This window comes from Bufo gargarizans, unplaced genomic scaffold, assembly GCF_014858855.1.
Source record: "Bufo gargarizans isolate SCDJY-AF-19 unplaced genomic scaffold, ASM1485885v1 original_scaffold_1716_pilon, whole genome shotgun sequence".
NCBI classification, from domain to species: Eukaryota; Metazoa; Chordata; class Amphibia; order Anura; family Bufonidae; genus Bufo; species Bufo gargarizans.
This window is the reverse complement of record NW_025334479.1, coordinates 78-72,166: the sequence shown is the minus strand read 5'-3', so window position 1 is coordinate 72,166 and position 72,089 is coordinate 78. Positions and strand designations below refer to the sequence as shown.

Below are 72,089 nucleotides of genomic sequence, written 5' to 3'. Positions count from 1 at the left end.
TATGTTCGTGTGAATGTAGCCTTCGGTGTGTGAATCAACAATGCTTTCACCTGATGAATAAGGCTAGGGCTACATGGCGACATGTCTCTCAGAAAAGTCACATGACTTTTTTTTTTAAATGATAGTCAACGGTGTTGCACTGCGACGTGCTGCAGATGGCGCAAAAAAAATCCAGTCGCAGCATGTCACACTGCGACATCATTGACTATCATTACAAAAAATGTCACAATGTAGTTGCACCATTCTTGCCATGTGACACATGTCGCCGTGTAGCCCTAGCCTGTTTGCTCGTTTATTGGGTGATCGGCCAACTAGTGGGAACAAGTGTTCATACGAACGTTCGTTCCCAATATTTGCCCTGTGTAGAGGGACCTTTAGGAACAAAAGGAGACTTGAATTGTAAAGCAATTATCTTCCCTTCCCCATAGGGAGCCCTTCATAGCAAGTCTAGCAGACCAGTCTGCTTGAATGTCCTCTACTGAGCCTAGGGTACAGGTTTTCAGGTGGAAATGGGGTAAAAACTGGAAACTGCTTTATGACAGGTTTACTGTATCCATTTATATATAGAGGCCTACCAGAGAAAAGAAATGGTGCATCACCTTCATGAATCATATTTCATGCTACTAACTTCAAAAATGCTAATGCTGACCGTCTGCGTCCCACTCATAAATAGGGTGCAAACTGGGGGCAAGTTTCCCAGTGTGCTTGTGCCTTTCCATGGTGTTCCCTTCCATCTGTCCCAATGTTCTCAATCATTCGCTAAGACTACCACAATCCTCCATGCAGGAGGCCGAACTGGAAGCTCCTGGACTCCAATCCAAAATATGTAATCGGTCCACTATCTCACACTATACAGGTCTGGTCATATGGTGCAAATGGACATTTTGAGACCCCTTAGGCTCCAAGGCCCAGGTGCTAAGGCAACCTCTGCACCTCCTAGTTTTGTCCCTGGCCCATCCTCTTGGGAAGAATGTACGCTAAAGGGACAACAGAGCAGCAGCAGATAGTCGGGAGGGAAGTGCTCCTTCCTGGCAATCGCCTGCTCGCTGGTGGAGGAGACCGCCACTATTACATGCTCCAGAGTATGAGGAGTAGCGATCGCTCATCCCCATACTGACTCGTTGTTTGCCAGCAGGAGATAGTGTTTACACTGCGCGATCTGCTGCCGGCAAGCAACGATTTTTGTGTGCGCACAAATGATCAGATTACCCGATGAACAATTGTTTTGCTCGTTCATTAGCGGTACATTTACACTGCCAGATAATCGCTAACGAGAGTTCCTATGAACGTTCAGCGATTATCTTTAAAGATTCTTGGCCTGTGTAAAGGGCCCTTATCTCTATAGTAAAACATTATCAATCCGCACATTAGATGTGAATGCAAAGAACACAAGCAGATTCAGGAAGAGGGGAGCAAAGAGTTAAGAATCAGCGTGAAAACTGATAGAAAATCGAAAGCCCCAAATTAAGATGATGTGTTTGTTAATTAGTAGGGATCGTTAGTGCTTGGCGCTAATCATTACTGGAGCTGGCGAGCGGTGGATACTCTGCTGTGAGTGGAGGTGCATAATAACAGCGTCTTTTCCAGTCCAGAGCCGTGGTGGAGGATGCGGGACCCAATTAATAAATCTGAATGTTGATTATATCTCTGCACACTGTACAGCAACTACAACTCCTAGCATCCTGATTGCCAGGAAAGATGAAATTATAGGGATGCTCTACCTTTGTAACTATCACTACTAAAATACCTTCTATGTGACATTAAAGCAGGGGTGCACAACCCGCAGCGCCAGGGTTTGGGGGGGCCCCCTTTTTGCTGGAAAGAAACACAGCCGATTGTGTGATCAGCTGTGTGTCTGCCTGTAGCGCAGGATTACAGCTCCTGCACGAGCAAGACAGGTCCCTGGCTGTCAGTGACAGCGGGGCGACCCGAGGAGAAGACGACAGAAGAGGTTTATTACCGCTTCTGTCTTCTCCTTAGATAGGTACATAGCGCTCAATAAGCACTCTGCAGTTTGGACCTGGCGATCAAGTGATCACTGGGTGTCTCGGGGGCAGAGCTGCAGGGTCAGTAGACAACTCCCACATAAGGGCTCGTTCACACGACCGTGTGAAGCCCGTGGTGTGGACCGCAAAATGCCGTCGGCAATGCACGGGCACTGTCCGTGGGGCAGCCGCATGGGGATTGTGGACCCATTCACTTGAATGGGTCCACCATCCCACAGTTCCGCAAAAAGATAGAGCATGTTCTATCTTTTTGCGGTGCGGAGGCACGGAACGGAACCCCAGGAAGCACTCCGTAGTGTTCCAATTACGCATCTCCGGATTTGCAGACCCATCGAAGTGAATAGGTCCGCGCATCTGTGATGCAGAATGCACAAGGAACGGTGCCCGTGTATTGCGGATCCGCCAATGCGATCTGCAATACGGCAACGGGCAGCACACGTTCGTGTGAACGAGCCCTAAGGCTGTTTTCGACAGTAACTGGGGCTCCTGTGGATGCCCCAGATACAGTGGAAATAGTTAAATAAAAAAAACGAATAAAAAAGTCTCTGTCTCCTAAAGGTCTTTCATTGACCACTTGGGGATTATGTGGCAACAATCTATATAGAAAAAAAGAAGTTAAAAATGATGTATAAAATAAAAAAAAGTCAGTGTCCTCCAGAGGTCTTGGGTGATGTAATATGTAGAAAAAAAATAAAATAAAAAATATATATATATATAAAAAAAATAATATATATACACTGTTTATTGTCCCCCAACAGTCTTATTTATGACCTCTTGTGGGACATGTGGTAAAAATACATAAAAAAAATAACAATAAAGCAATTTAGTAATATACCAAATAAAATAAAAAGGAAAAAGTGCGAAGTAAAAAAAAATAAAAGGGTCAGTCCCCCAAAGGTCTTTTTATGTCCTCTTGGGTGGCATATGTAGCAGAAATATAAAAAAGTTAAAATAAAAAAAGATTAAAAATAATAAAATACATAAAAGAAAATACACCAACACCAACCATTGGCATTATTACCCCATTCACATGAAATTATATAACAAAACGACAGACTATTTTTCTGGCATTCACGTCCCCACCTATCCCTTGGTTGAACTTGATGGACTTATGTCTTTTTTTTCAACCGTATTAACTATGTAACTAATTATAATAATTTATTGTGGTGTTAGTTTGCATATTTAAAGAACAAGGGGCTATAGTTTTAAAAAAAATATAACTTAAAAAAAATGTTTTGTACAATTTCCCCCAAATAAAACTAAAACATATATTATAAAGCCCCATGTATCATGTCATAAAATGCTACAAAAATTACTTTGGCAGCTAAACAAAACTACAACACTTTAAACCACCAAGTGCGCTAAATTACACAAAAGTGTCTGGTCATTAAGACCTTTTTATATCTGGTCATTAAAGGGTTAAACAACAGGCACTCTCCCTGCTAAAAGGACTCTTGCACACGGCCGTTGTACTTCCGTTCCGTGCATTGGGGACCGCAATTTGCGGTCCCCAATGCACATCCGTGCGGCGGCCGGGACTGATCCGTCCGTTCCGCAGAAAGATAGAACAAGTAGTGCTTCTGTGGGGTTCCGTTACGCACTGCACCGCATCTCCGGACCCATTCAAGTCAATGGGTCCGCATCTGTGATGTAGAATGCACACGGCCGGTGCCCCGTGTATTGCGGACCTGCAGTATGTGGCCCGCCATACGGCCACGGGAGCACAAGGGCCGTGTGCAAGAGGCCTAAGGTAAAGTGCTTACTGGATATTGCATGGCGCCTGTAACTGGGGGGCAGGAGGAGGTAATAACCAGTGACCGAGGGCCTCTGCAGTGAAGGAAAGCACTGATTTTTTATTTTGTTTCATTTTCGTTCAGTTTTTTTGCATTCTGTATACGAAACCATTCATTTCAATGGGTCCGCAAAAAAAACTGAATGTACTCCGTATGCATTCCGTTTCCGTATTTCCATTCCAAGAAAGAACATGTCCTAGTTTTGTCCGCATAACGGACAAGGATAGTACTGTTCTATCAGGGGCCAGCTGTTCCGTTCCGCAAAAAATGGAATGCACATGAATGCCATCCGTACTTTTTGTGGATCCGCTTTTTGCGGACCGCAAAATACTGAAAAAGCCATACGATCGTGTGCAAGAGGCCTTATAAATAGGGAGCAGGATGGAAGGAAATTTTACCACTTAAAGGATTTTTTAACAAGTTCCTGCAGCATGGCCCCTGAAACAGAAGATTCATACTTTACTGCCCCCATCTTTGGGTCCCTGCGCTGTTTACGCCTGGCAGTGCAGGGGCATAGTCATACACCACTCCAGTCAATGACTGGCTTCAGCAGTGCATGGGACTATGCCCACAGCCAGATGTAAACAGTAATGTCACCGGAAGATGGGGCAGTGCTAAGGGCCAGAGCGGCGGGGAGCAGGCAAGTAGAACTCTTCGGTTTCAGGGGCCATGCTGCAGGAACTTGTTAAAAAAATCATTTTTACTGGGAAATCCCTGTAAGCCCCTATTAAGCCTCATTCACACGTCAGTGTTTGGTCAGCGATTGTGAGCCAAAACCAGGATTGGAGCCTCCGCCGACATCAGGTAAAAGGGAAAGATCTGCACCTGCTCTGTGTTTAGAGCCGCACCTGGTTTTGGCTCAAAATCACTGATGGAAATCACTGACTGTGTGAATGACTGCATGATATTCGGGACAATTACTGGGGACAGATATCCTGATATATGGTATAATCGCGCCGCTGATCAGCCGATAAACAAGGAATCATTTGTTTGTCTACCGATTTGCTTCTTTCACCAGGATGAAAGATGTCCGATTATTGGCAGCACATCTCCCTGTGTGATCAGGGATGTGCTGCCGATAATCAATAGAACAGAGTGACGGAAGAATGACGGTGGTAGTGATCATTCCTCCCCATTCGCTTTGCATCAGCCTGTGTGACAGACCGATGCAAACGAGCACCGATCAACTTTTTCTTTTCTTGCGGCCCCTTGTAATAGAGCAATGTGACAATGCGGCCAAACGTTGTGCACTCCTACATTAAAGGGACCTGATAGATGCCAGACAATCAAACATGCTGGATTATCAGATGGCATGTATACAGTAAGTGTAGTGAATCAAGAAGATAGTTTTGCGCAGTAAGAATCTTTCAGAATATATAAAAAAAATTGGGTACACGAGTGAAAAGGGACTTTTCTGTATTACTTTTCTGTATTCTAGTCTTATGCATATCCTGAAATAGGCAGACATTTTTCAAACCCCAGCAAGACTGAGAAGTTTCCTGCAAAGGCTGCTGGAAGCAGGAGGAGATTGCAACATCAAAGGGGAGCTGTATCAACATGTATGTAGTGAGCTCCCCCTAGTGGCGACTGCAGGAAGTCAGAAGGTTATTTCAGTCTATGGCAGGGTGAAGAAAAGCACTACTTTTATGAAGGGGTAACTGATGAGACATTTGGCCGGCGCTGGTTATGAGGTCACTCTGATGGACTGTAGAAATGGCACATAACCCAAGGTCTCCACCACGCTGGTAAATTAGGGATCTATAATATCTACGCTCACTGTCCAGGCCAGTTTTTGAGATACAGTTCTTAAAATTAGAAGTATATTGTGGGACGCCAGGTAATGTGTTTTTACAAGGATGTGAGCGTTTTTTTTTGGGGTTACACATTTTTGACAAGTCTATGGGAAAATAGCAGCAAAAAATTCCACTCGGAGCATGCTGCATTCTGAAAAAAGGCAATGCAAAGGCTCTTTAAAAGAGTGCTCATCGACTTATGGCTCTTATATCCCCGCATCAGGCCGTGTAAAACCACCAGTACAGTTGTCAGAAATGGAGGAAAATATTCAAATAATGACAATTAGGACACAAGATAAAGTGAACTTTGGCAACTATGGGTTAGTTGCCAAAGTTCACTTTATCTTGTGTCCTAATTGTCATTATTTGAATATTTTCCTCCATTTCTGACAACTGTACTGGTGGTTGGGCTGTACATCACCACAAAGTCATAGTAATGATGCTAAACTGCCCCCTTGTGGACATCTGTTTAATTACAAGTCAAGGAGGTTAAATAGGTTACATGTCATCATGCTATTAAGATGGCTTTTATAATATGTGCTCATCAGTCCCAATTCCTATATTCAGGTGCGGACTGATACATAAGGAACAGGTTAATCCCTCCAGTGGGTCCCACAGCCCCACTACTTGAATGTATGGCACAGGATATGCAACTGGGTGCCTCCCCCTAGGGCCATCTATATAACGAGCATCCCAGGTGTAGGAATGCCGAGTGGTATAGTGCGGCCTAAAATGTCTCTTTATGTGTATTACGGTGCTCCAGGCTTTGGCTCCGAAGCAATAAATAGGGGGAATAATTGAGGGATAAAAGAATAACTTGAGTCCAGACCTTGAGATGAAGTTCAATGGCAGCTTTACTTTGCATAAACTTTCTCCAAAACGGTTTACAGGCTTTGTCTTGGTTCCAGCAGGCTTTAGCATGAAACTGGCAGGCAAACTCCACTCTGCTATATCTGTTTCTCTCTCTCTGCTATACTGACAGGCTGGCTGTATAACTCAGCTTCTTCTGTATGCTGCACTTCACTTTGTAGTCTGACTCTAGGTTATGCCAGGGAACTTTCCTCCTGGCTCCTGAGGCTTCAAGCTTTGGCCTCCATGGCTAGCAGAGCTTAGGGTGCTCTGGCTGGCGTGGGCACGTCTAGCAGAGACGTGCACCTGCACACCCTTCCCCTAGCAGGGGATAAGCTAGACTAACTAGACTTCTGCCCCACCCTTCCTGCAGGAAGTAGGGACTCGCCCACCTCTCTCCAGAGGGGGGTTAGAATGGAATGGAAGGTTCCATTCTAAGTATAGCTCTGCCGGGTTTGCTGCCACCTGCTGGTGAACCAGGCACATTACATGAACAGTTACATAACATTAGAAATGCACATTGTGGAGGACCTGGAATAAATGCATAAGATGACATGAGTTTACACAAATAAAGACAGTAGCAAGGTGCAGCAGTAGTGACACAACTCTGGGGTGTTACAGATACAGCATCTCAGCCTGCATATTGGTCCATATAATAAACTGTACTCAGTGTCCTCTCCCCCTCTGCCTGCTGGGAGTTTAAGTTTTCCCCACAAATAACACCCCACAAGTAACTTTCTGACGGAATTCGCCACAAACTGGCACGATTTTCAAATTCGTTATTTATGGTCGCATGGATTCCAGGTAAATCTGCTCTTTATGGTAACATGTGAACAAGCTATTTTAAAACAGGGTAAATTTTTTGTAAATCTGTATGTGGTAAAGCTGTGGCAGCTATGTGTGAGCTCCACCTTTACAGACAGGGGCAGACTGGGAACTTAAAGAGGGCCCTGTAAAAAATACTAAAAGTGGTCCTGTTGTGTATTTGGGTCCAAACTGATGGAAGGCAGAGGCAGCTATACCATATTGTGGCACATTATACCACCCCAACAGGGCCAAATACCACAGTCCATCACAAAATACTGCCAGCAGCACGAAAACTTCTACTGGCCGGCCATGATGAGGGTCCAGGTGCCCCCCTAGTTATCAGCTCTCCGGGAAATTTCCCTGTACGGTCTACGGCCAATCTGCCCGTTTACAGGACATGCCATAAATGCCACTTATGGGATTTTCACCCATTGTATGATCGGGGTTCATTAATTCCCACCCACCACCTTCTCCATGTACTTTTGTGGACCAGTGGTTTAAAGACGTGACCACTCCAAGAAGGCACATGGCACAGTGTGTGGACGGCCGCCGCCGCTCGCAGATTAGCACTATTCAAAGGAGCTAAGCTGTAAGCGGGTCAGCAGCATTCAAAGTGAACCGCTACAGAAACCACGGCGGTTTCTGCTGAGGAGCTTTTGATGGATTTCAACAGCGTCAAAATCCGTTGTGTGAACGGGCCCTAAAAGACAATTCCTATAGTCAGGACCATTTCATCACCCATCTTTTTCACATGTTTGAATGGCAAATCTGCTTGTTAATACAGTAATATGGGATAACGGGAGTAGTGATCCTGATAATTCAGGGACCACTGGATGACGTCCTCTGAGACGGTGCCAAGTGTGATATTAGCAGTTACCCAGCTTTCCCAAAAACTAAAGACTTGATCGATTCTGTTTAACAAGTTGGCAGAGAACCCTTTAATTTTAGGGGTATTGAGGTATTTTCACACTTGCGGCAGAGGATTCCGGCAAGCAGTTCCTTCGCCGGAACTGCCTGCCGGATCAGTCAAACCGTATGTAAACTGATGGATCAGGATCCTGATCAGTCTGACAAATGCATTGAAATGCCGGATCCGTCTCTCCGGTGTCATCCGGAAAAACGGATCCGGCATTTATTCATTTTCAAATTTTTTGCGGTCTGCGCATGTGCAGACTGCAATGCTGGATCAGTTTTGCTGGAACACTCGGGAAATGGGAAAAATTGCCGGATCCAGCATTCCGACAAGTGTTCCTGAATTTTGGACGGAGATGAAACGGCAGCATGCTGCGGTATTATCTCCATCCTGAAAAGTCAAAAAAACTGAAGACATCCTGACCGTATTTCTCTCCATTCAGAATGGATTAGGATAAAACTGATCAGTTCTTTTCCGGTATTGAGCCCCTAGGACGGAACTTGATGCCGGAAAAGAATAACGCTAGTGTGAAAGTACCCTTATATAAGGTGTCCTTCCTAACAGTCTCGTTGTCCTGATGACCCGAGTCTCTTCTGGAGGGCTGGGTGTCCTCTGGGCTCTGCCCTCTGTGCCATGGATACAGTGCCAGGATCAGGCTTTTGGATGGCACCAGAAATACCCTTTCTAATCCTATTGACGTACAGCATGCAATCAGCCCCTGAACATCTGGGAGAGATTTAACAAATTAAAGTCTCGCTCCCTGCGCACACAGACTACGATTACACCGGGGCGGGTGCATTCGCCTCTAGTGAGACCGATACAACTGGTATACAATCACTTACTGTGGATTGATGGACTCTTCCCTTCCATGTACCAGTAGATGAAAGGTGACCGGCGTCCGGGCGAGATACAAGAATGGATTTTTCACTGGTGGATGAGCAGGTAGGCGGCGAATCATCATATATCATGTCTGGATAATAAGATTGTAACCAATAAAGCAGCATATTCTGCTGGAATTCTCACAATTTGGATCATTTGTCGACTGTGAGATGATAAAGGGGTTGTTGTCTGCTTAGCACGTTCCCTTGTTAGTAGGGTGGTGCTGGGATCCCCAGTGATCAGCTATAGTCCAAAAAAGTGTTAAATTCCCCCACAGACGTAATTAAGAATGACGGAGCAACAGACACAGGGGATCTCCACTCTTACTAGTAGGGGGGGGGGGGGGGGGCTTCTCTAATAACTTATAATGGAATTATTTCAATATGAGGAATGGTGTAAAGTGGAAGCACCGTGGCTCCAGTACAAAATCTGTGACCGGGCCCCATCATACCATGTGCTACTGATAACGTAACGAGCTGAAATAATCAGTCATTTCTGAGCAGTTTCCACTATACGTAAACTAAGTGAGAAGAATTAGGGCTCATGCACACGGCCGTAAGTGTTTTGTGGTCTGCAAATTGCAGATCCACAAAACACAGATCCCGGCCGAGTGCAAGTTGCCTTTTTTTTTTTTTTCACACTCCTCTAGAAATGCCCTATCTTTATCCGCAAAATGGACAAGAATAGAACATGTTCTATTTTTTGTGGGGCCGCAAGACAGATTTGCGATTGTGGACAGCACACAGTGCGCTGTCCACATCTTTTGTGACCCCATTAAAACGAACGGGTCTGCAAAAGATGCGGATCGGATGCGGGCAGAAACTACATCTGGGACGCCACTTCATTAGGAGGTGTAACATATTGTGACACCAGGGCCCTGGATCCTGAGGAGACCAAAAAGGTTCCTATAACCCAAGTGAAGACATCAGTATAAATAAAGTATTCTAGTGTGAGGGTCTTATTCAGATTCATTACATGAATGCATCTCTTCAATAATAAATGTACTTGAGACATTAGCATAGGCATCGCTACAGTGGGGCAAGGGGTGGAAATTGCCCCCCCCCCCCCGCTGATTCCCCTTTAAAACGCTGGCCGCCGCTGCTAGTGCAGCCAGGGCTGGCCTTAACGGGGGGCAAAAGGGGCAGCTGCCCCGGGCCCAGTTGCTTCTGGGGGGCCCAAGACAGCTGCCTCTTGAGCCCCATTGGCCACTGATGACGTGCGGGTGGCGGCAGGGCACAGGGAGATGAGTGCTTCAATTGTGGAATTGCTGCAGCCTATCAGAGGCCGATGCAGGCGGTGCGATGACATCATCGCGCCGCCTGAGCCGTACAGCGCGGGACACAGGCTGCGCTGATGGAGGTAAGTATAAATGTTTATTTTTTTTATATGGTACTACTACTGGCACATGATTGGGGGCATCTATGGGGGCACCAGTTACTGGCACATGATTGGGGGGCATCTATGGGGGCACGTTACTGGCACATGATTGGGGGGCATCTATGGGGGCACATCTTACTGGCACATTATTGGGGGGCACTTCTTACTGGCACATTATTAGGGCACTATGGGGGCTTCTACTGAGGCCACAAAGAAGGGGTATTTTATATGGGGGGCTCTGTATAGGGGTATTTTTATACTGGGGCACATTATGGTAGGTACTATGGGGGGCACTAAGAAGGGGTATTTTGTACTTGCAAATTATGGGGGACACTGAGGGCATCTACTGGGGCACTATATATGGGGCATTTTATACTTGTACATTATGGGGGGCACTAGGAAGAAGGGGGGATCGGAGCACTATGGGGCATTTACTGGGGGCACTATATAGGGGTATTTTTTGCACTGGCACATAAGGAGAATTATTACTACTGAGGGTCTATGGGGAACATGATTACTAGTATGGGCACTGTTGGGGGCACTGTAGGAGCACTATTACTACCATGTGTGCTCTAGCAGAGAATTATTCTTATTGGTGAGACTTTTGGGAGCACTATTACTGTGGGGGCACCTTGGCACAGTATCAGCTTACCACAATTATTTTTGGGAGGCGTTATGTTTACACTATTAGTGTCAGGGGCACTATTTGCTGGGCGCAGTTATTTTAGCGCACTGCGTGCCAATAATTATTGAAGGGCACTATCTGCATTGTACTACTACTATCAGGGGGTTTATCTGTTTCTGCAGTATAGTATTGGGGAGCACAGCGGCACAGTATTGGGCGTGGTAGGATGATTTGTCCAGAAAATGGGAGGATGTTGGAAAAGTAGTAAACTAAGATTTTGTTTGTCAAACTGCAGAGACGATGAGGAAAGAGAACATCTACATCAAAGAGATGTCACTGGATGTAAGAGGTATGTGGCGCTGTATTACCCTGTATGTAGGGGTGGATGGAGGGGTTAGTAGTACAGTACTATCTGCACATTGTAAAAAAAATTAAAATAAAAAGTAATCTGCAAAATACGAAATATTTGTGTCAGAAGTTGTGCTTTTTAAAAAAAAATTCATAATGATACAGACATTTTATTTGATACTTTTGTGCCGATTCTTTCCCCCCCCCCCCCCCTCCTCTATATTAAGGGACACAATAGTCACTAGAACCACAACAGCTAAACGTAGTAGTTCTGGTGTCTATAGCGCGTCTCTGCAAGCTTTTTAATGTAAACACTGCCTTTTTAGAAAAAAAGGCAGTATTTACATTACTGCCAAGGAACACCTCTAGTGGCCACTCATCATTATTAAAGTTTACTACTGTGTGTGTTGTGGTGGAGGGCGTGATTGCATGCTGGGGTGTGGGAAGGCGGGATCCAGGGAGCCCAAGTAAATTCTTTCCCAGGGTCCAATTAATATTAAAGACGGCCCTGTGCCCCCCTGACCAGCGCCCACTGCGTTACATGCACCCCTGACCAGCGCACACACAAAGTTACACGCACCCCTGACCGCCACACTTTGCGTTACAAGCAGAATAAGTAGTATTAGGCCTCTTTCACATGGGCGTCATGTTTTGGGCCCGGATAAGATGCGGGTGCGTGGCCGTAAAATGCGCGATTTTTCAGCGCAAGTGCAAAACATTGTAATGCGTTTTGCACGCACGGGAGAAAAATCGCCATGTTTGGTATCGGGGTTGTGTACATTGTATTATTTTCCCTTATAACATGGTTATAAGGGAGAATAATAGCATTCTTAATACAGAATGCATAGTACAATAGGGCTGGAGGGGGTTAAAAAAAATAATAAATAATTTAACGCACCTTAATTGACTCGTTCGTGCAGCCCGGCTTCTCTTGCGTCTTCTTCTTTGAGGAATAGGACCTTAGATGATGTCACTGCGCTCATCACATGGTCCATTACATGACCTTTTACCATAGTGATGGATCATGTGACGGACCATGTGATGAGCGTAGTGACGTCACCACAGGTCCATTTCCTGTGTACAGCAAAGAAGAAGAAAGAAGAGAAGCCTGGCTGCGTGAACAAGTGGATTAAGGAGAGTTAAAATTATTTTTTATTTTTTTAACCCCTCCAGCCCTATTGTACTATGCATTCTGTATTCAGAATGCTATTATTTTCCCTTATAACCATGTTATAAGGGAAAATAATAATGATTGGGTCTCCATCCCGATCGTCTCCTAGCAACCCTGCGCGAAAATCACACCGCATCCGCACTTGCTTGTGGATGCTTGCTATTTTCACGCAGCCCCATTCACTTCTATGGGGCCTGCGTTGCGTGGAAAACGCACAATATAGAGCATGCTGCGATTTTCATGCAACGCACAAGTGATGCGCGAAAATCACCGCTCATGTGCACAGCCCCATACAAATAAATGGGTCCGGATTCAGTGCGGGTGCAATGCGTTCACCTCACGCATTGCACCCACGCGGAAATCTCGCCCGTGTGAAAGGAGCCTTAGTTGCACACACCAACAACACCCACGGGCTTATTTCACAAAAGGGTGAAGAGTTTGGAGTAGTCAGAAGTGAATATAGGACAACATAGCTGAATTAAAAAAAAAAAATCTCCAATTCAGCTCACTTTCCTATTCAGTTATGTTGTCCTAGATTGTTCCCTTCTCCAAACTCTTCACCCTTTTGTGAATAAGCCTGCGAGCGTCTGTTCATTGGTCTTCTTTAGTGACATGTTTAACATATGGAATTATTTACAGAAACTGCTTTAAACTATAAAGAAAAGTTTTCGAGAGTGTTTCTCTCTTTCTCAGGTCTGAAGCAATACCGAGGAAGAAAGGAAAACTCTTAAAAGATTGTCTTTTAAGTATTAGGTTAGTACAATAAAAAGGTATCCCTTCATACCGCAATACTCTCGTATTTTGTAATCTTATTTATATATACTTTTTTTTTTTTTTTCAGTAGTATGATTAAGTGGTGAAAATTATTAGTGCCCCCCCATTTTTGACTGTGGTATCTTATGTGCCCCCCCCCCCTTCCTATATATTGTTTCTAGAGTCACCACTGGACATTAGACAGAACTATGCAGGGCCCTCCCTGCCCAGGGTTATACCGTATAATGCCACCTAAAATGGTTGCCCTACATAGGATATTTATCACCTGTCCACACGATCGATGATAAATGGCTGATGGCTCTACCCCTGGGATCCCCATTCATGTTCTCCTAGATGCATGATCTTAGTGAGGAGCAGGCGCAGAGTGGGAACTTAAAGAGACCCTGGAAAAAAACAACTTAAAGTGGCCCCATGTTGTAGGAGAGCCTAAGTTGACAGATAGCGAGCGAAAACAAGCCACAATTAGACACAGAAAGTAGGTGGTGCCTGCAATACTGTAGTGCAACAAAATGCCGCCCTGCAGAACCAAATACCACAGTGCAGCATAAAATACTGCCCTATGACCATACTGAGGACAGTGATGCACTTGAATTCAGGAGGGCACCTGTGTTAATTAATGCGGAGAGCATCAGATCGTTATGTACCTGGACAGCGGCCATGGGGAGAACTTGGGCAGCCCCCCCCCTGGTCATAGACACTATGAAGTTTCCCGGAGTTCCAATGTCCCTGGTGAGGAGAAGTTTAAATGGAGTGACGGTAGAGCGCCCACCCTGAGGCTCCATTCATAGTCTATGAGGAGGACAGTGAGCAGGGCACTGCTTCTCCTAAGGAGGAACAGTGCTGAAGGCTCCCATTCTAGGTCCCAGCTAGCAGACATTTATCACCTTTGTAAATATGTGATAAATAGGATAAACCCTTTAAGATGGCTATACACTAGAGAGGAGTGAATTTTTCAAAAATTCGATTCAGCCGGTTAGCCGATTATTTTTTTTAAATTAGCTTCGATCTGAATTTATTCGCTGCGAATTGCGTTAACAAACGTCTATTTCCTGGCTGCAGAGAGCCTTTATAGCGGTGTAGAACACTGCGCCTTGCAGTAACACGCATAGGGAGTCTGCTGTGGAAGTGAAACATTACTGTGAGTCCGTATGACGTGCAGATGACAGGCGTCGCTCTTAGAATCACTGCACACTTCACTTATTTGGTCAGTTACTGCTTTTACACCGCCGTCAGCTGACTCCACACAGATGTCTACAGAACCTGTTCTATTAAACGCTTATACAAGTAGAGCCCCCCCCCGACAGAGTGAAGACGGTGTCAGCAGTGAGTTTGTCTTGACGTCACTGAACATATAACTGCACCGCTGACCGGCAAATATATTTTCCTTTTTCCACTAATACACGACAAAAAGGGCTGTAATTTTCGCACTTCACCACACAACTGCTAATAAGCCCTTTTTTTGCACTAATACACCCCATAAAAGGCTTTATAAGATAACTGCACCGCACAAAGGCAAATAAGACGTAGAAATATTTCCTTGCAATAAACCCTGTTAATGGCGGTATCACACAGCACTTGCACCCTAATAAGAAAGGTTTGCTGTAATTACAGAGCTGTATAATGGCCATTTGTATCGCCAGTCAGTGCAGCAAGGTGTAATAGGATTATTCCTATTACCCAGGCTGTAACCTCCCCGACTGAACCCTGTTCTACATAAATACCGTGGAATGATTCCTCCCTGTCCTTTCCCTGCAGTTGTAAATCCTTTTTTTTTTTAGCACAATTAAGTTTTTTCTAGCACTGTCCCTAGCGCCTGCCCGCGTCTCTCCCTGCACTAAGTACACTGGTGAATGGCAGAATCCAAGATGGCTGCCGCTATTTATAGGGCTGTGACATCACAGGGCTGGCTGGCTGCTGATTGGCTGCATGCATGGCATTATGGGTGATCCCGTCTTCCCAGAGTTCCTTGCTCCATGTCCTCACATGTGCAGCAGCCATTTTAGGAAAAAATGAAGCGTGAGGAAATTTGGTGCGAATCGAATTTTTCCTGAAATTGGGATCGAAATCCACTACGTCAACTTCGATTCGCTCATCTCTACTATGCACATTAGATAATAGATGGCAGATCAGCCCCATTCATCATGAATGATTATGAACTTACGCACACTGTCGTTCTGTCCCCATAGATATCAGCCATGAGCGGGCTGTTTCTGTATGCCTCTTACAACGAGGACCTGTCTCTCCAGACGTCGCTGTCCACGCTCAGCACCGGACCATCGCACAGGACCGATCAAGGCGACAGAGGGCGAAACACCTGCGAAACCATCTGGCTGTGGATTGCCATTCTAGCCACGGTTGGGAATATCATGGTCCTGGGAGTGGTGTGCGCCTGCACCTTCTGAACTTGTAATGACAAAAACATATATCATGTTAGTGGATGGAGCACTATAGGGGAGCTGCATATAAAATAAATCCAGAGACATATCCTTGTCTGTAGGGGGCAGTGTTACAAAAGGACTGGTGCAGCAATGCTGTTTGTTTGCCAGGTCAACAGATGAATGGGCTCGAAAACGGATCACCACTGACATCTGCTCATGGCAGCTGGCCTATTTCACCATCACTAACCAGCTGACAGCTCAAACATCACTCAGCAGGGGGCGATAATGAGCACAGGATGCAGTCTTTCTGTGGTAGAGGGATCAACTCTCCGAGATTTCAGCATGGTACCTCCAGCGATATTTTCCATGCCTAAACTGACATTGGATGGCAAAGCATATGACCTCTGGAGAGTATCATGCACAGGTCCCATTGATTAGCGCAAGAACTGTGCATAAAACTTACCAGGCGTCATACAGTTGCCTTGGCACCTGATGTCATGTGTGCATCTGGCTGTAAGTGAACTGGCTGCAGCAGGAGCCTCCCCCTCTGATGCAGTCCATGTGTGTCCTGCACTTCTCACAGGCCCCATTAAAAAAAAAAGTCTATTCTTGTCTGCAAAACAGTCAGGAATTGGAATCTGCGTCTCGACCGCACAGATGCATACAGCACACGGATGACATCCATGTGCCGTTTGCATTTTTTGCGGTTCCATAGAAATAAACGGGTCTGTGTGCAATCCACCAAAAATATGGATCGGATCCAAGTCATGTGAATGCACCCCAACACCGAAAGCAAGTTTATCTCCTGGACTTTCTTGGTTTAGAGTTCCTTTAAATAGACATACCCTCTAATCCTTATTATGGCATTCGGACGTCACAAAGCAGGGTCTCGTGCTCAGGACCCCCACCCTCCACATGAGCCAGAGCAGACATCTACTAAAAGGCGCACCTGTTGTGGCAAAACCAAGCAGTCCATGTTTTACATCGACATCTGTACGGCCACGGCTAATAAGCTGCTTGCAGGGCGAAACAGGAGCCGGACTAATAGGGCAGCCGCTTTAAATAAATGGCACAGAGTTAGGCCACTTTCACACTTGCGTTGTTAATTCCAGTATTGAGATCCGGCAGAGGATCTGAATACCGGATTTAAACGGATCCGTTTTAATTTTGCACATCAGGAGGCATCCGTTCCTTTAGGAGGTGGTTGTGTGAAATCAAAACGGAAAAAAAAGTAAAAAGGCTCCTAAAAAATAGGGATCCGTCACCATTGACTTACGTTGTTTTCAGTGCCGAATCAATTTTTTTCTGTTTTTCGGTCACAAAACGGAATGCTGCCGGAATGGAAGACATCCTGAACGTATCTCTTTCCATTCAGAATGCATGAGGACTGTCGGATGTCAATACCGGAAAACAACGCAATTGTGAAAGTAGCCTAACCGGCTATATTCTCTAAAATGGCGCCAGTACAACTGTGAAGCAGCATGAAAAAAACGGTACGTACCTTTTAAAAGGATTTAAACCAATTCTAGAGAACCTTGGACTTGTTCTGCTCAACACCTGTAGATTTGGCAATACACGTTTATTACAAAAAAGGAAAAATAAAATGATGTACAAAAGAAAAAAGTGGACAGATCTTATTTTTATTATTAACATTATAGAAACAGTCAGATGACAGAAGGCATCATACATACAATACAAAAAAAAAAAAAACGCACAAAAATAAAAATGTCCTAATAAAAATAATGGCACTAAGCATTATTAATGCAATATACTGTCCTGAGCAGGAATGGATTCAGGACGCCGTCACTCCACTTCTGATGCAATTAAAGGTTTTCCAAGACTTTATAACTGATGACCTATCCTCAGGATACATCAAAAGATCGGTGGAGGTCAGATACTCCCACCAATCAGCTGTTGGAGAAGGAACCCCCTTGTTGCGGCCTTCTGTCAGCTCAGCAAGCACAGCACCGTACATTGTATAGCGTCTGTGCTTGGTATTGTGTTCAGCTCCATTCACTTCTATGGGACTGAGCTGCGCCTTGTGACTGATGAACGTGACGTCACCAACGTAGGAAAAGCTGAGAGAAGACTGCGGCATTCCTGCGAGCGCCCAGCTGACCCCCACCGTTTAGATACTGATGACCTATCCAGAGGATAGATCATCAGTAGTAAAGTCTCAGAAAATCCCTTTAAGGCCTCACTCACACAACCGTAAGTATTTTGTGCACCGCTAAACATGGATCCGCATATTACAGAAGCAGTCCATGTGCCGTCCGCATTTTTTTGTGGACTCATTGACTTAAACAATGGGCCTGTGGTCTGCATTTAGGGACAGGTATAGGACATGTTCTATTTTCTTTAAGTCAACAGGTCCGCAATATAAGTGCAGACAGCACATGGACCACTTCTATATTTTGTGGATTCAGTAAGCAGAGTGCAAAATGCTTACGTTGTTTGCATGAGGAGTAAAGGATATTTACGGAGCCCCTGTCCTTTAATTTTTCTTGACCAGTCCAAATGCAGGACTCGATTATAAAATTTTTGCTGCTTTTTAAAAGGTTTTTCCAAATACACCAAGTGACAGCATATCTCTAGGACAAGCTGGTGGGGAGGTGACCGACAGGATCCTCACGATCCAAGGGACCACAGCACTACATCTCCTACAATGTTTGCCCTGCACCCTGGCGATCTCAGATGCAGTTTCCACAAAAGATACGGCATGCTGCGAAATGTAATTTCTGCTGCAAGTCGTCAGCCTCCAGCCACTACTTTGCGAGGCTCTGTTCTCTAGATAGGTGCAGGTCCCAGAGGTGGGACCCGCACCTATAAGACAATGGTGGCGTATGCAAGCGATATGCCCCCATTGTCAATGATGAGACAACCCCTTTAAATCCTGTATGTAGCACTTCCTGTATCCAACCAAACCCATGATGCACTTCTCCCTCTGCCACACCTCCAGCACCGCCCAGCTGGTGTATAGCCCCTCCCATCCAGCTAGTTATGCAGACCCTCCCTTATCATTGCTCCGCCCATGGACATTACATCACAGGAAATAAGGCAGAGCTGCATGGACATGGTCATGTGACCACAGCCCAGAACGGAAGATAGGAGCGATAAAAGGAGTAATAAATATATTACAATATTACAGCCATCTTCATAAATGATTATTTTAAAGGATGCCGATACAAAGCAGAATACCCTTTTAAGGGTTTGTCCCTTTTTTACATTTCTTTACTCGACTGCATCCAAGACTTGCGTTCCCATTAAAAAAATAATTGTTAAGGGAAAGGGAAAACATTTTCGGACACCTTTTCCTTTTTACCTCACATACAGTCAGCGTAGCACCAAACATACATCTAACAACTACTAAGATCCCTACTTGCTCATCCATGGGAAGAGTCTGGAGGGGATCCAATAGTTAGAGAAACAGAGGGTCCATAACCAGGGTCTAATAAGCTACATCTCATCTCTATGGACAGCGATATAAAGGTGGAGGTGGAGGGGATAGCTTTTATCACTGTTTATCCAATGTTTAAAAGGTCTCATTCATTTCTGATCATGATTTAGATCAGGTCCTCAGATCATCAAATAACAAGTGATTACCATTATGTGTCAGACATTAAACGGGTTGTTCCATCATAACAACATATCACAGGATAGTTAATTCAAAAGGACAGGCAACATTTATCTGATCAGTGGAAGACGGACTGCCGAGTCCCCCAGGGATCATGACAATGGAGGTCTGTCGGACATTAAAGGGGTGCTATGCAGATGCAGTGCAGGAAACCTAACAGTGTATGAAGCAGAAGGCTTTGTACATTGTGTAGTTTTCGGTGGCAGAGTACTGCAGTTCAGCCCCCATTCACTTAAATGAGAGTTAAGCTGACGTCCCCCGGGCCGGCCTCTACAGAGTGTACAGAGTTACCTGCTTCTAGCTCCATACACTGTATAGTTTCCGGCCCTGGCGGCTGCCTGAAACAGCTGAATGGCAGGGAACACACCGATCTGATATGGATGACCTATCCTGAGGACAGGTCATTAATACCTATAGCCCGGAGAACCCCTTTAAACATGTATACACAAAGGTGAAAACAAGAGCCTCTGTGTTATTCTTTAATAACAGTCTATGCTGCACTATATATGCAAACTAAATTGCTGGAGGGCAAACAGCAGAGGTATAGCTCGGTAAACCCAAAACGCCCCATTTCCAAAGTACAATCCTTCCCACAGGGTAAGTTTACAGAGATAGTGGCATGACATGAACAATGACCATCTATAGACATGATAGGTTAGAATACTAGTTACATATAGCAATATATAATATGTGCTGGACAACGCCAACAGATGACAGAGCACAGTATAACGATTTCCCTGTTTGTGTTCACAGTGATTGCTTCAAATGTTGTCCATATCCTATTATACCTGGTTAGAAGCACATTATAACATTATTCATTGACCCTGTATTATCAGTTACGCTGGTACAATGCCCAGAGTCAGAAGGGCACTCGGGAAAGGCACCAATGAGTAACACCACTGTTGTAATAAGGCACACAGCAAAATCCAAAGGTGTGAATTGGGACTTCATTTCGTATTGCTGTTGCTTCTGCTTTTAGAAAATTATAGTAAAATTTGTGAAGTAAAATAAACTGAACGGGTTATGGATCCATAATAAATAGGAGAATATGTGGAATAGGCAAGAGAATCCCCAGTCAATACTGAGCTCAGCAGCTGGCAATGAATATACATAATACTTTCAATATGCTCTAGAAGAGTACACGTTCGCCAACATGAACGACACTCTTTCACTGCGGCTTCTCAGCGCTGCAATGGTTAAAAGGAAGTCTCATTCAATCTGGGCTTTGGTGGGAGTTTGGGAGGTGATGGCGAAGGTGTGGGAATGTCGAATACTGCTGCAGAGGATTGAGAAGGAGATGGGGCAATGCAAAGAGCCGGTGGCTGCTGAGGGGCCGGTGAGGCGGGTCGTCTCAATGACGCAGAGCTCCGTGATGGCTTGGCTCGGTTGGCAGTCACATCGATGCTAGATCGGCGGGAGTCAGACTGGTGGGACTCCGTGAAACGGGCAAGCTCTTGACAACGCTCCACAAAATTACCACTGATATGGGGAGACTGTGGGTTAGAGCCTTGGGCATCAACTTTGAGCTGGTTGATCTGAGCTTTACTGGGTTTTGCGCTTGAACGAGGCAGTGTGTCTGACCGGTGCAATGAGTGGAAGCTGCCTGATAGGTGTGGCTGCAAACTGCAGAGGGAGGCCCAAGCCTCGGACGGGCGATTAGTTGCAGGCTGCAGACGAAGTGAAGACGACATAACGAGCCTTGAGAATCGATCACGTGTGCCGTCACTCAGCTGGGACTGCAAGCTGCAGGAAAAGGACCATAAAACGGGAAGAGTTATGGAGGAAAAAAAAAAAAAAAAAAAAAAAAAAAAAAAGAAGAAGAAGACACACTAATGATGACAAAAAGGCTATTGTGCTAGTAAGACACGTTACAGTATCCGGCCAAACATACCTGGATATTGATGCACGAGGGTTCACAGTGTGAGAGAAGGATGAGGCGGGGCTCATTTCAGGAGTACGGGTCAGAGCCAGGTCACACTGCTCCAGCTGTTCCAGCAGCTCCTCCTGGCTAAGACCACCCTGCTCTGCTGTAAGTTTGAGGGAAGAGAATGGAAAGCAAAAATCAAGTAACGTTACAAGACGATGGTCTTCTGCATATAATACAAGCGCAATCTAGAAGTATTAATTTTGAGCTTTAGCAACAGATGCTCCCAAATCACAGAAGGGGTCACAAAAATGCCCCTTGGATTCTTTTCACCCTCCCAATTATGGGGAGTGAAGAGGTGGGAAGTTAGTTTAGCTCACAGGTCCTATTAATTAGACTACTGACCAGCATGAATTATCATCTGAGGACTTGCTTGATACTCTCCAGGCATCATTAAAAGGGGTCAAACATGCCCCCCAATGCCCGGGCCCCTCACAAAGATTATACTTGCCTGCTCTGTGGCTCCTGCGTCAGTCCTGATCTCCGCACGTCCGCTGCTGCAACTAGCGAGTAACGCTAGGGAGGCTCATCCCAGTCGCGCCCTGCTATGGGCTGCTTCCCCAGTCACCGGATGTTTTGATCCGCACGACAGGGAGATGCAGCGGCGGCCATGAAGGGATCCGGAGGGACGCGAGTACCGGGGTAAGTATAATCTATAGGAGGGGCCCGGGCATTGGGGGGCATGTTTTAAGACTTTGATTAACCCCTTTAAGATATGTCTCTTCATGTCTGAGGTCAGATTACACAGGAAATCATTTGGAGAGACAACCATTTCTCTTTAACTCCTTTCTGACATCCACCGACCATGTACAGCAGATATTGGGTCTTTAAAGAGGTCACCTGCTCATGAGCTAAGCCGGCACCATTGCGGTCAGGTGCCTTCTGTTTTACACAGCAGACAAATGGTGGCTGTGTCCGCGATCGGCGACAACATTGCTCACTGACTTTCTACCCCCACGGCATCTGCACAGTTAGTTATCGGGAGAGTCTAAGTTGTCAGAACAGACAAGTCTGAATTGTCAGCAGTTAGAACAGACAAGGATTAAAGACTGCAGTTGACCAAGGAATCTATATAATCATATGCACAACACGACTAGGGGAATGCAATTTAATATTACACCGCAATCCTAAATATGAAGCGCCCCTCTCCCTATTTTTCTTCTATATTTGATCATTCACCAAAAAGGATCAGAAAGCTTATACCTCTAGTGTCTCCCTTATTCGCCACCTCCATACCGGTGGTAAGATCCCACATCTGGAGGCAACCGCTGGCATGTCCAGTGAAGAGGTAGCGTCGTGGACGGGAGCCTATGCGGCTAGATCCTTCACACTCATGAACAGTGAAGGAAGTAATAGAGGTACCATCCACTGAGCGCACCTCGCAGATCCTATAGAAAAAAATATATCATCCAAGAAGAAAGAAAAAAATAAAATAGATCAAACAGATCTGCAAATGCCCTAGAAAATATATTATATACACAACCCAGGAAACAGCACTGAAATAGAAACTATTGAAATAAAATTACCTCTTTCCAGTGGAAGACAGACGGACATAGACAATGTTAGAATCTGGAACGACGCGCTGAATAAACACCTGCTGGTCATCTCGTTCTCCGAATGGGCCTGAAAGATCAAGACATGAGATAATCAGGCTAAATAGTATGAACCAGTGAATGAAAAAGTACTCTGGACCAAAATTACCCTCTTTAGGGTCAGTAATGTCTTAGTTGACTAAAATAATTATAAAATGTCTTTTTTAGATTTACAAGGTGGACTCCCCATATAACATTTCTACAAACTTCCACAAGTAAAATGAGTGATCCTACCAGTGCAGCAGAATCTCTACAACTACAGACAATGCGATCCTTCAAATGATGACTGAAAGAAGTTTATTGGATGACTTTTTTTAGCTGTCACAACTAGTACAGTATATAGTGGGCAGCATCGTGACTCCTTGGTTAGCACAGGGGCCTCACAGCACTGGAGTTCTAGGTTTGAATCCGATCTGGGACAACATTTGCATGGAGTTTGTACGTTCTCTCCATGTCTGTGTGGGTTTCCTCCGGGTACTTCGGTTTCAAACTTAGATTGTGAGCTCCACTGTGGACAGCAAGTGATGATAATGTCTGTGAAGCGCTGCGGAATATATCAGTGCTATATGCGAGTATAGTAATAATGGAGTATAAGAGTTACCAATGTCATTCCCCGCACTGCAGCCTGCATGCCCATCAATATCTTCTAGAGAAAGGATTTTGAAAGACGCCAAAGGTGTGGATCCAGGCTGGGTGGAAATCATACCACGGAAGCGAGTGACAGTCCACGTGCGCACATGATTATTATCTGCACAAACTGAGTGGGACAAAAAGTACTGGGGGTTACAGCTGCAATAATTGCTCTTATATAAAGTAAAATCTACTCTAGTATACTGTGAAAACTAATATCTATAGCATACCCTTAGCAGATTCTTCTATGGAAAGACTAAAGACTGTGTATTTCACTATTTGTACCTTATGGGTTAAGGGTGCCTAATAGTCTGCATTATAAATCACATTGGAAAGCATCTGAAAATTAATCTACATTAGGCTCATAAGGGGTTCTAGGTGCATTCATGCAAACAAAAATAATAATATTTTATTACCTGATATGAGGTGTCGTTCTGACAGCATGATTTTAGTGACTGGGCTACGGTGGACAGTAAAGGTCTGGAACAACTGAGGTCCAGACCCAACAGTCTCCGGGTGCTGAACTATAACTCTGACAACTCCAGAACTTGTGCCATATGCAATCTCAATCCAATTACCACTATCACCTGTAAAAGGAAAGTAAAGTAATGCGCATTTTCAGTCTGAAATGAGTTGAGCTATGGACAACTTTGACATGGCAAACATGACAAGGTAAACAGTGTGCAATCTTCACTCATTTTCACATGCCCCGATATGCAGTATGCAACCTGTTCCTAGTTTCAGACTTTTCTCACGTGGCTGTGACCCTCCCAGTGATGCATGCTCGATGTGAGGGATGTCTGTCCAGCATGCTGCTACATACACTAGTTCTCAGCAGTGCTTCATTCCTGGGCCGATTTCCCTTTCTACATTTGATGATTGCGCTTCTCTCCAGGGCTGTGGAGTCGGAGTGGTTATAAAATGGACCGACTCAGACTCCAAAAATATATAATAAATTGGTAAACTTAGTTCAATGCAGTATGTGCTGAATATATTTTCATAAGAATTTGGGAAAATGATGAAATATCCTATAAATGTCTGTTCTATTCCTAATCTAAAGGATCTAAGCTTTTAGTTGAGATAATTGGGTGCTGCCCTTTATGTAGATCAGGCATGTCCAAACTGCGGCCCTCCAACTGTTGCAAAACTACAACTCCCAGCATGCCTGGATAGCTTACAGCTATTAGGGCATGCTGGGAGTTGTAGTTTTTGCAACAGCTGGAGGGCCGCAGTTTGGACATGCCTGATGTAGATGCTCAGTAGTGAAGCTCCTCCGCACTGGGATGGAATGGTTGCACTCATCTCAGATCTGCTAGAGAAAACAGGATTAAAAGAGGTTTTCTAACTAGTCACAAAAGATTCGCTTTCAACATAAAGGGACAGTTAAAAGACAACATTTTCTAAAATACATTGGTCAGTAGATTTTACTTTAGTCATGAACTATAGAGTCTAGACCAGGGGTGCACAACCTGCGGCCCGCATGCGTCCCCCAGAGCCAAGGTTTGCGGCCCCCATCCTCCTGGACAGAGACACAGCTGATCGTGCAATCAGCTGTGTTTCTGCCCGCAGCACTGCATCGAGGAGCATTACAGCTCCTGGTCCCGCACTGTAGCAGGAGCAGGACGGGTCCCGGGCTGTCGGAGACAGTGGGGGAGCCGAGGAAAAGGCAGAAGCAGGGTGTCAGGGGCAGAGGACTGCAGAGCCTAACCAGCTGGAAATAGTGCAAAAAAGTCTGTGTCCCCAAAAGGTGTTTTATGGACCTTTTGAGGACAAATTATGTGGCAAATATATATATTAAAAGTAAAAAAAAAAAAAAAAAAGGCAGTGTCCCCCAGAGGTCTTTTAACCACTTCAGCCCCGCTAGGTGAAACCCCCTTCATGACCAGGCCACTTTTTACACTTCGGCACTACACTACTTTCACCGTTTATCGCTCGGTCATGCAACTTACCACCCAAATGAATTTTACCTCCTTTTCTTCTCACTAATGGAGCTTTCATTTGGTGGTATTTTATTGCTGCTGACATTTTTACTTTTTTTGTTATTAATCAAAATGTAACGATTTTTTTGCAAAAAAATGACATTTTTCACTTTCAGCTGTGAAATTTTGCAAAAAAAACGACATCCATATATAAATTTTTCGCTAAATTTATAGTTCTACATGTCTTTGATAAAAAAAAAATGTTTGGGCAAAAAAAAAAATGGTTTGGGTAAAAGTTATAGCATTTACAAACTATGGTACAAAAATGTGAATTTCCGCTTTTTGAAACGGCTCTGATTTTCTGAGCACCTGTCATGTTTCCTGAGGTTCTACAATGCCCAAACAGTAGAAAAACCCCACAAATGACCCCATTTCGGAAAGTAGACACCCTAAGGTATTCGCTGATGGGCATAGTGAGTTCATAGAACTTTTTATTTTTTGTCACAAGTTAGCGGAAAATGATGATGATTTTTTATTTTTTTTTTTTTTCTTACAAAGTCTCATATTCCACTAACTTGCGACAAAAAATAAAAAATTCTAGGAACTCACCATGCCCCTCACAGGAATACCTTGGGGTGTCTTCTTTCCAAAATGGGGTCACTTGTGGCGTAGTTATACTGCCCTGGCAATTTAGGGGCCCAAATGTGTGAGAAGTACTTTGCAATCAAAATCTGTAAAAAATGACCGGTGAAATCCGAAAGGTGCACTTTGGAATATGTGCCCCTTTGCCCACCTTGGCATCAAAAAAGTGTCACACATCTGGTATCGCCGTACTCAGGAGAAGTTGGGGAATGTGTTTTGGGCTGTCATTTTACATATACCCATGCTGGGTGAGAGAAATATCTTGGCAAAAGACAACTTTTCCAATTTTTTTATACAAAGTTGGCATTTGACCAAGATATTTTTCTCACCCAGCATGGGTATATGTAAAATGACACCCCAAAACACATTGCCCAACTTCTCCTGAGTACGGCGATACCAGATGTGTCACACTTTTTTGCTGCCAAGGTGGGCAAAGGGGCACATATTCCAAAGTGCACCTTTCGGATTTTGCAGGGCATTTTTTACACATTTTGATTGCAAAGTTCTTCTCACACATTTGGGCCCCTAAATTGCCAGGGCAGTATAACTACGCCACAAGTGACCCCATTTTGGAAAGAAGACACCCCAAGGTATTCCGTGAGGGGCACTGCGAGTTCCTAGAATTTTTTATTTTTTGTCGCAAGTTAGTGGAATATGAGACTTTGTAAGGAAAAAAGAAAAAAAAAAGAAAAATCATCATTTTCCGCTAAATTGTGACAAAAAATAAAAAATTCTAGGAACTCGCCGTGCCCCCCACGGAATACCTTGGGGTGTCTTCTTTCCAAAATGGGGTCACTTGTGGCGTAGTTATACTGCCCTGGCAATTTAGGGGCCCAAATGTGTAAGAAGTACCTTGAAATCAAAATGTGTAAAAAATGGCCTGCGAAATCTGAAAGGTGCCCCTTTGCCCACCTTGGCTGCAAAAAAGTGTCACACATCTGGTATCGCCGTACTCAGGAGAAGTTGGGGAATGTGTTTTGGGGGGTCATTTTACATATACCCATGCTGGGTGAGAGAAATATCTTGGCAAAAGACAACTTTTCCCATTTTTTTTATACAAAGTTGGCATTTGACCAAGATACTTTTCTCACCCAGCATGGGTATATGTAAAATGACACCCCAAAACACATTCCCCAACTTCTCCTGAGTACGGCGATACCAGATGTGTGACACTTTTTTGCAGCCTAGATGCGCAAAGGGGCCAAAATTCCTTTTAGGAGGGCATTTTTAGACATTTGGATCCCAGACTTCTTCTCACACTTTCGGGCCCCTAAAAAGCCAGGGCAGTATAAATACCCCACATGTGACCCCACTTTGGAAAGAAGACACCCCGAGGTATTCAATGAGGGGCCTGGCGAGTTCCTAGAATTTTTTTTTTTTTTGCATAAGTTAGCGGATATTGATTTTTTTTGTTTTTTTTCTCACAAAGTCTCACTTTCCGCTAACTTAGGACAAAAATTTCAATCTTTCATGGACTCAATATGCCCCTCACGGAATACCTTGGGGTGTCTTCTTTCCGAAATGGGGTCACATGTGGGGTATTTATACTGCCCTGGCTTTTTAGGGGCCCTAAAGCGTGAGAAGTCTGGAATATAAATGTCTAAAAATGTTTACGCATTTGGATTCCGTGAGGGGTATGGTGCGTCCATGTGAGATTTTATTTTTTGACACAAGTTAGTGGAATATGAGACTTTGTAAGAAAAAACGAAAACAAAAACAAACAAAAAATTTCCGCTAACTTGTGCCAAAAAAAATGGCTGAATGGAGCCTTACCAGGGGGGGAGTGATCAATGACAGGGGGGTGATCAATGACAGGGGGGTGATCACCCATATAGACTCCCTGATCACCCCCTGTCATTGATCACCCCCCCCTGTAAGGCTCCATTCAGACATCCGCATGATTTTTTTACGGATCCATGGATACATGGATCGGATCCACAAAACGCATGCGGACGTCTGAATGGAGCCTTACAGGGGGGTTATCAATGACAGGGGGTGATCAGGGTAATCACCCCCCTGTCACTGATCACCCCCCCTGTAAGGCTCCATTCAGACGTCCGCATGATTTTTACGGATCCATGGATACATGGATCGGATCCACAGAACGCATGCGGACGTCTGAATGGAGCCTTACAGGGGGGTTATCAATGACAGGGGGTGATCAGGGTAATCACCCCCCTGTCACTGATCACCCCCCCTGTAAGGCTCCATTCAGACATCCGCATGATTTTTTACGGATCCATGGATACATGGATCGGATCCACAAAACGCATGCGGACGTCTGAATGGAGCCTTACAGGGGGGTTATCAATGACAGGGGGTGATCAGGGTAATCAGGGTGATCACCCCCCTGTCACTGATCACCCCCCTGTAAGGCTCCATTCAGACATCCGCATGATTTTTTACGGATCCATGGATACATGGATCGGATCCACAGAACGCATGCGGACGTCTGAATGGAGCCTTACAGGGGGGTTATCAATGACAGGGGGTGATCAGGGTAATCAGGGTGATCACCCCCCTGTCACTGATCACCCCCCCTGTAAGGCTCCATTCAGACATCCGCATGATTTTTTACGGATCCATGGATACATGGATCGGATCCACAGAACGCATGCGGACGTCTGAATGGAGCCTTACAGGGGGGTTATCAATGACAGGGGGTGATCAGGGTAATCAGGGTGATCACCCCCCTGTCACTGATCACCCCCCCTGTAAGGCTCCATTCAGACATCCGCATGATTTTTTACGGATCCATGGATACATGGATCGGATCCACAGAACGCATGCGGACGTCTGAATGGAGCCTTACAGGGGGGTTATCAATGACAGGGGGTGATCAGGGTAATCAGGGTGATCACCCCCCTGTCACTGATCACCCCCCCTGTAAGGCTCCATTCAGACGTCCGCATGATTTTTACGGATCCATGGATCCATGGATCGGATCCGTAAAAATCATGCGGACGTCTGAATGGAGCCTGACAGGGGGGTGATCAATGACAGGGGGTGATCAGGGAGTGTATATGGGTGATCACCCCCCTGTAAGGCTCCATTCAGACGTCCGCATGATTTTTACGGATCCATGGATACATGGATCGGATCCGTAAAAATCATGCGGACGTCTGAATGGAGCCTGACAGGGCGGTGATCAATGACAGGGGGTGATCAGGGAGTGTATATGGGTGATCACCCGCCTGTCATTGATCACCCCCCTGTAAGGCTCCATTCAGACGTCCGCATGATTTTTACGGATCCATGGATACATGGATCGGATCCGTAAAAATCATGCGGACGTCTGAACGGAGCCTGACAGGGGGGTGATCAATGACAGGGCGGTGATCAATGACAGGGGGGTGATCAGGGAGTTTATATGGGGTGATCAGGGGTTTATAAGGGGTTAATAAGTGACCGGGGGGGGGGGGGGGTGTAGTGTAGTGTAGTGTGGTGTTTGGTGGGACTGTACTGACCTACCTGAGTCCTCTGGTGGTCGATCCTAACAAAAGGGACCACCAGAGGACCAGGTAGGAGGTATATTAGACGCTGTTATGAAAACAGCGTCTAATATACCTGTTAGGGGTTAAAAAATTCGGATCTCCAGCCTGCCAGCGAGCGATCGCCGCTGGCAGGCTGGAGATCCACTCGCTTACCTTCCGTTCCTGTGAGCGCGCGCGCCTGTGTGCGCGCGTTCACAGGAAATCTCGCGTCTCGCGAGATGACGCGCCGATGCGTCCAGGAGGAGAAAAGCAACCACCTTCCGGACGCATCGGCGCGTTAGGCGGTCCGGAGGTGGTTAAAGACCTCTTGGGGAACATACAGTGCTGCAAAAATATATAAAAAGAAAATAAAATTTTAGCAAAAAGTGAATGGGTCCAGATCCGCAATAAGTCAATATATGCTGATAACTGCTGGAGACCGACCCACAGCCTGAGGAGTCCAAACTGCCAATTCTGAGAAAACCCCTTTAACCCAGCCTTACTTCACCTTAAGGACCTGGCTCATTTTCACCTTAAGGACTTGGCCATTTTTTGCAAATCTGACCAGTGTCACTTTAAGTGGTGATAACTTTAAAACACTTTGACTTATCCGGGCCATTCTGAGATTGTTTTTTCGTCACATATTGTACTTCATGACAATGCTAAAATTGGGTCAAAAAAGTAAATTTTTTTGCATAAAAAAAATACCTATTTTACCAAAAAATTGGAAAAATTAGCAAATTTCTAAGTTTCAGTTTCTCTACTTCTGTAATACATAGTAATACCCCCAAAAATTGTGATGACTTAACATTCCCCATATGTCTACTTCACGTTTGAATTATTTTGGGAATGATATTTTATTTTTTGGGGATGTTACAAGGCTTAGAAGCAAATCTTGAAATTTTTCAGAAATTTTCAAAAACCCAATTTTTAGGGACCACTACAGGTCTGAAGTCACTTTGCGAGGCTTGCATAATAGAAACCGCCCAAAAAAAAACCTTTAGGTGTTGCACAAGAGTTATTGGCAAATGGGGATGAAATTTGAGAATTTAATTTTTTTGCCTAATTTTCCATTTTAACCCATTTTTTCCACTAACAAAGCAAGGGTTAACAGCCAAACAAGACTGTATCTTTATTGCCCTGACTCTGCCGTTTACAGAAACACCCCATTTGTGGCCGTAAACTACTCTACGGGCACATAGTAGGGCGTAGAGTGAAAGGTGTGCCGTATGGTTTTTGGAAGCCAGATTTTGCTGGACTGTTTTTTTGACACCATGTCCCATTTGAAGCCCCCTGATGCACCCCTAGAGTAGAAACTCCATAAAAGTGACCCCATCTAAGAAACTACACCCAACAAGGTATTCAAAACTGATTTTACAAACTTTGTTAACCCTTTAGGTGTTGCATAAGATTTAATGGAAAATAGAGATACAATTTCAAAATTTCACTTTTTTGGCAGATTTTCCATTTTAAAGGGGTTCTGCGCTTTCAATTAACTGATGATCTATCCTCTGGATAGATCATCAGCTTCTGATCGGCGGGGGTCCGACACCCGGGACCCCCGCCGATCAGCTGTTTCAGAAGGCAGCGGCGCTCCAGCAGCGCCGCGGCCTTCTCACTGTTTACCGCCGGGCCGCCCGCCCACTGACGTCACGACTTGTATCAATTAGAGTGGGCGCGGCTAAGCTCCATTCAAGTGAACAGAGCTTAGCCGCGCCCACTCTAGTTGATACAAGTCGTGACGACAGTGGGCGGGCGGCCCGGCGGTAAACAGTGAGAAGGCCGCGGCGCTGCTGGAGCGCCGCTGCCTTCTGAAACAGCTGATCGGCGGGGGTCCCGGGTGTCGGACCCCCGCCGATCAGAAGCTGATGATCTATCCAGAGGATAGAGCATCAGTTAATTGAAAGTGCAGAACCCCTTTAATATCTTTTTTCCAGTTACAAAGCAAGGGTTAACAGCCAAACAAAACTCATTATTTATGGCCCTGATTCTGTAGTTTACAGAAACACCCCATATGTGGTCGTAAACCGCTGTACGGGCACACGGCAGGGCGCAGAAGGAAAGGAATGCCATACGGTTTTTGGAAGGCAGATTTTGCTGGACTGGTTTTTTGACACCATGTCCCATTTGAAGCCCCCCTGATGCACCCCTAGAGTAGAAACTTCAAAAAAGTGACCCCATTTTAGAAACTACGGGATAGGGTGGCAGTTTTGTTGGTACTAGTTTAGGGTACATATGATTTTTGGTTGCTCTATATTACACTTTTTGTGCGGCAAGGTAACAAGAAATAGCTTTTTTGGCCCGTTTTTTTGGGTTATTTACAACATTCATCTGACAGGTTAGATCATGTGGTAATTTTATAGAGCAGGTTGTCACGGACGCGGCGATACCTAATATGTATAATTTTTTATTTTATTTATGTAAGTTTTATACAATAACTTCATTTTTAAAACCCAAAAAATGTTTTAGTGTCTCCATAGTCTAAGAGCCATTTTTCAATGCTTCCCTATAGCCCTGGTTCACACTTGAGCGTTTTACAGCGCGTTTGGACGCGCTGTAAAACGCCCGACGCATAAACAAGTTCTTGAGCTTTTTTTGGGGCGTTTGTCGCGCGTTTTGGCCCATAGACTCATTGGACAACACTGCAGTCAATCACACAAACGCACGTCAAACGTGCGTTTACTATTGCAAAAAACGCACATAAAAACGCGCGACAAATACGCGCGTCTCAGAAACGCTCAGGTGTGAACCCAGGGTTACACTTTTTGTGACGTAAGATGGCAAAAAATTGCTTTTTTTACACCGTTTTATTTAAAAAATTTTTACGGTGGTCACCTGAGGGGTTAGGTCATGTGATATTTTTATAGAGCCGGTCGATATGGATGCGGCGATACCTAATATGTATACTTTATTTTTATTTATGTAAGTTTTACACAATGATTTCATTTTTGAAACAAAAAAAAAATAAGCATGTTTTAGTGTTTCCATAGTCTAAGAGCCATAGTTTTTTCAGTTTTTGGGCGATTATCTTGAGTAGGGTCTCATTTTTTGCGGGATGAGATGACAGCTTTGATTGGTACTATTTTGGCGTACATGCGACTTTTTTGATCACTTTTATTACCTTTTTTGGGAAGTAAGGTGGGCAAAATTATTTTTATGCCGTTCACCATGCGGGGAAAGTAACATGATCGTTTTATAGATCAGGTCGTTACGGACGCGTCGATACCTAATATGTGTAGTGTATTTTATTTTTTTAATTTTTATTCAGTGATAAAGGTTTTGTTTTTTTATCTTAACTTTTTTTTACATTTTTTTGACCCAGACCCACTTGTTTCTTGAAGATCCAGTGGGTCTGATGTCTGCATAATACAGTACAGAACCCTATATAGGGTTCTGTACTGTATTTTACTTACACTGAACAGATCTATGCTTTTAGCATAGATCTGATCAGCACCATGGACAGCAGGACGCCTGAGCAGGCATCCTGTTGCCATGGGAACCTTCCCCGTCTGCCACAACTTCGCAGACGGGGAAGGGTGAGCATGGGGCAAAGGCACAGCAGCCCCCCGATGGAGAGGGAGGGAGCAGTCAGCAGGGAAGAGAGAGCATCGGACGTCACTGGGCTCGGCGCATGCCCAGTGACGAGGATGAAGCTCCTGCTCTCAGTCTCCTGCAGATCGCACTGGCGCAGCCCTCAGTGGGTACTGCGCCTGTGCGAGAGTTCGTTCGGCCGTGAGGGAGGGGGAGGAGAGGGATGAAAGGCTGTGGGAGGCTGGGGGCGGTTAGACAGTCGCAAGGAAGGCGGGCTGGGCACTGTAAGAGGGGCATTACTGGGCTCACTAAGGGGAACAAAACGCCCCTCTGGGCACCTTCAGGGCTAATTTGCATAACCATAAAAGTCGATTTTCACATAAACTACTGGACAGATTACAAGATAGAAGAGCACAGCCTATTCAAGGTAAGCTGTGCTGCATGACTGCTTTAAAATCCGATTTTGGGTTAGGGGAGGTGACAGAATCCCTTTAAGGACTCGGGAAACAGGGCGTACCGGTACGCCCTGTGTCCTTAAGGGGTTAAGACAAGTACTTCTTAGTATATATCTAAACTTTCAATAAACTGCGCATGAATCTATTGTCCACTGCAAGTTCTCTCTGTATGCTTTACGTTTTAGTGTGATTTTTCTCTGAGCTCATGTTTGGAAAGAGTACTATAGGTGTAGAAGCCATTGGCAAGCCCTTGTTACCTAGCACTGCTAGTAGCTTCACTTTCTAGACTGTGAAGCAGCAGGATGTAAAACACCTACGGCCTTAGGTATGAAAACTGTCTAGATGTAGAAGTTTCTTTGTTGCCCATAGCAACCAATCAGAGCTCCCCTTTCATTTCATATAGTGCTCTGGAGAATTGAAAGGGGAGCTCCGATTGGTTGCTTAGACTTAGAAAGTCTTAGGCTGGGTTCAGACCTGAGCGTTCTGAAACGAGCGCTCTGTATGCGCGATTGTACGGGCGTTTACAATCGCGCATACAGAGACAGGCATGCACACATTGTCGCGCGTTCCCGAATATCTATGTGCGGGAACGCGCGACAAACGCCCAAAAAAAAGCTCAAGCACTTGTTTGAGCGTCGGGCGTTTTACTGTGCGATCGTACGCGCTGTAAAACGCCCAGGTGAGAACCATTCCCATAGGGAATCATTGGTTCTTGCCTGTTGTGCGTTTTACAGCGCGTAGGAACGCGCTGTAAAACGCTCAGGTGTGAACCCAGCCTTAGACCTAGACAGCAGATGCCATTGCTGCTTCAATGAAACGGAGACACTGTTGTTATTAGATAATACAATTATTTTGGCAGCTGTTTATATGGACCCAAGTCATCGTATATTGCTGGATGATCAACAGATAACTAAAGGAAAAGAATCTTTGACTGAGGTAGCAATTAGGATGAGTGGGCTACAGGACTGCCAAGAGCAAGAGGAATTGGGTCTTGACAGTGCTACCACCACCATATCTTCAGCCTCATCAGGTGAGGAGTTTAACTTTGAAAAGTTTTTGGATAACATGGAGCAGGCGAAGCGCTGCCGCAGGGAAAAAGATTCCGCTCCCATTGCAAACAGATTGACCGTAATTCAGCAAAAAAAATTCACTTGCTCTTAAAGAACCTTAGAACTGAACCAGAGTTCGGCAAATGTTTTTTTTACAGTATAGATCAATTTCTGAAGTTATTACGCGAAGTCTTGCGAGACTTCACGAAATAACTTCGGCTCATCAGAGCCAATACATTCTAGTACTGTACGGACCAGACGCTCTATACAGTATTGAAACAAAGTTTTACGCGAATTGACTTCAGATGTTTCATCCGAAGTCGATTCGCTCATCCCTAATTAGAAGTGAAAATTACTTAAAAACTTGCCTAATTTTGCATTTAGGAAGCAAATCAATAACAAACAAAATCCATTGCCTTTAAAAAATAAAAATCAATAAATGACAATTGAGAAAAAAATAAAAATAAACATCCAGTCTCTTACTTGTCTTTGGTGTGAGATAGACACTGAGAGCAGTGATGGCGTCCTCTGAGGGATCACGGTAAAGCTCTGTAACAAGAAGATCATTGTCCTTCATCCGCAATGGAAACTTCTGCACATCTGCAAAAATAAAGAGAATTGCATAAAGATCAATAAAAGATAAAGAAACTAGTTGGTAAATACATATTATAATATAGTCACTTTCACCAGATAATGTACATATAAAAAGAACTGAATTTGATTTTCTGCGATAGAAGACAAACCTACCAGTCCTCTATAGACAAGCAAAACAAAATCAGACATTTACCTACATAGTAGATGGACCCGTTATTGCAACCAAGCAGAAGGAAGGATCCAGCAGTGTCATAGCTGTTTATGGGTACCACATCCTGGATCTGTCACAAAATAATGGGGGTTAGTAGAGTCAGCGACTGATTTCATCATAAAAAATTTAAACAACTGAAATTTTGGATTAAAGGGGTTGTCTCACTTCAGGAAAAGGCATTTATCATGTAGAGAAAGTTAATACAGGGCACTTACTTATGCATTGTGATTGTCCATATTGCTTCCTTTGCTGGCTGGATTTAATTTTCCATCACATTTTACACTGCTCGTTTCCAGGGGTTACAACCACCCTGTAATCCAGCACACATAGGCATGCACACGCAGCAGCTCCTTTCCCGGCCACCCTGTATCAGCGCTGCAGCGGTGGCCAAAATCTTTTGGTACGAGCAGTGTATAATGCAAAGAAAAATGTAATCCAGCCAGCAAAGGAGGCAATAGGGACAATCACAATACATTAGTACGTGCCTTGTATTAAAGGGGTTATCCGGTAATTAAGATTAATGAGATTGATAAGAATATCATCTGGATAGGTCATACATGTCAGATTGGTGGGGTGCTGCTAATGCCAAGAACTTTTCTTGGCAGATTATGGTTATAGACACATAGCTGTAGATTTTAGTATCTATGCTGAGAAGACAACTATGCCCGAATAGTCTTCTACAGGGCACTGCCAGTTTCAACATGTACACTTCTTGCACCATGGCAGATATAGGAAGTGTCTTCAATTTCACACTTCCTGTATCTACAAAAATAAATAAAAAATATGTGGAAATCATTCTCTTGAGTTTTTACATAGATTTCCATGATCAAATCACTTCTTTGATCTTAGTTACAATTATAAGCATGTTCCTCTCTTACCGTCTATGACCAGCTATATATCTGAAGTCAAAACATTTCACGTTAAATTGAAGATAACTGAAGATGTGGGTCCCACGAACAGATAATCACCTAATATACAATGCAGAAATCTCACCTGCCAGTGTTTGGTCACGGCGTTCCACACTCCTATTTTGCCAGTGTGGCTGGTGGCTATTAGCTGATTTCCCACAAAAAACAAGGCTTCCACTGGGACCCCAAGACTAAAGACCCCTGAAACAGACAATTACTGAATGAATACGGCAGGAGTGGGAAACATCTCAATATCGCCACATTACTCAGATATTTCAGTCTGTTTTATCTGCCTTACCTATTTCACTTCCCGAGCCGTCACCAGTGATCGCCCACAAGATAATCTCACTACAGGATGCGACAGCCAGCATTTTATCATTGTCTCCCAGGGACCCTCCAATGGTTTTGGCATTAAGAGCCACCCGTTCAATCACCCAGTCCAGACAAGGGCTAGTGAAAATCAGCTGCCATCCGGACGTCTCTTTCATTCTAGAAAAGCAGAATCATGAGCCAAAAGGGATTATAATGTATATGTCATTAAGTTTAAAAAACAAAAAAAACAAACAGTGATTGACTCCTGCATAAAAAAATGGCATCTAGCACGTACCTCCCTCTAACTGTCCTTCAATGTTAAAGTGTCACTGACATTTAGCACAGCTTCTGACGTAAGGTTTGTGTCTCCAGCCCACCACACACACTCCTTCAGCTACATACAGGCCATAATATTGCCAGGACGGGTGCAGCCCTCAGTGGAGCGCTGCCGTCACTCTGTTTCAGAAACTAACCGGCCTAGGTGCAAAGACTTTTCACATATGTCTAAGATGTGGGAGTGTAAAGGAGTCTGCAGCAAGTTGTGGGACTAAGTTCCCCCCAATAGTGTAAAAATGCTGTATTATACTTCTTTGTAGACACTTCCTCCAATGACAATACCTGTAACAGACTATGAACTGAGCAAAAGCCACAGCAATCCAGTTATGATGTCCACAAATAATTCGAACCATGCCAGGGTCACCAGTGGGCCCTAAAATAAACCAAAGTATAGATGCGTGAGTGCAATGTCAAAAACCAAGCATATTTAGAGGTTTGCATGTTCTCCCCATGATATGAAAAACAGGACAGAAGATTTATATGCAATTTATGTGGAGTCTAATGTATTAAATTTGTGCAATGTGCTATTTTCAGCAAGTGATCGGATGAAAACCATCCCTATAATATACGTGAATGCCATCTTGTGCACTTCATCCAATATTTGTGCAGACCCATCCATTGACTGGGTATAGCTGCATGTTTGCAAGGAACATGCCTAAATATTTATATTTAAAAAAAATGTACATTATAAAACAAACCTCCATTTCCGTAACTCCTCTCTTCTAACAAGCGTCCGAGAATGCCAGCACCCCCCAAATTAGGGGGCATAGTGTTGCTCCTCCGAACAGGTGCACGCTCATTCCCAGCACTTCTAGAGCTGACCTGCAGTCCAGAAACGCTGTGCCGATTCCTCCTCTTGGCCGGAAAGACTGAAATGCAAAACATCTTGACGGTAATCAAGACGAATTTAATTAACCACTCCCTACTAAATGGTTTAAGCCAGGGATGCTCAACCTGCGGCCCTCCAGCTGTTTTAAAACTACAACTCCCACCATGCCTGCTGTAGGCTGTCCGGAATGATGGGAGTTGTAGTTTTGCAACAGCTGGAGGGCTGCAGGTTGAGCATGCCTGGTTTAAGCACTAATGACACTAAAGTGTGTATTACACAGGCTGATTGAGCAAGCGATTGTCGGGAGGGAAACTGTCCCTCCCGGCAATTGCCTGCTCACGCTAGCGGAGGAGACCGCTGTTATTACATGCAGCCATCTCCTCCACAGAATGGGGAGGAGAGATCGTTATGCCATCGCTCATCCCCATGCCGTCTACTGGCTTGCCGGCGGCAGATCGTAATTAAACAGCAAGATCTGCCGCCAGCAAACGATTTTTGAGCAAATCATAATTGCCTGACGAACAAGCTCGAGTTGCACGTTCATTGGGCAATCGGCAGCAGCATTAGGGCTCATGCACACGACCGTATGTATTTTGCGGTCCGCAATACGGATGACGTCCGTGTGCATTCCGTATTTTGCGTAACGGAACAGCTGGCCCCTGATAGAACAGTCCTATCCTTGTCCGTAATGCGAATAATAGGACATGTTCTATTTTTTTGCGGAACGGAAATATGGACATACGGAAACATAATGCACACAGTAACTTCCGTTTTTGAATGGTTCTGTATACGGTCTGAAAAAAAAAATACGGAACGGACACAGAAAAATATACGTTCGCGTGCATGAGCCCTTACACTGCCAGATGATTGCTAACGAGCGTTCATACGAATGCTCGTTAGTGATCATTTGCCAAAAATTCGGAAGGTTTAATACAGACTTTACATTTTTAAAGTCCAGTGAATGTGTACACCCTGAGACCAAAGACCTAATGGCTAAAGATTTACGTTAATTGGTAGGCTTAACCAAATGCAAGTGAATGCTTGTGAACAGCAATACCAGACACAACCTGTGGACAGATGTGGTGCTGTTCCTGGAGGAATAAAAACCAGACCCTTTCATCTAATCCTGGACAACCCCTTTAACGTGTACCTCCTATTACATAGGAAAATGATTACAGTGCAATGCCTCATTTACGCGTCAGTGATTTTAAGCAAAAAACAGGTGCGGCTCTAAACAGGTGCGGATCTTTCCCTTATACCTTATGTCTGTGGAGGCTCCAGTCCCGATTTTGACTCAAAAATCACTGATGGAAATTAATGACGTGTGAATAAGGCTTAAGAGCGTATACAATAACAGTATTTCTGAACACACTGCACAGATTTTGCTTGTATCTATCTACTAGGCACTAGTGTCATGCTCCGACTCATAGGCTTCTGTCTCCAGTATTGACGCAAGCGTTGTAGGATGCAATGTGATTCTCCAGCGATGTCTCCCGTACAGGAGCCTAGAAGACAGAGCAGGACACTCTCTCTCTCACAGAACCCGGCCCATGCTGCTATTGAGAAGCAAATAGTGTTCTGCAATGTATAGAAAATCCTAAGGTTCACAATCTCTTACCTGGAGGAGGGAGGTATCCATTGAATAGTACACTCCCGCATGAGGAGCGTTCCAAGTCCTCACACAGCTGTAGGCGTCTCACTGGAAAAAAAAGGGATACATTTAATTAAAGAGGGCCTGGCTCCACTCTGGACAAAATCGGTTTTATTCAATAATTAGATTTTTCATGTAAGAAAAATAATGACCTGATAGGTGGACTAGGGTATATTCAATAATTACAGAGACAGTTTTTTTTTACCTTTTATTTTAAATGTAACTCTCATTACAAAAACAGGGTCTCTGTGGCGTTATACTATTGATCTGGAGAACGATTCTGGAGCATCTGTTCATATAATGCTATGTCGTTCCATTCCTTAGTTATTACAACAATCTGACCCTGGCGGCACCGATTGGCATCAGGGAGGCAGCCCTCCCAGATGATAACACTCAGTTGCAGATTCACGGAGGAACAGAACAACACAGTTATAAGAAAAAGATGCTCCTGAATCATTATTTCATGGAGAACGCATTTGGTTACTAAAACACAGGAGAGGTGATAGATCTTCTTTAAAATGCTGCTAGTGTAATGCAGACCACCGAAGCAGGAAGACGATTTGTTACCTAGTGGGGTGATTCCATAAAATTCTGCTTCGTGTAGGAGAAGGGAACTGTTTACGCCTCTGGAAAACAACAAAATAAACTACATTAAAAAAAAAAAAAAATGCAAATAAAAAAGGTAGAAATGGACTTGTACAAGTCAGATAAAAAGAGGCTCTATTCACCCTCTCTATGGACTGACCTGGTATCGAGCTCTTTGGTTCGTAAGAAGTTCAGTATTGGAGCAAACACTGTAGGGTCTCTGTCGATAAAGATCTGTAATAAAAAAACAATACAAGATGGCTATTGTCACAAACTCAACACGTGACCACGGCGGCCCGCCACTGGCCACAGCAGAGGCTGCCATCTACACTGACATTTCCACTGCGGCAACAATTGGCTGCAGGGTCATGCGTCAAGGACGGCACAGCCGCAGCCTAGTAAATAGAGACTAGTATGGGACCACTGAAATTTTGGTGAATCTGAAAAGGCAAGTATGTGTGAGTAGCTATTTGTTGAAGGTGTTATCCAGTAATATATATCGAGACTATATCCTCAGGATAGGTCATCAATATCAGATTGGTGGGCGCCGACACCCAGGACCTCCATCGATCAGCTGTTAGAGGAGGTCGGACACTCAGAGTGCCGTGGCCTCTTCCTAGGCCACGTGATGGCACTGTACATTGGTCACATGGCCTAGTTGGAGCTCAGCCCCATTGAAGTGAATGACAGCCGCTATACAATGTACACTACGGAGCTGTGCTTGGAAAGCTGCCGGGAGCCTGCTGTGCTCCCAGAGCTCCAGTAAGCATGGCGGCTCCCTAAAACAGCTGATCGGCAGGGGGTGCTGGGACTCGGACCCCCTCCGATGTGATAATGATAAACTATCCTGAGGACAGGTCATCATTATCAATCACTGGATAACCCACTTACTTTTAGTGCTGTGTAGCTTTCTGAAACCCCCATTAATGCATGGCTTTTAATATCCACTTTCTATTGTAAAATATGTGCATAAATTCTGCAGAAACTCACCGCACCAGTTTCATCTTTTAGGGAAGAAATGCGTCCACTGAGGAGGCTGAAGTAAAACAAACAAAAGAAAAAAACCAAACAATATTAGTGTTGGCCAAGGATGCACAAACATTTTTCCTGACATGATAGCCCCCCTCACTTTCATTGACAGGGCCAAGCAGTGACAAAGCAGTCAGCGAGAAGCTTTCCACAGAAAGGAGTGGAGCTTGGGTGCAACAAGAGCAAAGGCGATGCCTTCATTGCACCAAAGGTCTAATTTGCATATTAGGAAAAAAGTATCATAACTCGGGAACGGAACCTCCTATCAACAAGAGAAAAACATCTCTAATCAGGTAAGCCACAGCCATGTGTCTATACAAACAGCAGGACAGGGGGAGGACATAGGAAAATGTATGGTCTAGTATGGAAGTACAGCTTCTTTAAATTTTATGCCATTTCCCACCAGTGTCCCATTTTTGGTTCATTCTGAACGACCCCTGAAATTCTGCTTCTGCAAACAGCTACAACATGTACAGCGGAGCAGAGAAAATGTAATATACATTCAATACCTGGAAAAGAAGGAGTCTGAAACCCACGTCAGGGTCTGTCTGGAAGTGCTGAACCTGTGGACGGGAAAGACATTTTACAACGAGGGGAGACATGGTGGTCCCTGATGAGATATCTAAGGCTATGTTTACACTGTACTTTCAATGTACATTTGACACACCCTTCAAAAAAGCTCTTGGTGAATATGTCAGGCGTTTCCATAGGCCCCCAGTTACCCTATGTAGGTAGGTAGGTGCAACTGACTATCCTTAAGTGCAATGTCCTGAGACAAATCTATTTATGGGAACAATCTGAACAACAATAGGAGGGCGGCTGCCAAATATTCTTGTTTAACCCTTTCACGACCGCAATCTGTATATATACGTGATAGCTGCACATACCCCGTGCAGCTACCACGTATATAAACGTTCTGGCAGCTCTTTAATCCAAGCGCTGCAAAGCGCTTGGATTAAAGCTTCTGCCCCTGCCCTGTATGCTGTCACGGACAGCATACAGTGCAGTAATGCCGGCAAGGGACCAATCGGAGTGGCCCCTTGCCGGCAATCGATCCGATTGGTTAGTCTGTGCAGACTAACCAAACGGATCGCGGCAGTGAAAAAATGCCGGTTTCAGGCTCTGATCTGCGCTCTGCAGATCAGAGCCTGAAAGCCGATAGTGTTCCTCATGCCCCCCGATCCTCCAAGCCTTTGGTGCCCCTCTGTGGTCCCCCCCTACCCCGATCTGTGCCTCGCTGATCTGTTCCCAGCCGGCGGTCATGTGCTTCTTCCTGCCCTGATTGGCATGCGGTCTGCCCCCTCCCCGCCCCCTGCATTAATTTTCTGGCCGCCCCTCCTGCCCCAGCCTCCCTCAATATTGTCCCTACCCCCCGATTCCCCATTCTGTGTGTGTGATGGCGGCGGCTCCATTCCTGAGCCGCCGCCATCAGCAGAGTGTCAGCTCTATGCTGACACTCTCCTGTAACCCGATAGATGCTGCGGTTGCGGCATCCATCGGGTTAACAGAGGGAGGGGGCTCCCTCTCTCCACCATCGGGGCTGCAGCGCTGTGATCGCAGCGCCCGATGGTTGCCATGGCAACCGGACGCTTTGCAAAAGCGTCCGGTTGCCATGGCAAAGGTGTCCAGTGCTGCCACCTACAGGCAGTCTGGAAGTATTATACTTTGCAATGCAAGAGCATTGCAAAGTATAGTACAACTATCAGCCCCACTGGATCTTCAAGATCCAAGAGGGAACTGATAAAAAAAAAAGTGAAAATAATAAAAGTAAAAATAAATCAATAAATAAATTAAAATGTAAATAAAAAAAAAAAGACTGCCTTTTCCTATAAAAAAATGAAAAAATAAAATAAAATACACATATTAGGTGTCACCGCGTCCGTAACGACCGTCTCTATAAATATATCACGTGATTGACCCCGTCCGATAAACACCATAAAAATAAAATAAAAAAAACTGTGCCAAAAAAGCTATTTTTGTCACCTTACATCACAAAAAGTGCAACAGCAAGCGATCAAAAAGGCTTATGACCCCCAAAATAGTACCAATCAAACCGTCACTTCGTCCCGCAAAAAATGATACCCTATTTAAGACAATCGCCCAAAAAATAAAAAAGCTATGGCTCTCAGACTATAGAGACACTAAAAAGGAGATTTTTGTATAACTTACCAGTTAAATCTCTTTCTCGCTCTTCCTTGGGGGACACAGACCTTGGGTATAGCTCAGCTCCCTAGGAGGCGTGACACTAAGTAAAACTGTTAAGCCCCTCCTCCATCAGCTATACCCTCAGCCTGGAGATAGAGGCTACCAGTTGCGTGTCCAAGTAGTGAAAGGAAACAACCAACAATGCAAACAACAGCCAACAACCCAACGGGGCGCCAGCCAAAACCCTAGAACCAAACACAGAAGGGTGGGTGCTGTGTCCCCCAAGGAAGAGCGAGAAAGAGATTTAACTGGTAAGTTATACAAAAATCTCCTTTTCTCGCCCATTTTCCTTGGGGGACACAGACCTTGGGACGTTCAAGAGCAGTCCAAGAAGGGAGGGACCATAACCCAAGGCGGACCACCGGAGCATCAGGAAACCGCAGCCTGCAAGACCAGGCGGCCCAAAGCAGCATCCGCCGACGCGTGCGTATGCACCCTATAGAACCTGGTGAAAGTGTGCAAAGAGGACCAAGTGGCCGCTTTGCACAACTGCTCAGCCGAGGCTCGATGCCTCTGCGCCCAGGAAGCCCCGACTGCTCTGGTGGAATGAGCAGTGACGCCGAAAGGCGGAGCCCTACCCTTGGCTCGATAAGCCTCAGACACCGCCAGTTTAATGAACCGGGCAATGGCCACCTTGGAGACCGCCAAACCCTTGCGCGAACCCTCCGGGACCACAAACAGGGAATCCGTGCGCCGGAAGGATCCGGTGACCTCCAAGTAAATCCTCAATGCCCTGACCACATCCAGACGGTGCAGTTCCCGTTCTCTGGAGTGGGAAGGAGAGGGACAGAGCGACGGAAGGACGATGTCCTCATTGATGTGAAAGGCGGAGACCACCTTTGGCAGGAAAGCCGGGACTGGTCGGAGCACAACCTTATCCTGGTGGAAGATCAGGAAAGGTTCGGAACAAGAAAGAGCCGCCAACTCAGACACCCGCCGGAGAGACGTGATGGCCACAAGAAAGATGACCTTGCAGGACAGAAGGCGAAGGGAGACCTCCCGCAAGGGCTCGAAGGGGGCAGATTGAAGCGCCGAGAGCACCACATTCAGGTCCCAGGAAGGAACCGGAGGGCGATACGGTGGAACAGAGTGAGCCACCCCTTGCAAAAAGGTCTTAATCGGCCCCAGAGGGGCCAGGGGACGCTGGAGAAGAATAGACAGCGCCGAAATCTGTCCCTTCAGAGAACTGAGGCCCAGCCCCAGGTCCAGGCCCGACTGGAGGAAGGACAGGATCGTGGGAAGAGAAAACCGGAGAGGTGGGACGCTCCGGGACTCACAGAACCCCAGATAGGACCTCCAAACCCGATAGTAGATCCTCGAAGATACGGGTTTACGAGCACGGATCATGGTGCGGACAACGTCCGCGGAGAAACCCCGTCGCGTTAAGACGGCGGTCTCAACAGCCACGCCGTCAAACGTAGCGAGCCTAAATGCTCGTGGAAGATCGGACCTTGAGAGAGAAGGTCCTCCCTGGAGGGCAGTGGCCACGGAACGTCTGCCAACAGCAACATTAGGTCGGCGTACCAGGACCGACGGGGCCAATCCGGGGCGATCAGAATCGCGGGAACGCCCTCTGCCGCGATCCTCCGAAGAACCCGTGGCAGGAGGGGAAGAGGAGGAAAGATGTACAGAAGGGAGAATTGGCACCACGGAAGGACAAGCGCGTCGGCGCCGTAAGCCTCCGGGTCCCGTGCCCTGGATACGTATAGGGGAACCTTGCGGTTGAATTTGGAGGCCATGAGGTCCACGTCGGGGCGACCCCAGCGAAGACAAAGGGCCTCGAACACCTCTGGGTGCAGGGACCATTCTCCCGGATCGATGGTGGACCGGCTGAGGAAATCTGCCGCCCAGTTGTCTACCCCCGGGATGTAAATCGCAGACAAGGCTGGCACGTGCGTCTCCGCCCAGAGGAGAATGAGGGACACCTCTTGCATCGCCGCAGCGCTGCGGGTGCCTCCCTGATGGTTTATGTACGCCACCGCCGTGGCATTGTCCGATTGGATCCGAACAGGGCGGCCCCTCAGTAGATGGGTCCAGTGTCTGAGGGACAAAAGAACTGCCCTCAGCTCCAGAATGTTGATCGGAAGTCTGGACTCCGATAGAGACCAAACGCCCTGGACGGATCGGGGAGGGAAAACCCCCCCCACCCCCGTAAGCTGGCGTCGGTGGTAATCACCAGCCAGTTCAGTGGAAGGAAGGACCTCCCCCTCAGAGGGAGATGCAACCACCAGTTGAGGGAAGCCCGAGCCAGGGGAGGCAGAAGGAAGGTCCTGTCCAGACTCCTCGGTGATTTGTCCCAGGCCGACAGAATCGCCCTCTGAAAGGTGCGGGAATGGAATTGTGCGAACGGCACTGCCTCGAAACAGGCAACCATCTTCCCCAGCAACCGCATGCCGGATCTGAGGGAAGGCCGGTGATGACGGAGAAGGCTGCGAACCGACCCGCGAAGGGCCAGACGCTTGTCCGACGGAAGACGGACCTCTGCCAGTTCCGTATCCAGGAGCATCCCCAGGAAGATCAGCCGTCTGGAGGGGGTAAGGGAAGACTTGGGGTGGTTGATAATCCAACCAAACCGCGTCAGGGTCTCCAGAGTGAGATCCACACTGCCGGATGCCTGTGAAAGGGAGGGTGCCTTGACCAAGATGTCGTCCAAGTACGGAAGAAGAAAAACACTTCTTGAACGTAGAAGGGCCAAGACAGGGGCCAGGACCTTGGTGAACACCCGAGGAGCCGTTGCTAGACCAAAGGGAAGGGCAACGAACTGGAAGTGATCGTCCCCCACCGCGAAGCGTAGGAAGCGGTGATGACATGGAGCAACCGGAACGTGGAGGTATGCATCCTGAACGTCGATGGAGGCCATGAAATCCCCCTTTTCCAGGGAGGCCACTGCGGACCGGAGAGACTCCATCCGGAATCTCTGCAGGCGGAGGAAGCGGTTCAGGCGCTTCAGGTCCAAGATCGGTCGCACCGAGCCTTCCTTTTTGGGGATCACGAAGAGGTTCGAGTAGAACCCCCTGAACCTTTCCGTCGGAGGCACCGGGGCGATGACACCCTTGTCCATGAGTGAGCGAACGGCCGCGAAGAAAGAGGCCGCTCGTACGGGGTCCCGCGGAGGACGGGACCGGAAGAAACGGTCTGGCGGAATGGCCGCAAATTCGATCTTGTACCCGCAAGATACAATCTCGAGCGCCCATGCATCTGAGATGTGGTTCCGCCAAACGTTCCTGAAAAGGAGAAGGCGGCCCCCCACCCGGGTGGGTGGGGGCGCACCTTCAGGCAGAGGGCTGCTGGCCTGTGGTAGCCCGTGCAGGCTGGGTCTTGCGCCAGGTAGGTTGCGCCCGAAAAAACGGCTTCTTGCGTCTATCCTGGGTTGGGCCAGAGGAAGAAGAACCTGGCCCCGGGTCTAGATCCGGAGGGCTTACGAAAGGACCGAAAACGGGACGAACCCGCGCGACCCCGTGGGGCGCCCTTTGGCCTGGACTGGGGAAGGAGAGTACTTTTCCCACCCGTGGCCTCTGATATAAGCTCGTCCAGGCGGGTCCCGAACAAGCGGGAACCCGTGAACGGTAGACCGGCCAAGGAGCGTTTGGAAGCGGCGTCCGCCGCCCAAACCTTCAGCCAGAGTTCCCTCCTGACAGAAACCGCCAGGGCAGAGGAACGGGCAATGAGGGCCCCCGCATCCAGGGAGGCCTCACAAATAAATTTTCCAGCCTGGATAATTAGCTGGGCTAAGGAACGGAGGTCCTGAACAGGAACGTCCGACCCCAACTCCTGCTCCAGCTGCAAACCCCATTCAGAGACCGCTTTGCCAACCCAGGCGGAGGCAAAAACCGGTCTAAGGGCTGAACCAGAGGCAGAAAATATTGCCTTGGAAAGGGATTCCGTCCGACGGTCCTCAGCGGACTGGAGGGAAGATCCGTCCTGTACAGGAATAGCAGTGCTTTTGGACAGGCGAGCCACAGGAGGATCCACCTTGGGCGGAGATGTCCAGGTGGTCACAGACTCCGCCGGAAAGGGATAACAAATGTCCAGCTTTTTTGGTGTAACAAAGCGGACGTTTGGCCGAGTCCAAGCCTTGGATACCACAGAAGAAAAATCTGCATGTATGGGAAAGACCTTGGAGGCCTGTCTGGGTCGGAGAAAGGACACGCCGGCCTGTTCAGAGCTGGGGGGGTCATCGTGTATCTGAAAGGTATCGCGGATACTAGTGATAAGATGCCCCACCGCGGATGACAATTTTGACGGAAGCTCTGAGTCCATGTCCACATCCGAATCCGCCAGTTCTCCCTCAGAAGGCGTATCCCTTTGAGAGGATAGGCTTGACTGAGTTCGCACGCATGGCGGAGAGAGCGAAACATCAGGAGAAGATGTGCGCTCAACCCTTGAACGTTTCTGAGTACGCCGGGCCCTGGAAGATTCACTGGGAGGCAGGGAATCAGTGGGGGCGGCAGAAACGGCATTCCCAGCAGGTGCGACAGGGATTTCGGCAGTCTGCGGGAGAGGCGGTCTATCCACGAGACGGCCCACCACGTGTGTAAGGCTCTCCACCGCCAGAGACAGAGACCTAGCCCAGTCAGGGGGTTCAGAAACAACAGGGGGCACAGCAGAAAGCGGGCCCTGCACCGGGGCCTGACATGCAAGGCAATGCGGCTCAGATTGCCCACTTGGAAAAAGTGCCTTGCAGGCGGTACAGGCGTGGTACCAGGGTTTGGGGGCACCCGTGGGATCAGACATGCTGACAAGTGGTCGTACCTTGATACAGGGACAAGGGATTGCAGCGGCTATGACCAGTGGGGTTAGGAGAGGGTTAACAGCCCTACCAGTGCCTCAGAAGAACGTCAGGTCAGATCCCTAGGAGCGAAGGTCCAGATCAGCAGCCGCGAGGCAGCCAGAAAACCAGCGTGCGTCCCCAGCGATGCACCGGTGTCTCCCACGTGTCTCCACTTCAGTCCGGAGTGAGGAAGCGCGGCAAGCTTGAGCAGAGACGCGGGAACAAGCTCCGCCCCCTCCACGCTTGAATGTTTCATAACGAAACTCCGCCCCCATGACGCGCGCGCGAAAAAAACACCCGCACCCCGTGCTGCCCGAGATTCCCAGGCATACGTTGTCAAAGAAAGGCCCGCAGGCCCCAAAAACGCGGCGGTATAACCGGACGTCAGAAGGTAAGGTGGTCACCTGACCCCCGTCCCGCCGAACCGAACCGCCGATGCCGGGCCTAAGCCCCGCCCCCTCGATCACGGTACGGAGCGGGCGGCGGCGGGGAGGTAGTAAGAAGCAGGGGCTATCTTTTAAGCGTAAGATCGGGAGGTACATGAAAAGCAGGCAGATGGGGAGATCCCACAGAGCGCTCTGAGAAGCGCAGGAAACGGCCGACCACGGGTGCCCCCCCCCCGAACCCAGTGCAACAGGGACAGGGAATGGGCTGGAAAAGCCATCTTACCTGTCTTCACCCTCATTTCCTTCCAGCAGGGTCGCCCCTTCAGCCCCTGGCACCGCAGTGGCAGGAAGCTGGAAGAGGGGCTTGGCGTGCGGGCGACCCCCTAGCTGGCGGGATGTAGGGGAGCCGGTGCTGCCCAGATCCTCCTATTGCTTCAGTGGGGGAGGCAGCAGCGCAAATACGTTGGCACTGGTGCAGCTCAACCCCGGGAGAACAGAGAGGTCCAATGCGTCTCTGGTATCCCTAGGAAAAAACAAAAATAAAATAACAAAATTAGAGAAAAAATTAAAACAAGGAGAAAACAGCCCTGCAGTAGCAGGGGGTGTCTTGCCTCCTTGGACACTAAGCTAAAACTGGTAGCCTCTATCTCCAGGCTGAGGGTATAGCTGATGGAGGAGGGGCTTAACAGTTTTACTTAGTGTCACGCCTCCTAGGGAGCTGAGCTATACCCAAGGTCTGTGTCCCCCAAGGAAAATGGGCGAGAAACATCATTTTTTTGGTTTCAGAAATACTATTATTGTGTAAAACTTAAATAAATAAGAAAAAGTATACATATTAGGTATTGCCACGTCCGTAACGATCTTCTCTATAAAACAATCACATGACCTAACTCCTCAGATGAACTCTGTAAAAATAAATAAATGAAAACTGTTCCAAAACAGCCAATTTTTGGGTCACCTTGCCCTATAAAGTGTAATAATGAATGATCAAAAAATCCTATGTACCCAAAAATGGTACCAATAAAAACCTCAACACTTTCTGCAAAAAACGAGCCCCTGCACAAGACGATCGGCAGAAAAATAAAAAACATATGGCGTTCAGAAAACCAATCCAGCACAATCTGCCTACCAAAAACCGTATGGCATTCCTTTCCTTCTTCGCCCTGCCGTGTGCCCGTACAGCAGTTTACGACCACATGTGGGGTGTTTCTGTAAACCGCGGAATCAGGGTAATAAATATTGAGTTTTGTTTGGCTGTTAACTCTCAATGTGTTAAAGAAAAAAAATATATAAAATGGAAAATCTGCCAAAAAAGTGAAATTTTTAAATTTCATCTCCATTTTCCCTTAATTCTTGTGGAACGCCTAAAGGGTTAACAAAGTTTGTAAAATCAGTTTTGAGTAACTTGAGGGGTGTAGTTTCTACAATGGGGTCATTTATGGGGGTTTCCACTATGTAAGCCCCACAAAGTGACTTCAGACCTGAACTAGTCCTTAAAAAGTGGGTTTTGGAAATTTTCTTAAAAATTGTAAGAATTGCTTCTAAACTTCTAAGTCTTCTAACGCCCTAAAAAAATAAAATGACATTTCCAAAATGATGCCAACATAAAGTAGACATATGGGGAATGTTAAGTAATAAATATTTTATTAGGTATCACTTTCTGTTTTAGACGCAGAGAAATTGAAATTTGGAAAATTGTGAATTTTTCCTAATTTTTGGTAAATTTGGGATTTTTTCATAAATAAAGGTGAAATATATTGACTCAAATATATGACTATCATGAAGTACAATGTGTCACGAGAAAACAATCTCAGAATGGCGTGGATAAGTAAAAGTGTTCCAAAGCTATTACCACATAAAGTGACGCATGTCAGATTTGAAAATTTTGACCTGGACACTGGGGCATCAATGACCCTTGGTCATGAAAGGGTTAATGCTCTCTGCACACGGCAAACTCTCAGCAGAGTTAATAAGCTGGCCATACATGACATACGTGTGGAGGACCGCCTGACTGTCAGGTGACTGACGCTGGGTTCACACCTGAGCGTTTTACAGCGCGTTCCTACGCGCTGTAAAACGCTCAACAAGGAGAAACCTATCTTTCCCTATCGGCATGGTTCTCACCTGGGCGTTTTACAGCGCGTACGATCGCGCTGTAAAACGCCCGACGCCCCAAGAAGTACATGAGCTTCTTTGGGGCACCTTGTCGCGCGTTCCCGTACATAGACTTTCGGGAACGCGCGACAATGGACGTTCGCTTGTCTCTGTATGCGCGATTGCAAACGCCGGTACAATCGCGCATACAGAGCGCTCCATTGCGAACGCTCAGGTGTGAACCCAGCGTGAAGGTCGGAGGTATCGGGCAGCTGCGTACCTAGGTGTTATTTGGTGCTGAAGGGGTTTGCACACATGCTTAAGAAAGGGGGTGAAGCTCCCTCGAAACGTCGCAGGTGGCGTCCGACACCCACCTCGGGACCGGACTCTGCTGTTGTGTTCCGCTGATAACGTGTGGCCACTGGATGGAAAGCAAAGTTGTATGTGTTCTTTTTTTGTAAAGAATGGAAAGTGGTTACAAAGAGTGACCCTCGCTCCGGAGTACCTGATCACTGGGGGTGTCTATTGGGAAGCCACCCTTGTAGTCGGGTAGGGTGCTGCTGGATGGATTTCTGGTGAGCAGACACCTATGTGATCATCACATTCACATCACCGAACATTTTTTAATTAGCGCCAATTATAAGCCGGTTCAACGACATTCTTAATTGCTGAAAGAGCCGGCCTTACCCATCATAAACCTGCTAGTCCGGACACGATCAGAGTTCCCATTTAGGCCTCTTTCACAAGAACGATACGGATTTGCTCCGGATGCATTCAGGGAAACTCGCACCATTTCGCAAGAAAGTTCAGTCAGTTTTGTCTGCGATTATGTTCAGTTTTTTTCGCGCGGGTGCAATGCGTTTTAAAGCATTTTTCACAAGCATGGAAAAAAATAAAATAAAATACACATACAGCGATTACCGCTGATTTTTCAGGGGAGGAGTGTTTAAAAAATAAAAATAAAATTTTTAAATCTGCCGCGTGTGAACACTCTTAACCAACGCGTTTTGAAGTGACACGGAAAAGATTCAAAAAGGGGGTCATTGTGCAACACAGAGAGGTCACCCCCATGGGATACGCCAGGATCCTACAATACGTGCACACTGTATAGGACTGAATGGGAGGCCATATAACCACCCTATAGACGAAGAGTGTCCTGGAGAGGGGGTGACCTTATGGGACAACTCTTGACCTCTTAAAGGGGTCCTCAGGATCTTAGTTCAATTAAAACTCTCCCAGCGACAGTAAATGTACAGCGGTGATGACCCGTCTATAGTACATCGCCGCTGCAGCCTGCGATTGGCTGCATGGTGGCCTGTGGTGCACAGGACGCAGCCAGGAAGATGATGTCACTGCTGCAGGACCAGAGCGCGGCGCTGGAAGAGGCAGGGGAGAAAATAGCTGTGCGTCTGATGTATTTTGTTATTTTAGTACCTTTACTGCGTATTAATTGGCCCCAGGAACCCTTTTAAACATTGATGGGTTATACTCAGCACAGTTACAGGGGCAGAGCGCGGTTTTCCCACTCGGTGCCTTATCTGTACGGTCCGCAGTGTCTGGTACCGCAGCTCAGTCCCATTCACTGGACTCTTGATTGCCGGGGGTCCTGGAAGCAGCACATCAATCACTGCGAGGAGGGTGGTTGTCTTGTATTCCAACTAGCCATTAGATCGGTGGGGGTCCTACTGCTGGGACCCCCTCCAATCACGAGAACAGGGGGCCCCGTACCCCCTGAAATGAACCAACATGTGCGTGTCCGTTCCATTCATTTCTATGGGAGCTCCGGAGACGGCGCTCACCTATCTCTAGAAATAAATGGAGCGGCCACACGCACACCCGACTGGCTGCTCCGTTCATTTCAGGGGTGTTGCAGGGGGTATGGGGACCCCGTTCTAGTGATCAGTGCAGGTCACAGTGAGAGGACTCCCAACAATCAGTCCTCTGGGTAGGGGATAACAATCTAACCGGAATACCCCTTTAAATAAAACTCGGGCCGTAGTGAGGTCCTGAATACTGCTGAGACCAGCGAGTGGCTGCACAGCAACCCGCCCCCCCCACCTTGAGTCATGTGACCAACTGATGTGATGCAAAGCAGGCAGGTCACCACTGCAGCCAACCACTGGCTGCAGCGGCGTCAAAGCGGATGTTGATGGCGGGGGTGGCGGACCCAGTGACAGGAGCAGGTAAGTATGCTGCCCAAACACACAAGGGGGTGGACAACCCCTTTAGGTTTCCCCTGCACAGCGCCGCTCCAGGCCATGCAGATGTGCAGGAAACTATAAAGGAGCACATTCACCATGCTGCAGTTCCCTGCACAGCCAGGTGGGGGGGGCGCCACAAAGCAGGGAAAAAAAATAAAAATAAAAAAAACGCACTACACCGGCGCTTAGGGTCCCAGAGGTCGGACCCTCCCCTGACCATAAAAAGATGGCGTACCCTATAGATAGCCCGTCACTTTATTAGACGGAAATATCCGTTTAGGGCTAGTTCACACGGTGGATTTTATAATGGAAAACCGGACAGGTTTCTACTGCGGTTTTTATATCTGAACGCATCAAACCGCGGGCGGACACCCGCCACAGTTTCCAGTTGTGTCTGTGCTGACGCCATGAACTGCTGCGCGGCCCCCACTGAAAACCATGCGCTGCAGATCCTGCGCCAAATTCCATCAGCAAAAGACTGTGAACAGAGCCTTACCACAGCAATGACGTCAAAAGGGTGGGGGCATCACGTGACAAATACAAGCAGCCATGACGTAAGAAGGAGGCACTGGTAAAATACCTCTCCCCATATCTCAGCACCAGTGCCTATACTGGTCCACCCTCATTATACCGACAGCCAGGCATTTTCCCTCCCAGCACTGTTAAAGATGCGCTCATATTACTCACCTCTTCCCCCCAACATTGAGGTGTATGACGTCCCCGCTGCGGCCTCCCGGCGCCGCCATGCCTCCCTCTCTCACCGTCCCCCTTACACAGGAGCCGCCATATTTCCGGCAACACCAGACAGAGCCGGTGACTGTCACCGGGCTGCTCATTGGCTGCCGCTACTGTCAATCACAGCATTGTCCCGCCCTCGTGATGTATAAGTGAGAAGGCGGAAACGCGGAGCTCGTCGTCAGTACAAGTGGGCAGCGCCACAGATGTCACGTGCTCGGCTATAGGACGTTATGTAGGACAGGCTATTTTGGCGCCACTTTCATTCAGTTTTGTGGCGTCTCAAAAATTATTTTTACCCAGAGTGAAGTAGTTATTGGGACTTGACCCCTGTAAGGCTGGCCAGGGGTGGATTCAGACTATGGAAACCCTCAAGCCTTCTTTATGTGCGTCTTCCACTTGTGCTCTGTTCTTGGCTTTGGCTTCACAAAAAAACCCCCAAAAAAACGTTGCAATACGGATGTCACGCAGACGTCATCCACATTTTTCGCAGACAGCAAAATACATACGGTCATGTGCATGAGCCCTTAGGCCTGTTCTCCATTTATTAGAAAATGAATTGTTAATGGACGTGTCCTGCAGAACAAACCTACGTGAAAAAAACCGCTGTGTAATACGGTACCAGCAAAGTGTATGAGATTAGACCTCATGTACACTTTGCATATTTTTACATGCGGCAATTAACCTGCCGCACGGATTTTGAAAATCCACAGCATGTCCGTTCTTTGTGCGATTCTGCGCCTTCTGTAGACTTCACGGGGGCGTTAACGTAAACCAAAAATCCACATCAAAACCGCAATAAATGGTGCGGATTTCATTCAGATTTTCTGCATACAAATCTGCATTGTGTGCAGGTGCCCTAAAGCCTCATTCACACCTCAGTGTTCCACTGGACAGCGCACGTCCCCATTCATTTTAGGCTACATGCACACGACCGTATGTGTTTTGCGGTCCGCAAAAAAAAACCAAACACAGATAACCGTTATACCATCTTTTTTTTTTTTTTGCGGATTTATTGAAATGAATGGGTACAGCAGCCTATCCCCAAAAAACGAAACAAAAACGGAACAGACACGGAAACAAACAACATTCGTACGCATGTAGCCTTAACCCCTTCAGGACACAGGCCTTATTTCACTTTAAGGACTTGGCCATTTTTTGCAAATCTGACCAGTGTCACTTTATGTGGTGATAACTTTAAAACGCTTTTTACTTAGCCAGGCCATTCTGAGATTGTTTTTTCGGCACATATTGTACTTCATGACACTGGTAAAATGGAGTCCAAAAAACTTTAATTTATAAAAAAAAATACCAAATTTGCCCAAAATTTGGAAAAATTTGCAAATTTCCAAGTTTCAATTTCTCTACTTCTATAATACATAGTAATACCTACAAAATAGTTATTACTTTACATTTCCCATATGTCTACTTCATGTTAGGATAATTTTGGGAATTACATTTAATTTTTGGGGGGACGTTACAAGGCTTAGAAGTTTAAAAGTAAATCTCTCAGAATTTTTCAAAAACCAACTTTTTAAAAAGGACCAGTTCAGGTCTGAAGTCACTTTGTGAGGCTTACATAATAGAAACCACCCAAAAATGACCCCATTCTAGAAACTACACCCCTTGATGTATTCAAAACTGATTTTACAAATGTCGTTAACCCCCCCTTTTTTTTATTCTTTTATTATTATTGCAATTATATGCAAAACATATAAAGTATCAAAAAATTCCAAAGATTCATAATACACAAATCCATATTATAAATCCATAGTACAATAACATTTTTACCCCAAATCCCCCAACCTTTGGAGAGAGAGAGAGAATGAGAAAGAGAAAATAAATAAATAAAAACGCATCTGTAACATCCCAGAGTATGTTACTAAACTCTGTTTCCCTGCTACAACATGTCAGGTGTAAATGTATTGTCATCTGGTGTAATTTAACTGTGCATTTTCATCATTATATGTATTTTCCAGGCCTGTGTGATATATTATGCTGTCATTTCCCTGTCCGCCAGCAGGTGGCAGCAATATGTTTAGCAGTCCATAGCCAGTTTAGTATACCTAGCCTGGAATAGTCTATTCCAATCTAGCCTCCCCTGTGTGAGCAGAAGTGGGATGTTCCCATGTCCTGTCTCATGAGGAGGAGAGGAAGTTTAGTTAGTGTGTACCAGTCCCCTGCCTGGGGAAGGCTGTGTTCGTAGGAGCTTCCAGTTACAGTGATCCCAACCTAGGATCCAGCCTCGGCTGAGGCCAAGGATCACTCTTCCCAGCCCGAGTCATCTACCTCAGCTGGTGACAAGCAAGCAACAACCTCCAGAACTACAGATCTCCAGGAAGCCATACCCTGCAAGCAGTCCTGTGAGTACCAATCCAGAGTCCAGGAGAAGCTAAATACCTCCTCAGCTAGTCAGGCCCACACTAAGCAGAAGACAGACAGAGCAGAAGACTAAATACCTGCCAGATTCACTTAGGCATATGATCAGAAGCAGAATATATATAGATTCCTGCCACATATTGCCAATACCTGCTGGGTCCCAAAAGACTATTGCTGTAACTCGTATGGATATCTGTTGCCATTAAGTAAAGACAAGTTGGATTATATCTCCTGTCTGGATCTCAATCATTCCTCAATTACTCCTACTGACCCACACTCAATTTTATTGCAAGTGAGCCAGGATCCAGGCGTCCAGCCAGACCAAGGTAGGAGACACCGTTGACATATCTGCTATACAGAGACATTATCCCCCTGTGGCATTCCTCACCTGGTACATGAGCTATTACATCTTAAAGGGCCCTGCTACAGTACCTGCGCGAGCTGCAATTGGCATCACAAACTACTACACATATATACTGACCCACTACACCAGTGTCCTGCTCATTGTCCCGGCCCTAGTTCAACCATTTTTTCCATATTTCATCAACCTTTCCTGCCCTCTCTGTATATCTCCCAGATAGTCGTTCCAATCTAATCAAGTTAACTACTGCTTGTCGCCACTGTCCCACTGTAGGAGGATCTTCATTGACCCATTTTCGAAGTATAAGAAGTCTAGCTTGAAATAATACTTTACCCAAAACCACTCTTGTCTCCTTGTTTAGTTTAAGGTGTTCTTTGACCCCTAATATGCAAATTATCGGGTCTTCAAAAACTTGAACACCCAGCAATACTAATACAATCTCTGCAATTTCCTTCCAATACCTAAAAAGTTTTGGGCATCTCCAAAAGCAGTGTATAAGGTCCGCCTTCTCTCCCCTACATTTTGGGCACTTATCAGAAGTTCTCACCCCCATTCTCTTCAACGCCCAAGAAGATCGATGTAGCCTATGGACTATAAAGTACTGAGAGATCTTATGTGAGGCCCTTTCTGACACCACAGTGTAACTTCTAAGAGCATCTTTCCACATTTCTTCCGTCACATTCTTTTCCTCCATCAAAATCCCATATCTTTTTGCCGTTATTCCTCTTTTATCTTCTCCATTTGTAAATTTATTTATTTTATCTGATTGTTCCTTTCTATATTTGTCTAGGTTCACCACTGTCCTCATAGCATTTTTTTTTTTTTTTTTTATCATATCTTTATTTTATTATTATTGCCATCATAATGATACGTAACAATAACACTAGGGCAACAAGCCCAAAAATCGAGGAAGCGTACAGATTACAACGCATTCATGGGAATGAGTCAGTTAGTCAATGTATAGAAGAACAAGCTTACTGAAAAGCCATGTGCCAGGAGAGGCATCCTAACAACAACCAGTAAAGGCTCAGGGAGCAAACAGGCACTAAGTACATCTATGGAAAGTGCGAGTACAGTGTTGACTGACCAGGAGGCGCAGATACCGGTAAGATATGTAGCTATTAAATAGGAGATAAACAAAGAGGCGGGAAGCCGCATATAGAAGGCGATTACTCCAATGAGGCCTCAACCAGATCTCGACCTACACCAGTCCGTCCAGGGGCCCCATGTCACCAAAAATTTATCATGTGAGAGAGTCTCCCAACTGGATAATTCCTCAAACCTACAGATCTCGTTAGCTTTAAGCATCCAGTCAGCAGTGGAAGGGGCTCTGTCGGACAGCCAATGTAAGGGGACCAATAATTTGGCCGCAGCCAGTAAATGGGCTAATAAAGAGCGCTTGTGAAGGGGAGAACCTGTTGAAGGAACATTGAGGAGAAACAGAGAAGGAGATAGCCTGGCACCCGAAGGAATGATCTGTTGGAGAAGCCCACCAAGCTCAGACCAGAAAGGAGAAATGCCTTCACAAGACCACCAAATGTGGGATAGTGTGCCAATTGCCTTGTGACATCTCCAACAAATCGGGGGAATACTCCCATCGATTCTATGCATCACGTCAGGAGAGCGATACCATTTAGTTAACAGTTTGAAGGAATTCTCCTGGATTCGGATACACCTAGAGAATCCATGAGAATTCCTCAGGGCCAAAGACACCTCCTCATCTGATCATCCAGTAATAACTTATTGTAGAGCAAGGAGACTAATTTCTTCGTCGGACTGGAGGAGACTACAAGTATATCATACCACGAGGGGATAAAGTGTTTATTGGCAGATCCCAAATAAATCTTACATATGGAAGAGAAGTGAGCGTAATGAAAGAAGGTCCATCTCAAGAACTGTGTAGAGGTCTAAAGGTCGGGCAAGGCGGGGATCTGATTCCCAACGAGTATATCGCCCAAGGGAGTATTTCCAAAGGCGTCCCATATACCCAAATCATCACAGTACCTCGGGTCAAGACAGTACGGCAGCAGGTGCAAAGGCATGATAGGGGAGGGGCCAGTAGCGAATTTAAATTTGGAGGCGAGTATGCGGCGAGAGAAGAGTTGACCCTTAAATAACGTGGGCAACTCCAAGTCCAGTGCCCTGTCCGATCCCCCCGACCATAACCGAGCCAACTCGGGTGGCTTGAGAGAGAGACGGGCTATCTGGCAAGCCAACTTCGAGACGTTGGGGTTTTTCAATTCTATTAATGAACGTAGTTGGATTGCTTGATAGTAAAGTTTTACGTCAGGTAAACCGAGACCTCCTTTATGTTTAGGGAGAATCAGCTGGGCATGTGATAGCCTCAGGCGAGCCTGCTTCCAAACAAATCCGGATATAATCCTACGAAGGGACATAAAGAAAGAATCCGGGAGATAAATGGGCAGTGTTTGGAGCAGGAATAATACTTTGGGTAAGATATACGTCTTAACAATGTTCTTACGCCCCATCCAAGAAACAAAGGGGATGTCTAAGTTCTTCAATTGGACCTTAATGTTATTGAGTAAAGGGGAGTAGTTCAAAGAATAGGCCTGGTCAATACGGGCAGATATGTTCACTCCTAAATAAGAGATGTGTGAGGTCGCCCACTGGAAAGGAAAGGCGCAGGCCAGAAAATAAATAGTGGAGTCGGGGACACCAATTCCCAGAGCCGTGCATTTAGAAAGGTTTATCTTGAAGTTGGAGATTTGTCCAAATGACTCAAATAGGCTAAGTACTATAGGGAACGCTTCAGTCGGGTTAGGCAGAAGAAGTAGCATGTCATCGGCGAATGCCGCTACTTTATGGGTCACCGTCCCCACTTTTAAACCCACAATATCATCCTTTTGCCTAATCGCCTGAAGCAACGTCTCCAAACACAAAATAAATAAAGATGGGGAGAGGGGGCACCCCTGCCTAGTACCATTAGAAATGGAGAAAGAGGAGGATAGGGTTCCGTTAATCCTGACCCGTGCCCGAGGCGAGGAGTAGAGGGACAGCACCGCACGGACAAAGGAGGGCGGGAAAGCCAAATTTAAGCAAGGAAGACTCCATAAACTTCCAATCCACTCGATCAAACGCCTTCTCAGCATCAGTGCTGAGAAGGGCGAGTTGTGTGTTGTTAGCGAGGGCGTATTCAATGGCATGCAATACCCTCACGGTGCCGTCCCTACACTCCCGCCCACCTACGAAACCCGCCTGGTCTGGGTGAATTAATCTGTGAAGGAGGGGGTTAATTCTATGAGCCAGAATCTTAGCCCATAATTTAGTGTCTGCATTGAGCAGTGAGATGGGGCGATAGCTGGAAGGAAGGGATGGGTCCTTCCCCTCTTTAGGGAGCACCACAATATGAGCCTCCAAGGACTGAGTAGCCATAGGGGAACCAGAAAGAAGGGCATTGAAATATAGAACCAGTTGTGGACCTAAGACCGGGAAAAACTTTTTGAAATATGAAATCGGGAACCCATCTGGGCCAGGGCTCTTACCCGGGGGAATAGAGGATAAGACCTTTTTTACCTCCTCTAGAGTGATAGGCGAAGTAAGTAAGGCCCTATCTTCATCAGTCAGAGCCGGTAGCTTGAGAGAAGACAAAAATTCAGAAATATGACGCATACGAACAGCCAAATCTGCTGAAGATTCACCTTGCCGAATATTATAAAGGGAGTGATAGTATGTGGTGAAAACACTAGCAATATCCTCAGTGGCAGTCACCTCAGTACCACCCATCGAGTGCATAGACTTAATATGGGCTTGCTCAGATCTTTTCTTGATCATGGCGGACATTATTTTGTTGCCTTTATCGCCATGAGCATATTGCTTGTGTCTCAGTCTAACAAAGGCGTTTGCGGCTTTTGCATTGAGGAGTGATTTCCTCATAGCATTTTTAAACTGAAGATATTTATAAATCTCCTTTTGGGGGATTCTGGATTCCCTTACCAAGGTACCAAAATCCTTCAGTTTATCTTCTTCAAATACTTGAGCTAAGTATTTCATCCCCCTTTTATCCCAGTTTATATAAGGTCTAATCGTTTGCAATTCCTTTAAATTGGTATTTGTCCAGATAGGTGTATACTGCAAGTAACCTTTAATCTCCAATATTTTTTTAAAGGGACACTGACAGGGCCAATAAGCATATTGAGGTATATATCTGGCAGTACAGGTCTTATAATGGGTATTACAATCATATAAGTATCCCCCCTGTCCACATTATACATACAGTAAACTTTAAGTTTTATAACCTGCTCCAACGGTCTTCAATCTGCCCAAGGGGCGGCGTTTCACCTCTCTTGCGCCCAGCCAGCCTCCCCCAACTGCTGCTTTGAAGCGCCGCCCAGCTCATGAATATTCAGTTTGCTGGGCGGCTTCTGCGGTCCCCGCTCTGAACAGTGCCCTGCGCATGCGCCGGATCTTGTGAAGTCGGGGACAGTAAGCGCCGCCCAGCGAAGTGAATATTGATGAGCTGGGCGGCGCTTACTGTACCGGACTTCACAAGATCCGGCGCATGCGCCGGGCACTGTTCAGCGCAGCGCTTCAGAGCGGGGACCGCAGAAGCCGCCCAGCAAACTGAATATTCATGAGCTGGGCGGCGCTTCAAAGCAGCAGTTGGGGAGGCTGGCTGGGCGCAAGAGAGGTGAAACGCCGCCCCTTGGGCAGATTGAAGACCGTTGGAGCAGGTTATAAAACTTAAAGTTTACTGTATGTATAATGTGGACAGGGGGGATACTTATATGATTGTAATACCCATTATAAGACCTGTACTGCCAGATATATACCTCAATATGCTTATTGGCCCTGTCAGTGTCCCTTTAAGTTCCACCCATATATATTCCATTGAATTCAATATTCTATTTTGTGTAGTATTTTTCCCCAGTGTCCCTGACTCCAAAACCTCTAAGTGACTCATTTCCCCTCTCCAACCCATTCTCATTAATTCCTTTCTTCCCGGTAAACCCTTTAAACTTCCCTTTATCTGACTATACTGTGTTATTAAATAATAATAAAAAAAAACAGTTAGGAACCGCTAATCCACCCTCTCTTACTGGGAGCTGAAGCACTTCTCTTTTTAACCTAGGAATGGCACCTTTCCAAATAAAATCCCCCATTGAACTATAACCTGATTTAAGAATTCGGCAACCTCATAGGGGCGTTTTGTAAATTTTATTTAAGTTTACCCGACCCTGAATTGACAGTGGTAATCTTTTCCAAATATGAATTTTAGTTCTAAGTTCTTTTATTAAGGGAAGTACATTTAGCTTTTCATATTCTTCTATATTTCTGGAAATTTGTATACCTAAATATTTAAAACTCTCGTGTTTCTCAAGCACATGTACCCTTGAACTATTCTGTGGTTGCCCCTTCCCTAAAAACATCATATGGGATTTCCCCCATATGATATTTAAACCAGAAAAAATAAAATAAAAATTATTATATGTATTAGGGCTCTTTCACACCTGCGTTCTTTTCTTCCGGCATAGAGTTCCGTCGTCGGGGCTCTATGCCGGAAGAATCCTGATCAGGATTATCCCCATGCATTCTGAATGGAGAGAAATCCGTTCAGGATGTCTTCAGTTCAGGACCGGAACGTTTTTTGGCCGGAGAAAATACCGCAGCATGCTGCACTTTTTGCTCCGGCCAAAAATCCTGAACACTTGCCGCAAGGCCGGATCCGGAATGAATGCCCATTGAAAGGCATTAATCCGGATCCGGCCTTAAGCTAAACGTCGTTTCGGCGCATTGCCGGATCCGACGTTTAGCTTTTTCTGAATGGTTACCATGGCTGCCGGGACGCTAAAGTCCTGGCAGCCATGGTAAAGTGTAGTGGGGAGCGGGGAAGCAGTATACTTACCGTCCGTGTGGCTCCCGGGGCGCTCCAGAGTGACGTCAGGGCGCCCCTAGCGCATGGATCACGTGATCGCATGGCACGTCATCCATGCGCATGGGACGCTCTGACGTCATTCTGGAGCACCCCGGGAGCCGCACGGACGGTAAGTACACTGCTCCCCCGCTCCCCACTACTACTATGGCAACCAGGACTTTAATAGCGTCCTGGCTGCCATAGTAACACTGAACGCATTTTGAAGACGGATCCGTCTTCAAATGCTTTCAGTACACTTGCGTTTTTCCGGATCCGGCGTGTAATTCCGGCAAATGGAGTACACGCCGACAACGCAAGTGTGAAAGAGGCCTTTAGGTGTTCTACAAGAATTAATGGAAAATAGAGATACAATTTCAAAATTTCACTTTTTTGGCAGATTTTCCATTTTAATAATTTTTTTTCCAGTTACAAAGCAAGGGTTAATAGCCAAACAAAACTCAATATTTATGACCCTAACTCTGTAGTTTACAGAAACACCCCATATGTGGTCGTAAACTGCTGTACAGGCACACGGCAGGGCGCAGAAGGAAAGGAATGCCATACTTTTTTTTTTTTTTTTTAAGGCAGATTTTGCTGGACTGTTTTTTTGACACCATGTCCCATTTGAAGCCCCCCTGATGCACCCCTAGAGTAGAAACTCCAAAAAAGTGACCCCATTTTAGAAACTACGGGATAGGGTGGAAGTTTTATTGGTAGTAGTTTAGGGTACATATGATTTTTGGTTGCTCTATATTACACATTTTGTGAGGCAAGGTAACAAGAAATTGCTGTTTTGGCACCGTTTTTTTTTTGTTATTTACAACATTCATCTGACAGGTTAGATCATGTGGTATTTTGATATAGCAGGTTGTCACAGACGTGGCGATACCTAAGGCTAGTTTCACACTAGCGTTCGTCGGTCCGCTCGTGAGCTCCGTTTGAAGGAGCTCACGAGCGGACCCGAACGCCTCCGTCCAGCCCTGATGCAGTCTGAATGGAGCGGATCCGCTCAGACTGCATCAGTCTGGCGGCGTTCAGCCTCCGCTCCGCTCGCCTCCGCACGGACAGGCGGACAGCTGAACGCTGCTTGCAGCGTTCAGCTGTCCGCCTGGCCGTGCGGAGGCGTGCGGATCCGTCCAGACTTACAATGTAAGTCAATGGGAACGGATCCGCTTGAAGAGGTCACCATATGGCTCAATCTTCAAGCGGATCCGTCCCCCATTGACTTTACATTGAAAGTCTGAACGGATCCGCTCAGGCATCTTGCGCACTTAGAAAATTTTCTAAGTTATTAATGCAGACGGATCCGTACTGAACGGAGCCTCCGTCTGCATTAATATGATCGTATCCATTCAGAACGGATCCGATCAAGCGCTAGTGTAAAAGTAGCCTAATATGTATACAATTTTTATTTATTTATGCAAGTTTAACACAATGATTTCATTTTTGAAACAAAAAAATTATAAAGTCTCCATGGTCTGAGAGCCATAGTGTTTTCAGTTTTTGGGCGATTATCTTGGGTAGGGTCTCATTTTTTGCGGGATGAGATGACGGTTTGATTGGCACTATTTTGGGGTGCATATGACTTTTTGATCGCTTGCTATTACACACTTTGTGATATAAGAGGACAAAAAAATTGCTTTTTTTTACACCATTTTTATTTTTTTAACACTGTTCACCTGAGGGGTTAGGTCATGTGATATTTTTATGGACACAGCGATACCTAATATGTATACTTTTTTAAATTTACTTAAGTTTTACACAATAACCGCTTTTTTAAAACAAAAGAATACTTTAATTACTCTTACCGGTAATATGTTTTCCATGAGCCCATGACAGCACCTGTGAGAGATCTTCCCCCTTCCGGACAGGAAACAGGAACTTCCCAGATCTTTAAATTGGTCCATTGCCTTCCACCACTCAGTATTTGACAAGATTCCTGGGACCAGCAATGCACCTATATATAGTGAAACTAATAACACAAGCAAAAAAGCAAACCAGAAAAAACACTGCACCAAATATACAGTACAGACCAAAAGTTTGGACACACCTTTTCATTCAAAGAGTTTTCTTTATTTTCATGACTATGAAAATTGTAGATTCACACTGAAGGCATCAAAACTATGAATTAACACATGTGGAATTATATACATAACAAAAAAGTGTGAAACAACTGAAAATATGTCATATTCTAGGTTCTTCAAAGTAGCCACCTTTTGATTTGATTACTGCTTTGCACACTCTTGGCATTCTCTTGATGAGCTTCAAGAGGTAGTCACCTGAAATGGTCTTCCAACAGTCTTGAAGGAGTTCCCAGAGAAGCTTAGCACTTGTTGGCCCTTTTGTCTTCACTCTGCGGTCCACCTCACCCCAAACCATCTCGATTGGGTTCAGGTCCGGTGACTGTGGGGGCCAGGTCATCTGGCGCAGCACCCCATCACTCTCCTTCATGGTCAAATAGCCCTTACACAGCCTGGAGGTGTGTTTGGGGTCATTGTCCTGTTGAAAAATAAATGATGGTCCAACTAAACGCAAACTGGATGGAATAGCATGCCGCTGCAAGATGCTGTGGTAGCCATGCTGGTTCAGTATGCCTTCAATTTTGAATAAATCCCCAACAGTGTCACCAGCAAAGCACCCCCACACCATCACACCTCCTCCTCCATGCTTCACGGTGGGAACCAGGCATGTAGAGTCCACCCGTTCACCTTTTCTGCGTCGCACAAAGACACGGTGGTTGGAACCAAAGATCTCAAATTTGGACTCATCAGACAAAAGCACAGATTTCCACTGGTCTAATGTCCATCCCTTGTGTTCTTTAGCCCAAACAAGTCTCTTCTGCTTGTTGCCTGTCCTTAGCAGTGGGTTTCCTAGCAGATATTCTACCATGAAGACCTGATTCACACAGTCTCTTTTTTTTTTTTTTTTTTTGTCAAATCTTTATTTAAATTTTTTGACAAATATTATCATCAAATTGGTATGACACTTGCAGGTATACATAACAATAAACATTAAAGAACAATAAAGATGTACTCCATAATCCTTAATTACTACATACTTTGGCCAAATACATTTACTGTAAAGTGCAGCAATACATGTTGCGTGATGAAAGGAAAGACACATTACATGGCTTGTTCGCGTGGACTGAAGCAGACTTATAATGTAAACTCACTGTCGTAAGAAGTGCTCACTTAGCCTTCAACCTAGACCTCCGAGTAGTGGATATAAGGGATTACATCCCAGCACAGTACTGAGGACACAAATAATGTTACCCTATACTATTGTCTCAATTAATGTAGCTCCTATACCATTCAGACCATTTTTCCCAGACTAGGAGAAATCTGTCATAAGGGAGAGTCTCCCAGCTAGTTAGTTCTTCCAACTGATAAATCTCCTGTACCTTAAAAACCCATTCCCTCAGACTGGGGATCTGCTTGGATAACCAATATTTCGGGATAAGAAGCTTTGCCGCAGCGATCAGTTGTGCAGGTAATGAATCGTTGGTCAATATGTAATGACTATCTGGTAGATTGAGAAGTGCTACTAGTGGAGTAAGGGGGGGATTTAATCTTGCATATCTTTTGGACCTCCCTTGAAACTGAGTCCCAATATCTTGTAATTTGTGGACATGACCACCATATGTGATGCATGGTACCTTTAGCCTCCCCACACCTCCAGCATTCGGCAGATACCGAAGGCGTAATAGAGTAACTTATCCGGCGTTTTGTACCACCTCGTGACTATCTTAAAAGCTAGATCTTAATACACCTGGAATAGCCATGAGAGTGTGCAAGTATTCTTTCTATGGTGTTGTCATCTAGAGATTGCCCAATCTCCTTTCCCCACTGTATAACAAATGATGGTTTGGAGTTGGATTCTATCTCTAGTATTCTATTGTATAGACGCGAGACAGTGCCCTTCATGTGTGTTGATTGATTCCATATTGCGTCGTACCAAGTAGGGACATAACTGCCCGTAGTGTTCATTAAATACTGAGTGCATACCTTATTAAACTGTGCATAATGGGTTGTGGCCCATGGAATGTGTTTAAACCTGGCTTTTAGAGCATGGATAGGGGGGGACCTTCCTGTTCTCCAAGACATCGCCAACTGCCGCATCTCCCAAAGCCGCCCATATTCCCATATCATCTTGAAAATCAGCCTGGAATAAATAGGGGAGGTATCCAATAGGAGTTAAGGGTGATAGGTTCTTTGAGGGATGTAGATGTCTCGATAATTTAAACCAGCTGTCAAACATGCCTCGTAATGAGCTAGGGATGTTACCTCTACAAGAGGGCTTTTTACATGAGTCCCATAACATGGCTAAATTTCTCGGCCCTAATATCTTCCTAGCAATTTTGCAGCCCAGTTTAGTAACTCGGGGGTTTGCTATCTCTGAATGAAGTCTCATTTGAATTGCACCATAATATCCACTAATATCTGGCAATCCAAACCCTCCTTTATGTTTGGGTAAAATTAGTCTCTTATAGGCTTATCTGGGTTTAGCCTGATTCCACACAGTCTCCTCTTAACAGTTGTTCTAGAGATGTGTCTGCTGCTAGAACTCTGTGTGGCATTGACCTGGTCTCTAATCTGAGCTGCTGTTAACCTGCGATTTCTGAGGCTGGTGACTCGGATGAACGTATCCTCCACAGCAGAGGTGACTCTTGGTCTTCCTTTCCTGGGGCAGTCCGCATTTAAGCCAGTTTCTTTGTAGCGCTTGATGGTTTTTGTGACTGCACTTGGGGACACTTTCAAAGTTTTCCCAATTTTTCGGACTGACTGACCTTCATTTCTTAAAGTAATGATGGCCACTCGTTTTTCTTTACTTAGCTGCTTTTTTCTTGCCATAATACAAATTCGAATAGTCTAATAGTCTATCCACCTGACTTCTCCACAACGCAACTGATGGTCCCAACCCCATTTATAAGGCAAGAAATTCCACTTATTAAACCTGACAGGGCACACCTGTGAAGTGAAAACCATTTCAGGTGACTACCTCTTGAAGCTCATCAAGAGTGTGCAAAGCAGTAATCAAAGCAAAAGGTGGCTACTTTGAAGAACCTAGAATATGACATATTTTCAGTTGTTTCACACTTTTTTGTTATGTATATAATTCATAGTTTTGATGCCTTCAGTGTGAATCTACAATTTTCATAGTCATGAAAATAAAGAAAACTCTTTGAATGAGAAGGTGTGTCCAAACTTTTGGTCTGTACTGTATGCCGGGCATATCTCTTCTTTGGCACAACACTAAAAAAATAGATTTATCTTTTTTCATCATTATTTATTTATATATATATATATATATATATATATATATATATATATATATACACACACACACACAGGGAGTGCAGAATTATTAGGCAAGTTGTATTTTTGAGGATTAATTTTATTATTGAACAACAACCATGTTCTCAATGAACCCAAAAAACTCATTAATATCAAAGCTGAATATTTTTGGAAGTAGTTTTTAGTTTGTTTTAGTTTTAGCTATTTTAGGGGGATATCTGTGTGTGCAGGTGACTATTACTGTACATAATTATTAGGCAACTTAACAAAAAACAAATATATACCCATTTCAATTATTTATTTTTACCAGTGAAACCAATATAACATCTCAACATTCACAAATATACATTTCTGACATTTAAAAACAAAACAAAAACAAATCAGTGACCAATATAGCCACCTTTCTTTGCAAGGACACTCAAAAGCCTGCCATCCATGGATTCTGTCAGTGTTTTGATCTGTTCACCATCAACATTGCGTGCAGCAGCAACCACAGCCTCCCAGACACTGTTCAGAGAGGTGTACTGTTTTCCCTCCTTGTAAATCTCACATTTGATGATGGACCACAGGTTCTCAATGGGGTTCAGATCAGGTGAACAAGGAGGCCATGTCATTAGATTTTCTTCTTTTATACCCTTTCTTGCCAGCCACGTTGTGGAGTACTTGGACGCGTGTGATGGAGCATTGTCCTGCATGAAAATCATGTTTTTCTTGAAGGATGCAGACTTCTTCCTGTACCACTGCTTGAAGAAGGTGTCTTCCAGAAACTGGCAGTAGGACTGGGAGTTGAGCTTGACTCTATCCTCAACCCAAAAAGGCCCCACAAGCTCATCTTTGATGATACCAGCCCAAACCAGTACTCCACCTCCACCTTGCTGGCGTCTGAGTCGGACTGGAGCTCTCTGCCCTTTACCAATCCAGCCATCTGGCCCATCAAGACTCACTCTCATTTCATCAGTCCATAAAACCTTAGAAAAATCAGTCTTGAGATATTTCTTGGCCCAGTATTGACTTTTTAGCTTGTGTGTCTTGTTCAGTGGTGGTCGTCTTTCAGCCTTTCTTACCTTGGCCATGTCTCTGAGTATTGCACACCTTGTGCTTTTGGGCACTCCAGTGATGTTGCAGCTCTGAAATATGGCCAAACTGGTGGCAAGTGGCATCTTGGCAGCTGCACGCTTGACTTTTCTCAGTTCATGGGCAGTTATTTTGCGCCTTGGTTTTTCCACACGCTTCTTGCGACCCTGTTGACTATTTTGAATGAAACGCTTGATTGTTCGATGATCACGCTTCAGAAGCTTTGCAATTTTAAGAGTGCTGCATCCCTCTGCAAGATATCTCACTATTTTTGACTTTTCTGAGCTTGTCAAGTCCTTCTTTTGACCCATTTTGCCAAAGGAAAGGAAGTTGCCTAATAATTATGCACACCTGATATAGGGTGTTGATGTCATTAGACCACACCCCTTCTCATTACAGAGATGCACATCACCTAATATGCTTAATTGGTAGTAGGCTTTTGAGCCTATACAGCTTGGAGTAAGACAACATGCATAAAGAGGATGATGTGGTCAAAATACTCATTTGCCTAATAATTCTGCACGTAGTGTATATATATATATATATATATATATATATATATATATATATTTATTTATTTTTTTATTTAGGGAGGGAATTATATAGGTGCTGTCATGGGCTCATGGAAAACATACTACCGGTAAGAGTAATTAAAGTATTTCCATTACGCCCCATGACAGCACCTGTGAGAGACTAGACTAGATAACTAATAGGGAGGGACTACAGCCTGTAGCACCTTTCTCCCAAAAGACATATCCTGCACAGATGAAAGTTCTAATCTAATCTATAGGGCTTGTAAAACGTAGAGGGGGAACTCCACGTAGCTGCCCTACAGATTTGTTCAATGGTAGCGCACCCTTTTTCTGCCCAGGAAGAGGCTACTGCCCTGGTGGAATGGGCTGAAAAATCTGAAGGGACCTGACAATCTGATTGCGAATATGCCAGACCTATCGCTCTCTTGATCCATCTGGCTAAAGTACAGCTTGTAACTTTCGAGCCCCTGTTCTGACCCTGAAACTAAACAAAGAGTTGCAGGGTTTTTCTAAAGCCCTTCGTAGACTCTAAATATGCACAGACACACCTTCTGACGTCTAAAGTATGAAAGGATTTTTCCCCTTCATTCTTTTGGTCCTGACAAAAGGAAGGGAGAACTATTTCCTGAGATTTATGGAATACCGACACTACTTTGGGTAGGAATGCAGGATCCAGTTTGAAAACAATTCTATCCTCCAGAACCTGAGTATATGGTGGGGAAGAGGACAAAGCAGATAGTTCTCCTACTCGTCTGGCGGATGTAATGGCCACTAAAAATACAGTCTTATAGAACAGCATCTTTAAGGGGATGTCCCCAACAGGCTCAAATGGGGCCTTGGTTACAGCAGAAAGAACCAGGTTAAGGTCCCATGGGGCTGATTTAGATTTAACTATAGGACATAGTCTAGAGCAGTGATGGCGAACCTTTTAGAGACCTAGTGCCCAAACTGCAACCCAAAACCCACGTATTTATCGCAAAGTGCCGACACTGCAAGTTAACCTGAATACTACAGTCCAATATAGTATATCTGCCATGTACTTTATCATTTAGCTATAATACCTGCCTACATTCAAGCGCTGCCTGTGCTGTTCGTAGTGCACCCTGCGCTGATAAACGGCAGGAAAAGTCTAATGCATATTGGTACGCCTTACACTTTTTACAGGGCGTGGGTGCCCCCAGAGAGGGCTTTGAGTGCCGCCTCTGGCACCCGTGCCATAGGTTCGCCACCACTGGTCTAGAGGATCCCTTAATGAAACTTTAGACCCAAGGATGAGTAGCCAATCTAAAGTCAAATAGGACACTCAGTGCCGAGACCTGGACCTTGAGAGTGCTGGGTTTAAGCTTTTTGTTAAGGTCTTCCTGTAAAAAATGTTAAATTAACGGGATGTTGGGTGAGCTCAAGTCTAGGCCTGGCCCTGCAAACTGAAGGAAGGTCTTCCATACCCTCAGATAGATTTTGGAGGTGACTTTTTTCCTACTAGCTAGGGGAGTCCCAATGACTTGTTCCGATATGCCTCTAGACCTGAAGAATGTCCTCTCAAAATCAAGGCTGTCAGGTGGAGGTTCTTGACTTCCGGATGATGTAGAGGGCCCTGATATAATAGGTCCTGTCTTTCTGGAAGTATCCAGGGATCGGCTATTGATAGTCTCCTCAACCAAGTAAACCAGACTCTTCTTGGCTAAAACGGTGCTATTAGTATTGTTCTGGTTCTGACAAAGCTGCCAGTTCAGTTGATGTACTGCTCCAAATTAATTAATTAAGATACGTGCACGGAGAGATCAGACAGACAACTCACTACATGGAGTTAATCAGTATCTCTGGTTTATTTCTGAAAACAACATGGGTTTCACGAGAGGAGGGAGTGAGGGGGGGGGTGAAAGATAAAGTATATATTTTCTATTGGCTATGAACTCTCTACTTTTCTGTAACCTTGACGGCCAGAGGAAATTCCTTCTCCCTCCCCCCCTTGTTCCTGGGTGAAACCGTTACTTCTTTCTTTGTAGCTGCTTGCTTGAGCTGAACGGAAACCACAAAGAAACACATGATAAAAACACAAAGTAAGATTCTAGTTTATAGGTGTAGGCTGAATGCCTGGCCGCCATCTTAGCTCAACAAGCAAGTATCCATTTTGTATCAATAGTCCATAACAGTCCCCCCTTGGAGACTTGATTGTAGACTTTCCCTTCGCCTAGCGAATCCCCTGGGCATACCATTCGTATCCTCTTCACCCGCAGTGGCGACAACCTACCCCTTATAGGTAGGCTCCCGGTTGCTCGGACTTGTGGTAATACCCTGGGATTCATCTCACCCTATCTCAGCCAGGCATCATTGTGAGGAGGGGGAGCTGTGTTGAACGATGTTTCCTTCTGTCCTTCCTCATCGTAGAGGAGCATAATAGGTCGTTCATCAGTTTTCTTCATTCTTTTTGAAAAGCGGGTCACACAAATAAGAACGAGCTTAATCACTACATATATCACCAATATTACTAGGGCTACCTGCAATATTACCTGGACAATTCCCATGAGCCAACCCCAAATACCTTTGAACCAGTTATTGGGGTTAAGGGAAGAGAAGGTATCAGACCACCATGTATCTTTATCAGCTTTATGTGCATCCAGCCATTTATCTCTTAAATCCGCCATTTTCTCTATACCCACCTTAACTTGCAAATTACCCTGCGGGTCTATGTAATGGCAACAAGAGGGTCCCACAACCTGGCACATACCTCCATCTTTAGCTGTAACATAATCTAGAACTAATGTGTGTTGGTTGGTGACAATGATTAACTGGTTTTGCACAATGTTTGAGGTATTCATAAGTCTCATCACTTCCCATATTTGGTCATCCAGGTAGTCTGTTGCTACTACCAGATGATCCCACATCTGCACTATCATGGGATATATGAAGATGGAACTAACAGTTTTGTTGGTAATGCTCATCTCTACTACATGTGGCTTGCCATTTGGTCTGGGTGTGTTATCTTTGGCCCTATGCAGGGCCGGCCTTTGGGGTGTGCGGGCTGTGCGGCCGCACAGGGCGCCATGACAACAGGGGCGCCGGGCGGCCGACAGCCCGCAGTGACGCGAATATTTATTCTGCAGGGGGCAGGGCCTGCGGGCGGGCGGCGGACTTACTAGGGCGCCGGGCGGCAGCCTGCAGTGACT

The 72,089-nt window shown here is 45.7% G+C and overlaps 1 protein-coding gene across 1 annotated transcript; it reads right to left on the bottom strand.

The window, feature by feature from the left end:
- Nucleotides 1–17,332: 17,332 nt before the first annotated feature.
- Nucleotides 17,333–53,492, bottom strand: SHKBP1 (SH3KBP1 binding protein 1). Its single transcript, XM_044274382.1, has 18 exons — nt 53,362–53,492; nt 41,527–41,580; nt 40,979–41,024; nt 40,149–40,222; nt 39,971–40,029; nt 39,371–39,451; nt 37,622–37,792; nt 37,206–37,296; nt 36,574–36,764; nt 36,361–36,476; nt 35,350–35,437; nt 35,046–35,162; nt 23,910–24,080; nt 23,465–23,620; nt 22,798–22,894; nt 22,475–22,659; nt 21,239–21,374; nt 17,333–21,090 (listed from the first exon to the last, which is right to left on the bottom strand). Exons 1-18 carry the CDS (start codon nt 53,418–53,420, stop codon nt 20,544–20,546), a joined length of 2,439 nt encoding a protein of 812 aa, XP_044130317.1. The 5' UTR covers nt 53,421–53,492; the 3' UTR covers nt 17,333–20,543.
- Nucleotides 53,493–72,089: the final 18,597 nt, after the last annotated feature.

Coding starts and splice junctions, on each gene's coding strand:
- SHKBP1 (XM_044274382.1), bottom strand. CDS start 53,420: ATGGCGGCGCCGGGAGGCCGCAGCGGGGACGTCATACACCTCAATGTT. Junction 22,660..22,797: donor CTGTCTTCCACTGGAAAGAG/GTAATTTTATTT, acceptor TTTTTTCTATAG/GATCTGCGAGGTGCGCTCAG. Junction 21,375..22,474: donor GAATAAGGGAGACACTAGAG/GTATAAGCTTTC, acceptor TCAAACTTACAG/CAGAGCAGGGTGGTCTTAGC.